The sequence below is a fragment of the Pelophylax lessonae genome (assembly GCF_965119305.1).
Source record: "Pelophylax lessonae genome assembly, chromosome: 1".
Classification (NCBI taxonomy): Eukaryota; Metazoa; Chordata; class Amphibia; order Anura; family Ranidae; genus Pelophylax; species Pelophylax lessonae.
In genome coordinates, this window is record NC_138768.1 from 636,572,531 (window position 1) to 636,636,106 (window position 63,576).

Genomic DNA, 63,576 nt, shown 5'->3' on the forward strand with positions numbered 1-63,576 from the left:
GCTTTTTTATGTTATTTTGACACCTTTCCTTTCATTTTTTTTTTTTTTTTTTTAATCATTTTTATTGTTATCACAGTGAATTTAAATATCCCCTATGATTGCAATCTGTAGTGACAGGTACTCTTTTTTTAAAAAATTGGGGTCTTTTAGACTCTAGATCTCTCCTCTGATCCTAACGCATCTGACCACATCAAAATTGGTGTGATAAAATACTTTCCCAATTTCCCAATGGCGCTGTTTATGCTCGTAGCTTCCAGTATCTTAGGCAATAGAGATGATTGGAGCCATTGTCATCTCCAATTAGCTCTATGGTTAGATAATTAAACCACCGGCTGTACTCTCGGGTTAACAGGTGGGACAGGAGAGCCCGAGAAAAACCACGGAAGGTGGCGGTGGGGGGGAGGGAGTCCCCTGTCACTGCATGTAAAAGCAGTCTAGCGGCCAATTATCAGCTAAGATTGCTTTTACATGTAAGCCCACCACTGGCTGTAAAAAACGATACCAAGATGACGCCTAAATCTGCAGGCATCATCCTGGTATAACCACTCAAAGTCCAGCAATGTACCAGTACATTGCTGGTCCTTGTTTGGCATATAGTGTAGGTTTTTTATTTTTTCATGCAGCCTGTGGGCTGAACGAAAAAAAAAGAGAACCTAACAGAAATCAGCACAGGAATATTGTGTAGTATTACTCATCATTAACCGCCCAAACAACCACCCACTGAATTTAATGATGGGTATACATGACAACATTCCACATATACCTAAAAGGTATTTTAACTGCAGTGCTGAAATCAGCTTATCACCACAGCTGCTGCCAGCAAAGGTATCCATATATGCTGTGCGCAAACACTGTTTGTGTCAGAATATATAAAATCAATGTGGCAGCCGACGAGTACCTGCAAGAGAAACAGGTTAACAAAAGAATGAAAAACAAAAAGTACAGTAGGAAGAGTAGAAGAACATATAAAATGACTGACACGACAACTGTTTTTGGATTTTTAAAATTTTTTTTGTAACAGTTTTTTCTGCGTACTACGATTTTCCAGCTTGGGACTCTCAAAATGTCGATAGCCATCAAACATCTTTTGAGACCCTGTGTTTGTGTGCCCTACACTGTGTCGTGCTGTACCTTACACTAAAACTCCACTAGTGTATGGTAGCGCTCGAAACATTCCCCCGATGCAGAGACCAGGTTGGTCAGGACATCTGGGACAATAATAGCGGGTGTCATGCCTACATCCGCGCCTGCTACAGACACGACCTCTTCTTTGGGGTCATCTTTGGGTAGGGGTACTCGGGAGGACATGTGGAAAATGTCTCTCATGCAGCCGGCTAACTGCATCTGGAATGGGAAATTGGGCAGGCATGCCTCCTGGGTACAGGTAGGCAAGGATGATCGTTTCCTGGAATTCCCGGAAGGATCCAGTTCGTTCTGACGCCCTGTATAGGACAAAGGCGTTCAGCATAGCCAATTGGAATAAATAAACAGACACTTTTTTATACCAGCGTCTGGCATTACGGGCAACTAAATACGGCGCAAAAAGCTGGTCGTTAAGGTCCACCCCTCCCATATTAAGGTTATATTCGTGGACACAGAGGGGTTTCTCCATAACGCCAGTTGCCGTAGGAATTTGGATCGTCGTGTCTGCGTGAAGGGAGGACAGAACATAAACATCCCGTGTATCCCTCCACTTCACTGCAAGCAATTTGTCCGTTTTTAAGCAGGCTCTCTCCCCCCGACAAAGACGGGAATTTACAAGCCGTTGGGGGAAGCTGTCCACGTACAAATGGTACCCCTTTCCGGATAAGGGTGACACCAAGTCCCAAACTACCTTGCCCCTGCTCCCTATGTAGTCTGGGCAGTTGGGGGGGCTCCACACAGCTATCTTTTCCCTCATAGACCCGGAAACTAACTGTATAGCCTGTGGCCCTGTCACACAGTTTATACAGCTTGACCCCGTACTTGGCACGCTTGCTGGGGAGGTACTGTTTCATAGCAAGACGGCCAGTAAATTTAATCAGGGACTCGTCAACACAGACAACTTGTTCGGGCATAAACAAGGCTGCAAACCGCTGATGGAAGTGGTCTATGAGGGGCCGAATTTTGTGGAGCCGATCATATGCAGGGTCTCCCCGAGGACGACAGATTTCATTGTCGCTGAAATGAAAAAAATCGCAGAATTTGCTCGTATCTCGCCCTGGACATGGAGGCAGAGTACATGCGCATATGGTGAAGTGGGCTAGTGGACCAATATAGCCGCAATTCACTCTGTTTGGTTATGCCCATGTTCAGGGAAAGGCCCAGAAAGATTTTAAAATCGGGAACCGTTATAGGTTTCCAGCCGAATGGTCTGGCAAGGGGCGAATTTGGGTTGGCAGCGATAAATTGTTGTGCGTATAAATTTGATTGATCCACAATAGATCCGTAAAGATCTTCCGTGAAGAACAGCTCAAAAAAGTTCAGGGGCGTAAAACCAGCTGTCTCCACGTGGATTCCAGGTTGGGCAGTGAATGGGGGAAGTACTGGCGCTGTAGAATCAGTGGGTTGTCAATTGGGATATGCCAGCGCATCAGGGAGGGCACTATGGGCCTGTCTTCGAATACGAGGTGGCTGCGGGCCACTACTCGTGCTAGCCACTGCACCAGCTTCAACTGCACTTATGGGACTCGCCACGTCACCAAGTGATACTGCAGTGCTGGTTGTACTAGGTCCAGGGTGTACTAGGCCGCTGGTGCTTGCCAGGCCACCAGAAGGATGAGCGGCCATAGAACCGACACTTGTGTTTTTTTTGTAAGTGACAGTAATCTATTGATTACTACACTTGCCTGGGTGGGATGGGCTGAGCAGAGGGGTTAAACGCAGGTGCTGGCAGTAATCAGTGCTGATCGTGCAAACACCGCATTTTGGGAACCCTAAACTATGGGGACACTAGTATAGTTCTGATCAGATCAGATATTGATCTGTCCAAACACTATACTAGTAATGGAAGTGTGCGTGCGTGCGTGCGTGCGTGCGTGTGTGTGTGTGTGTGGTAATCAAGGGGTTATTTCTAACTATGCGCCGGGGATCTACGCTTTTTTAGACTGACACTAACACTAGCTAATGTCACCTGTGTCACTAATAATAGTGATCAGAAAAAAAACTGTACACTATAAAAGTGACACTGTGACAGGACAATGAAGGGGTTAACTGGGGGTGATCAGGGGGTTAAATCTTTATGGGGGGGGGGTGGTGGGGACCCTAAACCTCCTTTGGGACAGAAACTAACTCGCTAGTAGGGTTGAGCGGACACCTAGATGTCCGTGTTCGACGGGTTCGGCCGAACTTTAAAAAAAAGTCCGGGTCCGTGTCCCGGACTTTTACCGAACTTTTCCCGGACACCGAACCCCATTGAAGTCAATGGGGACCCGAACTTTAAGGCACTAAAATGGCTCTAAAACACCAAAGGAAAGGGCTAGAGTGCTGCAAATGGCAGCAAAACGTAATTAAGAGCATGGCAAGTGCTCTGCAAACAAATGTGGATAGGGAAATAACTTAAAACAACAAAAAAAAACAGAAAAATAAAACAATGTTCTTCTTCATCTCTGAAGGACGAGGCCCATATGGAGTAGGAGGGAGGTTGAGGTGGTGGTGGATGTGGCGGTGACATAGGCGTGCGCACAGGGTGTGCTGGGTGTGCCTGGGCACACCCTAATCACCTAGGGCACATAGCATTGCCAGTGAGGAGATGGGAAAGATCTCCCTGGGACCTGCTCTGCTCTATTTCTCCTTGCCTACAGGTACATGGCCCCGATACATTACTCTCCCTGCTGGCAAACACATGCATGTGTATTTCAACTTTGGGGTGCACACCTTAATGCAATAGGCTGCGCACACCTATGGGCGGTGTAGGTGGAAGCGGCGGTGGAGGAGGACCAGGGCCGGATTAACAGCATCATGGGCTTGGTGCTGAGGATTTTGAAGGGCCTTAAGGGCCGTGCCTTGCCATGCACCCAGAGGAGGAAGGGTGCAGCCATGCATGCCTAATTCAACATGGGATGCTGTCTCTGAAGCCCATAAACACATCCATGCATCGCCAACTGTCCCTCCTTGTCCGGCCTTCACGCTGTGTGGGGAGGTTCTGAGGGTGCTGCCTGGGGAAGCGAGCATAGAAGCCAGACTTCTGTGTTTACAAGTGACAGAAGAGCGGTAACAGTGAATATGGCCAACCCGGGGCCTATATAAAAGGTAGGGGCCTGGAGCTGCAGCTCCAATAGCCCCTACATTAATCTGGCCCTGAGGAGGAGGACGAGGTAGCCAACACTGCTTCTTTTCAAAAATTTTAAATGAGGGTACACCCCAAAAGAGTGAGAAAGAGTTAAAATGGAACAATGGGTGGGTAAGGTCGGTATCCATTGCTATTCTGCATAAGGTACGGAAAAGTCCCGTGGGATCCATGCCTGGTTCATTTTAATGAACGTGAGCTTGTCCACATTGTCTCTGGACAGGCGGCTGCGCTTGTCTGTTATAACGCCCCCAGCCGTGCTAAATACCCGTTCAGATAATACACTGGCTGCAGGGCACGCCAGCACCTCCAAGGCGTAAAGGGCAAGCTCAGGCCATGTGCCCAATTTGGAGACCCAGAAGTTGAAGGGGGCAGACCCGTCATTCACTACATGTAGGCGTGTGCACACATACTGCTCCACCATGTTGGTAAAATGCTGCCTCCTGCTAAGACGTTCCATCTGAGCTGCTGGTGCTGCTGTTTGTTGTGGCGTGCTGACAAAGCTTTTCCACATTTCGGCCATGCTAACCCTGCCTTCTGAGGTGCTGGCGGTGCCCTGGTTGCGTTGGCGACCTCCTCCTCCTCCTCCTCTGCCTTGTGCTTCCACTGTGGCCCCGCTGTCAGATGGGAATGCCAGCAGCATGGCGTCTACCAGCGTGCGCTTGTACTCGCGCATCTTGCGATCGCGCTCCAGTGAGTGAATTAAGGACGGTACGTTGTCCTTGTAACGGGGATCCAGCAGCGTGGCCACCCAGTAATCAGCACAAGTTAGAATGTGGGCAACTCGGCGGTCGTTGTGGAGACACTGCAGCATGTAATCGCTCATGTGTGCCAGGCTGCCCAGAGGCGACGAAAGGCTGTCCTCTGTGGGAGGTGTATCGTCCGTGTCCTCTGTATCCCCCCAGCCACGCACCAGTGATGGCCATGAGCTGGCCTGGGTGCCACCCTGCTGTGAACATGGTTCCATCTCCTCCTCCAGCTCCTCCTCCTCCTCATCCTCCTCATCCTCCAGAACTGTGCCCCTGCTGGACAATTGTGTCCCTGGCGTTTGTGTGTGCAGGAACCCACCCTCGGAGCCCCTTGCGAATGACTGCCCTGAAAGCCTTTGAAATGTTACCTCTTCATCCTCCTCCTCCTCCTCCTCATCCTGTGCCACATCCTCTTCCATCATCGCCCAAATTGTTTTTTCAAGGAGGCATAGAAGTGGGATAGTTAAGCTGAGAATGGCGTCATTGCCACTGGCCATGTTGGTGGAGTACCCAAAACAGCGCAACAAGGCACAATATATGCAAATGTCAAATATGCAAACTATGCCGCAATTTAATGTTTTTTACACCAAAAGGGTGTGTATTGAATAGCGGAATAGGATAAAAAACTGTGTATCTCACACGTACAAACACAGACTAGGCCCGATTAAATTTTTTCCTACCCTAAAGGGAGGATGAGGAAGAGGAGTATGGAACATGCAGCACCCTCAAATCTTCAGAAGTATGAGATGAACCCCAAAAACTTGGAAAGGTGGATCTCTCTCACACGTACCAACACAGACTATCCCCCAATTTAACTGATCCCCAAAGGTTTTTGATTAAATAGCGGAATAGAAAATATGATCCAAAAAAAGTGTATGTATATCACACGTACACAACCACACTAGGCCCCAATTACTATTGTTTGTACCCCTAAAAGGCTAGATGAGGAGTAGGGGGGGTATGGAACAGGCAGCACCCTCAAACCTTCAGAAGTATGAGATGAACCCCAACAACTTGGAAAGGTGGATCTCTCTCACACGTACCAACACAGACTATCCCCCAATTTAACTGATCCCCAAAGGTTTTTGATTAAATAGCGGAATAGAAAATATGATCCAAAAAAAGTGTATGTATATCACACGTACACAACCACACTAGGCCCCAATTACTATTGTTTGTACCCCTAAAAGGCTAGATGAGGAGTAGGGGGGGTATGGAACAGGCAGCACCCTCAAACCTTCAGAAGTATGAGATGAACCCCAACAACTTGGAAAGGTGGATCTCTCTCACACGTACCAACACAGACTATCCCCCAATTTAACTGATCCCCAAAGGTTTTTGATTAAATAGCGGAATAGAAAATATGATCCAAAAAAAGTGTATGTATATCACACGTACACAACCACACTGGGCCCCAATTACTATTGTTTGTACCCCTAAAAGGCTAGATGAGGAGTAGGGGGAGTATGGAACAGGCAGCACCCTCAAACCTTCAGAAGTATGAGATGAACCCCAACAACTTGGAAAGGTGGATCTCTCTCACACGTACCAACACAGACTATCCCCCAATTTAACTGATCCCCAAAGGTTTTTGATTAAATAGCGGAATAGAAAATATGATCCAAAAAAAGTGTATGTATATCACACGTACACAACCACACTAGGCCCCAATTACTATTGTTTGTACCCCTAAAAGGCTAGATGAGGAGTAGGGGGGGTATGGAACAGGCAGCACCCTCAAACCTTCAGAAGTATGAGATGAACCCCAACAACTTGGAAAGGTGGATCTCTCTCACACGTACCAACACAGACTATCCCCCAATTTAACTGATCCCCAAAGGTTTTTGATTAAATAGCGGAATAGAAAATATGATCCAAAAAAAGTGTATGTATATCACACGTACACAACCACACTAGGCCCCAATTACTATTGTTTGTACCCCTAAAAGGCTAGGAGTAGGGGGAGTATGGAACAGGCAGCACCCTCAAACCTTCAGAAGTATGAGATGAACCCCAACAACTTGGAAAGGTGGATCTCTCTCACACGTACCAACACAGACTATCCCCCAATTTAACTGATCCCCAAAGGTTTTTGATTAAATAGCGGAATAGAAAATATGATCCAAAAAAAGTGTATGTATATCACACGTACACAACCACACTAGGCCCCAATTACTATTGTTTGTACCCCTAAAAGGCTAGATGAGGAGTAGGGGGGGTATGGAACAGGCAGCACCCTCAAACCTTCAGAAGTATGAGATGAACCCCAACAACTTGGAAAGGTGGATCTCTCTCACACGTACCAACACAGACTATCCCCCAATTTAACTGATCCCCAAAGGTTTTTGATTAAATAGCGGAATAGAAAATATGATCCAAAAAAAGTGTATGTATATCACACGTACACAACCACACTAGGCCCCAATTACTATTGTTTGTACCCCTAAAAGGCTAGGAGTAGGGGGAGTATGGAACAGGCAGCACCCTCAAACCTTCAGAAGTATGAGATGAACCCCAACAACTTGGAAAGGTGGATCTCTCTCACACGTACCAACACAGACTATCCCCCAATTTAACTGATCCCCAAAGGTTTTTGATTAAATAGCGGAATAGAAAATATGATCCAAAAAAAGTGTATGTATATCACACGTACACAACCACACTAGGCCCCAATTACTATTGTTTGTACCCCTAAAAGGCTAGATGAGGAGTAGGGGGAGTATGGAACAGGCAGCACCCTCAAACCTTCAGAAGTATGAGATGAACCCCAACAACTTGGAAAGGTGGATCTCTCTCACACGTACCAACACAGACTATCCCCCAATTTAACTGATCCCCAAAGGTTTTTGATTAAATAGCGGAATAGAAAATATGATCCAAAAAAAGTGTATGTATATCACACGTACACAACCACACTAGGCCCCAATTACTATTGTTTGTACCCCTAAAAGGCTAGATGAGGAGTAGGGGGGGTATGGAACAGGCAGCACCCTCAAACCTTCAGAAGTATGAGATGAACCCCAACAACTTGGAAAGGTGGATCTCTCTCACACGTACCAACACAGACTATCCCCCAATTTAACTGATCCCCAAAGGTTTTTGATTAAATAGCGGAATAGAAAATATGATCCAAAAAAAGTGTATGTATATCACACGTACACAACCACACTAGGCCCCAATTACTATTGTTTGTACCCCTAAAAGGCTAGATGAGGAGTAGGGGGGGTATGGAACAGGCAGCACCCTCAAATCTTCAGAAGTATGAGATGAACCCCAAAAACTTGGAAAGGTGGATCTCTCTCACACGTACCAACACAGACTATCCCCCAATTTAACTGATCCCCAAAGGTTTTTGATTAAATAGCGGAATAGAAAATATGATCCAAAAAAAGTGTATGTATATCACACGTACACAACCACACTAGGCCCCAATTACTATTGTTTGTACCCCTAAAAGGCTAGATGAGGAGTAGGGGGGGTATGGAACAGGCAGCACCCTCAAACCTTCAGAAGTATGAGATGAACCCCAACAACTTGGAAAGGTGGATCTCTCTCACACGTACCAACACAGACTATCCCCCAATTTAACTGATCCCCAAAGGTTTTTGATTAAATAGCGGAATAGAAAATATGATCCAAAAAAAGTGTATGTATATCACACGTACACAACCACACTAGGCCCCAATTACTATTGTTTGTACCCCTAAAAGGCTAGATGAGGAGTAGGGGGGGTATGGAACAGGCAGCACCCTCAAACCTTCAGAAGTATGAGATGAACCCCAACAACTTGGAAAGGTGGATCTCTCTCACACGTACCAACACAGACTATCCCCCAATTTAACTGATCCCCAAAGGTTTTTGATTAAATAGCGGAATAGAAAATATGATCCAAAAAAAGTGTATGTATATCACACGTACACAACCACACTAGGCCCCAATTACTATTGTTTGTACCCCTAAAAGGCTAGATGAGGAGTAGGGGGGGTATGGAACAGGCAGCACCCTCAAATCTTCAGAAGTATGAGATGAACCCCAAAAACTTGGAAAGGTGGATCTCTCTCACACGTACCAACACAGACTATCCCCCAATTTAACTGATCCCCAAAGGTTTTTGATTAAATAGCGGAATAGAAAATATGATCCAAAAAAAGTGTATGTATATCACACGTACACAACCACACTAGGCCCCAATTACTATTGTTTGTACCCCTAAAAGGCTAGATGAGGAGTAGGGGGGGTATGGAACAGGCAGCACCCTCAAACCTTCAGAAGTATGAGATGAACCCCAACAACTTGGAAAGGTGGATCTCTCTCACACGTACCAACACAGACTATCCCCCAATTTAACTGATCCCCAAAGGTTTTTGATTAAATAGCGGAATAGAAAATATGATCCAAAAAAAGTGTATGTATATCACACGTACACAACCACACTAGGCCCCAATTACTATTGTTTGTACCCCTAAAAGGCTAGATGAGGAGTAGGGGGGGTATGGAACAGGCAGCACCCTCAAACCTTCAGAAGTATGAGATGAACCCCAACAACTTGGAAAGGTGGATCTCTCTCACACGTACCAACACAGACTATCCCCCAATTTAACTGATCCCCAAAGGTTTTTGATTAAATAGCGGAATAGAAAATATGATCCAAAAAAAGTGTATGTATATCACACGTACACAACCACACTGGGCCCCAATTACTATTGTTTGTACCCCTAAAAGGCTAGATGAGGAGTAGGGGGAGTATGGAACAGGCAGCACCCTCAAACCTTCAGAAGTATGAGATGAACCCCAACAACTTGGAAAGGTGGATCTCTCTCACACGTACCAACACAGACTATCCCCCAATTTAACTGATCCCCAAAGGTTTTTGATTAAATAGCGGAATAGAAAATATGATCCAAAAAAAGTGTATGTATATCACACGTACACAACCACACTAGGCCCCAATTACTATTGTTTGTACCCCTAAAAGGCTAGATGAGGAGTAGGGGGGGTATGGAACAGGCAGCACCCTCAAACCTTCAGAAGTATGAGATGAACCCCAACAACTTGGAAAGGTGGATCTCTCTCACACGTACCAACACAGACTATCCCCCAATTTAACTGATCCCCAAAGGTTTTTGATTAAATAGCGGAATAGAAAATATGATCCAAAAAAAGTGTATGTATATCACACGTACACAACCACACTAGGCCCCAATTACTATTGTTTGTACCCCTAAAAGGCTAGGAGTAGGGGGAGTATGGAACAGGCAGCACCCTCAAACCTTCAGAAGTATGAGATGAACCCCAACAACTTGGAAAGGTGGATCTCTCTCACACGTACCAACACAGACTATCCCCCAATTTAACTGATCCCCAAAGGTTTTTGATTAAATAGCGGAATAGAAAATATGATCCAAAAAAAGTGTATGTATATCACACGTACACAACCACACTAGGCCCCAATTACTATTGTTTGTACCCCTAAAAGGCTAGGAGTAGGGGGAGTATGGAACAGGCAGCACCCTCAAACCTTCAGAAGTATGAGATGAACCCCAACAACTTGGAAAGGTGGATCTCTCTCACACGTACCAACACAGACTATCCCCCAATTTAACTGATCCCCAAAGGTTTTTGATTAAATAGCGGAATAGAAAATATGATCCAAAAAAAGTGTATGTATATCACACGTACACAACCACACTAGGCCCCAATTACTATTGTTTGTACCCCTAAAAGGCTAGATGAGGAGTAGGGGGGGTATGGAACAGGCAGCACCCTCAAACCTTCAGAAGTATGAGATGAACCCCAACAACTTGGAAAGGTGGATCTCTCTCACACGTACCAACACAGACTATCCCCCAATTTAACTGATCCCCAAAGGTTTTTGATTAAATAGCGGAATAGAAAATATGATCCAATAAAAGTGTATGTATATCACACGTACACAACCACACTAGGCCCCAATTACTATTGTTTGTACCCCTAAAAGGCTAGGAGTAGGGGGAGTATGGAACAGGCAGCACCCTCAAACCTTCAGAAGTATGAGATGAACCCCAACAACTTGGAAAGGTGGATCTCTCTCACACGTACCAACACAGACTATCCCCCAATTTAACTGATCCCCAAAGGTTTTTGATTAAATAGCGGAATAGAAAATATGATCCAAAAAAAGTGTATGTATATCACACGTACACAACCACACTAGGCCCCAATTACTATTGTTTGTACCCCTAAAAGGCTAGATGAGGAGTAGGGGGAGTATGGAACAGGCAGCACCCTCAAACCTTCAGAAGTATGAGATGAACCCCAACAACTTGGAAAGGTGGATCTCTCTCACACGTACCAACACAGACTATCCCCCAATTTAACTGATCCCCAAAGGTTTTTGATTAAATAGCGGAATAGAAAATATGATCCAAAAAAAGTGTATGTATATCACACGTACACAACCACACTAGGCCCCAATTACTATTGTTTGTACCCCTAAAAGGCTAGATGAGGAGTAGGGGGGGTATGGAACAGGCAGCACCCTCAAACCTTCAGAAGTATGAGATGAACCCCAACAACTTGGAAAGGTGGATCTCTCTCACACGTACCAACACAGACTATCCCCCAATTTAACTGATCCCCAAAGGTTTTTGATTAAATAGCGGAATAGAAAATATGATCCAAAAAAAGTGTATGTATATCACACGTACACAACCACACTAGGCCCCAATTACTATTGTTTGTACCCCTAAAAGGCTAGATGAGGAGTAGGGGGGGTATGGAACAGGCAGCACCCTCAAATCTTCAGAAGTATGAGATGAACCCCAAAAACTTGGAAAGGTGGATCTCTCTCACACGTACCAACACAGACTATCCCCCAATTTAACTGATCCCCAAAGGTTTTTGATTAAATAGCGGAATAGAAAATATGATCCAAAAAAAGTGTATGTATATCACACGTACACAACCACACTAGGCCCCAATTACTATTGTTTGTACCCCTAAAAGGCTAGATGAGGAGTAGGGGGGGTATGGAACAGGCAGCACCCTCAAACCTTCAGAAGTATGAGATGAACCCCAACAACTTGGAAAGGTGGATCTCTCTCACACGTACCAACACAGACTATCCCCCAATTTAACTGATCCCCAAAGGTTTTTGATTAAATAGCGGAATAGAAAATATGATCCAAAAAAAGTGTATGTATATCACACGTACACAACCACACTAGGCCCCAATTACTATTGTTTGTACCCCTAAAAGGCTAGATGAGGAGTAGGGGGGGTATGGAACAGGCAGCACCCTCAAATCTTCAGAAGTATGAGATGAACCCCAAAAACTTGGAAAGGTGGATCTCTCTCACACGTACCAACACAGACTATCCCCCAATTTAACTGATCCCCAAAGGTTTTTGATTAAATAGCGGAATAGAAAATATGATCCAAAAAAAGTGTATGTATATCACACGTACACAACCACACTAGGCCCCAATTACTATTGTTTGTACCCCTAAAAGGCTAGATGAGGAGTAGGGGGGGTATGGAACAGGCAGCACCCTCAAACCTTCAGAAGTATGAGATGAACCCCAACAACTTGGAAAGGTGGATCTCTCTCACACGTACCAACACAGACTATCCCCCAATTTAACTGATCCCCAAAGGTTTTTGATTAAATAGCGGAATAGAAAATATGATCCAAAAAAAGTGTATGTATATCACACGTACACAACCACACTAGGCCCCAATTACTATTGTTTGTACCCCTAAAAGGCTAGATGAGGAGTAGGGGGGGTATGGAACAGGCAGCACCCTCAAACCTTCAGAAGTATGAGATGAACCCCAACAACTTGGAAAGGTGGATCTCTCTCACACGTACCAACACAGACTATCCCCCAATTTAACTGATCCCCAAAGGTTTTTGATTAAATAGCGGAATAGAAAATATGATCCAAAAAAAGTGTATGTATATCACACGTACACAACCACACTGGGCCCCAATTACTATTGTTTGTACCCCTAAAAGGCTAGATGAGGAGTAGGGGGAGTATGGAACAGGCAGCACCCTCAAACCTTCAGAAGTATGAGATGAACCCCAACAACTTGGAAAGGTGGATCTCTCTCACACGTACCAACACAGACTATCCCCCAATTTAACTGATCCCCAAAGGTTTTTGATTAAATAGCGGAATAGAAAATATGATCCAAAAAAAGTGTATGTATATCACACGTACACAACCACACTAGGCCCCAATTACTATTGTTTGTACCCCTAAAAGGCTAGATGAGGAGTAGGGGGGGTATGGAACAGGCAGCACCCTCAAACCTTCAGAAGTATGAGATGAACCCCAACAACTTGGAAAGGTGGATCTCTCTCACACGTACCAACACAGACTATCCCCCAATTTAACTGATCCCCAAAGGTTTTTGATTAAATAGCGGAATAGAAAATATGATCCAAAAAAAGTGTATGTATATCACACGTACACAACCACACTAGGCCCCAATTACTATTGTTTGTACCCCTAAAAGGCTAGATGAGGAGTAGGGGGAGTATGGAACAGGCAGCACCCTCAAATCTTCAGAAGTATGAGATTGTGTTCACTGTACCCCACAAAGATTGAGTTCACTGCACCCCACAATGATTGTGTTCACTGCACCCCACAAAGATTGTGTTCACTGCACCTCACAAAGATTGTGTTCACTGTACCCCCCAAAGATTGTGTTCACTGCACCCCACAAAGATTCTGTTCACTGTACCCCACAAAGATTGTGTTCACTGCACCCTAAAAGGATGTTGTTCACTGCACCCCACAAAGATTGTGTTCACTGCACCCTAAAAGGATGTTGTTCACTGCACCCCAAAAAGATTGTGTTCACTGTACCCCCCCAAAGATTGTGTTCACTGCACCCCACAAAGATTGTGTTCACTGCACCCCAAAAAGATTGTGTTCACTGTACCCCCCAAAGATTGTGTTCACTGCACCCCAAAAAGATTGTGTTCACTGTACCCCCCAAAGATTGTGTTCACTGCACCCCACAAAGATTCTGTTCACTGTACCCCACAAAGATTGTGTTCACTGCACCCCAAAAAGATTGTGTTCACTGTACCCCCCCAAAGATTGTGTTCACTGCACCCCACAAAGATTCTGTTCACTGCACCCCACAAAGGATTTTGTTCACTGCACCCCAAAAAGATTGTGTTCACTGCACCCCAAAAAGGATTTTGATCACTGCACCCCAAAAAGGATGTTGTTCACTGCACCCCAAAAATGATTTTGTTCACTCCACCCCAAAAAGATTGTGTTCACTGCACCCCACAAAGATTGTGTTCACTGCACCCCAAAAAGATTGTGTTCACTGTACCCCCCAAAGATTGTGTTCACTGCACCCCACAAAGATTCTGTTCACTGTACCCCACAAAGATTGTGTTCACTGCACCCCAAAAAGATTGTGTTCACTGCACCCCAAAAAGGATGTTGTTCACTGCACCCCAAAAAGGATGTTGTTCACTCCACCCCAAAAAGATTGTGTTCACTGCACCCCACAAAGATTGTGTTCACTGCACCCCAAAAAGATTGTGTTCACTGCACCCCAAAAATGATTTTGTTCACTGCACCCCAAAAAGGATTTTGTTCACTGCACCCCAAAAAGGATGTTGTTCACTCCACCCCAAAAAGATTGTGTTCACTGCACCCCAAAAAGATTGTGTTCACTGCACCCCACAAAGGATTTTGTTCACTGCACCCCAAAAAGATTGTGTTCACTGCACCCCAAAAAGGATGTTGTTCACTGCACCCCAAAAAGGATTTTGTTCACTGCACCCCAAAAAGATTGTGTTCACTGCACCCCACAAAGGATTTTGTTCACTGCACCCCACAAAGATTGTGTTCACTGCACACCAAAAAGGATTGTGTTCACTGCACCCCAAAAAGATTTTGTTCACTGCACCCCAAAAAGATTGTGTTCACTGCAGCCCAAAAAGATTGTGTTCACTGCAGCCCAAAAAGATTGTGTTCACTGCAGCCCAAAAAGATTGTGTTCACTGCAGCTCACACACAGAAAAATGGATGTGGATCACTGACACCTGCCTATCTCCAATCCCACACCACACAGCAATATCGATTGTAGTTTGTAGAACACAGTTTCCCTAAAATTCAGCAGACTCTGTCCCTAACAGGATTGAGAAGAGATCGTAGATCAGGATTGAGTGCAGATTCACCCCACCCCCCACACAGCAATATCGATTGTAGTTTGTAGAAGACACTGACCCTATAATTCAGCAGACTCTATCCCTAAAATGCCTACAACTCGCCCTGCCTAAACACTCCGACCTGTCCCTCAATTCTATCCGGACACAAATGTTTTTTTCCTGCCTATCTTTCCCTAATCAGCAGCCAGCACATTGATGTGTGCTCTGTCCCTTAGCTAAGCAGCAGAATGACGCTGCTGCGGCGGCTGCCTCGAACTTATAAAGACTTGGTCACATGCTTCAGACGGCCAATCACAGCTACTAAGACATTTGCAGGCATGGCTGGGATGGCTTAAGGCACACCAGTTAAACGATTGTTGATTGGCTGTTGAAAGCCCGCCATGAAAAGAGCGCCAAAGCATGCAAAACCCGGAAATAAAACGACCGAACACGGATTTTTACCCGAACATACAGTAAAGTGTCCGTGTCCGTGTTCGGGTAAAAAAAATCCAATTATTCGGTACGAACACGAATAATACAGTCCGTGTTCGCTCAACACTACTCGCTAGCGCTAACTCAAGTCACAATCACACTAATACAAAATACAGTAAAACAGTATATTACATGTGTATTAGTGTGCAATGTGACAGGGGGGAAGGGGTTAACTGGATGTGATCAGGGGGGATCATGGGGTTAAATCTTTATTGGGAGGGGGGTGACGGGTATCCTAAGTATAAAAGGAACGGCGGCAAGCACTAAACCTAGTCACAAGTCACACTTATACAGGTATATAGAAAATGCTATATACTGTATACAGTGTGTGTTGTGACAGGGGGTGTAGGGGTGATCAGGGGGTTAAATCTTTATTGGGGGGGTGGCGGGGACCCTAAACCTACTTGGGACAGAAACGAACTCGCTAGCGCTAATTTAGGTCACAAACACACTAATAGAAAATACAGTAAAACACTATATTACTTGTTTATTAGTGTGCAATGTGACAGGGGGGTAGGGGTTAACTGGGGGTATCAGGAGGGATTAGGGGGTTAAATCTTTATTGGGGGGGTGGCGGGTATTTTAAATGTAAATGGGGGGGCCGCAAGCGCTACACCTGGTCACAAATCACACTTATACGGGTATATAGGAAAAATGCTGTATACAGTGTGTGTTGTGACAGGGGGTGTAGGGGTGATCAGGGAGTTAAATCTTTATTGGGGGGAGGGGTGGCGGGGACCCTAAACCTCCTTGGGACAGAAACTAACTCGCTAGAGCTAACTCAAGTCACAATCGCACGAATACAAAATACAGAAAAACAGTATATTACGTTTGTATTAGTGTGCAATGTGACGGGGAAGGGGTTAACTGGGGGGTTCAGGGGGTTAAATCTTTATGGGGGGGTGGCGGTTATTTTAAGTGAAAAAGGGGGGCCGCAAGCGCTACACCTGGTCACAAATCACACTTCTACAGGTATATAGGAAAATGCTATATGCTGTATACAGTGTGTGTTGTGACAGGGGGTGTAGGGGTTAACTGGGGGGGGCGATCGGGGGTTAAATGTGCCAATCTAAGTGTGCTTGGTGCAGTACTTACAGTTAGATGTGCTCTCCTCTCAAGATGAATCCAAAAAGGATCATGGGAGGGGAGAGCACATCTTTTCTGAGAGTATGTTTACATTACACAGGCTCAGCATGGATTCTGATTGGGCAGGACCGATCTACAAATCATTGACCTGGACCTGATGACTGATCGCCTCTGAACCCAATCAAGCCATCGGCGGGACTGCGGGAGCACGCCAGAGTGGCGGGAAGTAGTGACGTACCGATATGTCACTTTGCCTGGCCAGGGCTTACCGCAGCAGTACAGTATATGTAATTGCGGCGGTCGGCAAGTGGTTAATAATATGGTACCAAATTCCTGCACCAAAGAATAAAAGTGGGAGTGTTTTAAGGCCATGTTAAACAGCTGATTCAGCAGTGCCTGCCAATGGGCAACAAATTTAAAAGGCTAAATACTAGGGTAAAAAGGCATAGAAACAATATTTGTCCTTTAACCACTTGCCTACTGGGCCCTTTTACCCCCTTTCTGCCCAGACCATGCTACAGTGTCCCCATATAAAATTTTTATAAATTTTTTTCGCACAAATAGAGCTTTCTTTTGGTGGTATTTAATCACCACTGGGTTTTTTTAATTTATGCTAAATAAATGAAAAAAGTCCAAAAATTGTGAAAAAAACATAACAAAAAAAAAATGTTTTCCATAGCTTATTAATAAATTTTGCAAACAGTTAATTTTTCTCTGTCACTGATGTGTGCTGATGAGGCTGCACTGATAGGCAGCACTGATAAGTGACACTGATTGGCAGCACTGGTAGGCACTGTTGGGACTTAACTGATAATCAGTGTCCTGATTTTCAGTGTCAATGTCCCTTTACACAAGCCGATTAGCGGCTCTCCTCTCCTCACGCTGTCAGCGTGAGGAAAAGAATGCAGATTACCGGCTTGTGTTTACATTGTGATCAGCTGTGATTGGACACAGCTGATCACATGGTAAAGAGCCATTGATTGGCTTTTTACCCCGATCTGCGGTCAGCTGTGTCTGGAGGACACCCAGGCCTGGGAAAAAAAAAAAAGCACGAATTGCGCTCTAAGTTCAGGCCTATTAAACCCTAAATCCGGGAATAGGGATCCATGGCCAAAATGGGACTTTAAGATGTACCAGAGGGACTCCAAGTCCAGTACTTCTTTGGCGTCTTGGTTCCAGTTGGATGGATCAGGGTGGAATACATCAATCAGCAGCCTTAAGGGCCATACACACTATAAGATTTTCTGAAGACTTTTTCCGTCAGATTTACCTTTTCTATGTAGTGCAAGGGCCTGCCAGATTGCATACAAATTGAAAGTGTTTAGGTTTGACCTCATATTATATGGTTTTGGTAAGTCTTAAAGCGGTTGTAAACCCTAAAACATAAAAAAAAAAATAAAAAACCTGCAAGACAAAGGCATAATGAGCTAGTATGCATCGCATACTAGCCCATTATGTGTAACTTACCTTAGAACGAAGCCCCGACACGGACCCCCGGACATCGCTGCGGGCGCTGCCATGATCCCTCGCCGTCTCTTCCGGGTTCGGCGGCTCCGGCGCGGTGATTGGCCAGAAGAGACGGCTCCGGCGCGATGATTGGCCGGATCATCGCGCGGGAGTGATTTTTCCGGCAAGCTCCCGGCAAGTTAATTGAAGGTCCCCCCGGACCTTCAGAGCGCATGCGCCGCTCGCGCGAGCGGCTGCATGCACTGTAAATATCTCCTAAACCGTGCCGGTTTAGGAGATATTATTTGTACCTGCAGGTAAGCCTTATTATAGGCTTACCTGTAGGTTAAAGTGCCAAAAAGCGGGATACTACCGCTTTAAGGAAAAAGTCTTCAGAAAATCTAATAGTGTGTATGGCCCATTAGTGAATGTCAATGTGGGATATATCACAGGAGAAGATGTGCGTGAGGATGGATTGGTGAAATTGTGGTTCAGCAGGGCTCATCCGGTCTGGGAATCCTCAATAACATGTAGAAAACAAATGGCCACAGCACAAACATCAATATGAGCATATATAATTTATTAACCACTTCCGGACTGCTCACGTTGCTGCTACTGCAGCAAAGTGGCAGCCCTGTGTCCTCCCTGCCTCAGCGGGAGTCAGGCCGGAGGAGGAGAGGTGGCGATCACCGTCTCTCTTCCCCAATCATCGGGGAAAGAGTGATCTTCTCTGTGACAGACAGGGACAGATCACAGGATTCAGCATAAACCTGTGATCTCTATCTCTGTCACAGAACCCCTCCTCCCACACACGTCAGTAAGCACGAGGCACACATTTAACCCCTTGATCACCAGCAGTGTTAACTACTTCCCTGCCAGTGTCATTACTACAGTAATCAGTGCTAAAAATATGTCACTAGACTAGTCCCCCCAAAAGTGTCAAAAATGTTAGTTAGGGGTCCGATCTGTCCGCCCCAATGTCACAGTCCCACAAAAAATCGCAGATCGCCGCCATTATTAGTAAAAAAAATAAAAAACAATAAAAATGACAAATCTTTCCCGTAGTTAGTAACTTTTGCGCTTATTGTGATTTTTTTTTTTTTTACCAAAAATATGTAGCAGAAAACAAATTGGCCTAAAATGTTAAAACATTTTGACTTGTAAATTTTTTGGGGGGAATGTTATATATCAGAATGTGAAAAATATATTGTTTTTTGTTTTTTTTTTTCAAAATTGTCACTCTTTATTTCAAAAATTAAAAATCGCACAGGTGATCAAATACCAAAAAAGAAAGCTCTATTTGTGGGGGGAAAAAAGGACTTTCAGCACGTCTGCAAAATTGTCCGTTAATGTAACGCAGTGCCGAATCGCAAAATATGGCCTGGTCAGGAAGGGGGTAAAATCTTTCGGTCTTAAAGTGGTTAAAAATACGCTCATTGAGAATTTTTTTGTCAAAGACATGTAGCTAAATATAAGATTAAAGGTCACCATTGGCATTCCAAAACTGCAAAGCATGCAATAAGAAATGCCCAGTCAGCTCAAAAAATACATTTAGAGAAAACACCCAAATATATTTATAGTAAAAAGGTTAGGATAGAAGAAGTACGTCAAATAAAAGATGAAAAGGGGAAGTTGGTCAGAAGTAACAGGAAGAAATAATAAATACATTCTTATCCTGAGTTTACGTAACAGATCGATGCAAGCTGGAGGGAAAGAAATGGTCTGGTGGAAGGACTGAAACTATTTTGTAACCTTGAGGTGCCCACCTCTAGAACCAGGGCCGGTGGTTCCACTAGGCAAACTAGGCAGCCGCCTAGGGCGCATTGCCACCTAGGGGCGCAGCCAGGAGTCGGCACTCTCTCTCCTTTATTAATGATCCTTGTGAGCTGAGGGGAGGGGCAGCAGTGGGGGAGGAAGAAGGGACAGAGAAAGATGCCAGGTGTCTGGGGCAGTGGCGGAACTACCAAGCCTTGGCTTTGGGGGGGGGGCCCAGAAGGCAGGAAAGGAGCCCACCAGAGTGCTGCCTGCATGATGATCCTCTTCGGCTGGAGCTGAGCGGCCTAAACCCCAGGCAGGAAGTGATTCTCTGCACTGAGCTGGTGGGCAGCTGTCATTTCCCTGGTCGGTACTAAGCAGGGAGCTCTCTGACTGCTGCTTCTTCCTCCACCAGGAGCCTGTTGGAGCTGTGGTGAGCACTGTGGTCCAGAAGAGGAGTGTCCTAGGAAAAGGAATCACAGTGAAGAAGGGGAGAGTGCAGGCCACTCTCTTCATTCTGCCCAGTGAGTGTCCCCAGAACAGGGGATCCGTGTCCCTGGGTGTGACATGGAGGATCCCTGGTGTGAAAGGGAATTGGGGGTCACCAGGTGTGCCATGGGGAATCAGAGTCCCCAGATGTGACATGGGGGATAGGGGTCACCGGGTGTGCCATGAGGAATTGGGGTCCCTGGGTGTGCCATGGGGGATTGAGGTCCCCAGGCGTGACATGGAGGAACATCAGGGTCCCCAGGCGTGACATGGAAAAACATCAGGGTCTCTCCGGGTATGACATGGAGGAACATCAGGGGCCCCTGGGGTGACATATAGGAACATTGGGGTCACTGGGTATGACAGCATGACATGGAGGAACACAGCGGTCCCTGAGTGCCACATGGAGGAACATCGGGTCAGTGGATATGACAGCAAGACATGGAGGAATATTGGGGTCCCAGAATGTGACATGGAAAAACATCAGGGTCCCTGGGTGTGATATAGAGGGACATCAGGGTCCCCAGGTGTGACATGGAGGAATATGGGGGTTACTGGGTAGGACAGCATAACATGGAGGAACCATCAGATCAGGGTCACTGGGTATGACATAGAGAAGTTTTTAACCCCTTCCCTTTTTATTTTTATTGGGGGGGGGGGGCGCAAGTAGCTGGTCTTGCCTAGGGCGTAAAATATTCTAGCACCGGCCCTGTCTAGAACCCATTTTTCTGAGATGAGAGACAGCCAGCGATCCGCAAATGCCAGAAGACGTCCCTCCACCTTGAAATGGCAAGGTGGGGGTGTACCCTCATACAGAAGTGGGCTTCTCTGTGGATTTGGAAGCTTTGGATTGTCAGTCACGCTTGTGGTCAGAGGAGATGGTGTGCTTGGAGGACTTCTCTTTGAAAGAAGCTATTTGGCCACAAAAAAATCTGTGAGCAGCGAAAGAAGGGCCAGGCTTCTGATGTGTGTCCTTATTCTTCCACACTTGACATTGAAGGGTACTCTTGCCAGTTGCCACCCATGATGTTTTTGATAATGTCATCTAGAGAAGTACCAAAAAGATGACTGCCCGCAAAGAGCATTTTATTCAGGACCTATCTGAACATTTGATCTGCAGACCAGCACTTAAATGGTAACTAAACCCAGGAGCCTGCATTCACTATATCCGGTCTCCCACAGTACACAGAACATGGAAATGCAATTATTTTAATAAATATAAACTGCTAAATACCTTTTCCTGTTGCCAACATGGCAGTCTGACTGAGAGCAACCTCCCCCATTCTCCTTTATGTCCTCAAAGATACAACACCTACAGACCGTTACTTTAAGGATAACGGTCTTTTGCTATGGGAAAGAGTTTCCCTCTATCTTCTCAGCCCACCTGGATTGGAGGAGGGTTGGGGGGGGGGGGGGGGCAGAGTCTTTTCCAAAGGTGCCCTATTTAAAGGGCACAGATTCCAAATAATGGATGCCTTTTTATTTTGGCATCCGGGCAGACATCTCTTCCCGAGTCAGGTAAGTCTCATTATTCTAGGGATGGGAGTAATAGTAGCAGTATATCATTAGGGGGTGGGTGTTTTTTTCCCCAGACTCCTCTTTTAGGAGCGGCGAACACGAGTTTTATTGTACATGCCTTATCCTATTTTACGCTTGTAAGTATTCACTTGACTTTTTGGAGAAATAAACCAGTCTATACTTACTTCACCATGTACGGCCTTCTTTTCATTTAATGGTGGAAGCGGAAGCGGACCCATACAATATTGGAGGTCATATTCGAGAAGTTCCCTAAAGATCCTGGGCTATTGTGCAATATCATACAAAGGTCTTTATACATTGGCAATTTGGTGAGTGGGGAACCGAGAGGGGCACCTTATCACTTTGAAAGCACCTTTATTTATCTTGGCACTTCAGCACCTTATCTGGATCACAATACAAGGACTTTTATATGCACTTGATATTTATTGTTTATTGTTCACTTGGATATATTTGATGATTTACAGCACTTGAGCACTTTATGTATAGAATATTTGAGTCTATTTAATTGTATGGTTTACATCTTTTCACCTAATTATTAATAGTGATGCTAGCGCTGCATAATTTTGTTTTATAATAGTTTTCAGGAACTGCTTCATGCAGCTTGCCAGAGACCAGAAGTATGAGAGTCAGCAGGTGTCCACTCTGCTCAAAAAGTAGTCTGCGACTTCCTGACAGAATTTCTGGTCATCTCAGACAACCAGTGACAGAGGTGGGGGAACAGAATGTAGGCTATGCACCAGCGCTAAGCCAGACCATTAAACCCTCTCTAACCAGAAAGGTACCAGGCATTTCAGGGGTGACTCCAGCTCAGCAGCTTAGATGGGCTGATTCCCCAGGCCCAGCAATACAGCCAACCTTCCAAGAAGGGGGAAAAGATTCTGCTTTCTCCTTGGCAAAGAATCTGGTAGGTTCAGGCTTTGAATTCGCTATGGTGCCACCATTCATTAAGGCAGTAAAAGCTGCACTGGAAAGGAAGGATCCTGAACCTCCTCCAAAGAAACAGGTAGCTACCTTTCCTCTTATGGCAGAAAAGGGAGGCCTGTTTCAGGAAGAATGCGAGAAAGGAGAGAGAAAATCATCTTCAACCAATAGGTTGCAGAAGCTATATCCACTCATGGAGGAGGATGTGGCGCCTTTATCTAACCCACCAAGAGTAAATGCGGCAGTCACTGGACTGGCCAAGAATGTGACACTTCCAAAGGAAGACTCTTCTTCCTTTAGTGATATCCTAGATAGGCGCATTGATATGGACTTAAAATCCTACCTCGCGGCAGGTAGTGCCATGGGCTCACTGGAATCTGAGTTTTCCAACAAGGCTTCCTGATGCAGTGGAAGAAGGTGTGTCTAGCCCAGCCATCAGGATCCACAGCTGGACGCACCAGAGTCTCTGGTGGTGGATGCGACAAGAAACGACATTACAGCATCGTCCATCAGGGCGGCTTCCATGGATCATTGTTACCAAAGACGCCAGCGCAGCAGGGTGGGGTGCCACCTGCGAACAACACTTTATCGAGGGGAGAAGGGGATTCCCACTTAGGGCCTAGTTTCCAACAGTCTGGAACTTCGAGCAGCATTCATGACACCGGCACAGCAATATCTTTCAGATTCGAGAGCCATAATTCTCCCAGGCCGTCAGAACTTGGAAGCGAATCGCCTGTCCAGACAATTCCAAGATTCCAACGAATGGTCTCTTCTGCCCAAAGTATTCAAACAGATTATGCACGAGTGGGGGTGTCTGCAACTGGACCTTTTTGCCTCATCAACCAACCGCAAGGTGAGACGGTTACTCTCACGCTATACACATCCATTGGCGGAGGGAACGGACTCCCTGATGCATCCTTGGGTCGCTCAACTGGCCTCTACATTTCACCCAACCTCTCTAATCTTGACATTTCTGAAGAGATTGTTGGCCACAACCATCATGACTGGCCTTAGCGGCCTGGAGATTGAAAGACAGGCTACAAGAGTTAGGATGTTCTCCAGAAGTGATAAGAACTTTGCAAAGTTCTAGAAAAGGGTCACCAATTCCATCTACTCCAGAATATGAAATAAGGTTAACGAGCTTTGCATCCAGACATCAGTTTGACCCCAGTGACCCAAATGTGTCAAGTCCTATCATTCCTGCAGTCCAGGTTGGATTTAGGGCTCAGCTTAAAGTGCAAGTTTCAGCCATCTTGGCTTTTACCCAAAATAAATGGGCAGCAAGCCTGCTGGTAGAGTGCTTCATGAGAGTGCTGCTTTGACTAAGCCCTCCCAAGAGAAATAGGTTCCCTCAGTGGGACCTGGCAATAGTCCTCAATTTTCTGGCAAACCCTCCTTGTGCCCCTACGAAAAACTGTTCATTATGGGATATCACCTTTAAAAAACGCTTTCCTAAAAGCCACAACTTCAGGGGGAAGGGTGTTGGAACTCCAAGCATTGGGAGTGGCTGAACCTTTTACCATGTTATTTCCAGACAGGTTTGTGCTGAGACCATTGGATCACTTTGTCCCAAAAGTGGCTTCAATATTTTATCTCTCCAATGAATGGGTGCTTCCAGCCTTCTCAGCAGAATCAGGTTCTAAACTGCATGAGTTGGACATTCCAAAAGCCCTCAAATCCTATCTTTACGCTACTTCTGCATTCAGACATTTTGACAGACTTATCATCCTACTTACCAGAGAATATAAAGGGAAAGAGGCTTCGACCAGAACCATCCTGGCCTGGATAGTAAGGACTATTATTCAAGCATATAGAGCGGTCGGGAAGGATCCTCCGAAGGTGGTTAGAGCTCACTCGACCAGGGCTCTGTCGTGTTCTTGGGCAGCACGTGCAGGGGTGTCTTTGGAAACAATCTGCAGGGCAGCCATCTGGTCATCACATCATATGTCCTTAAAGCCCCGTACACACGTACCGATCGTCGGCCGAACGATCGGCCGTCTTTTGTCTGAGGGCTGTCTTGTCTGTTGAAAAGGCTAAAGACTGCACACGAATTTTGTCGGCCAACAACAGCCGACTGCAGAAGTGATGTCATGTGATGGTTAACTTTCCTGTTTTTTTTTTCTTTTCTGAGCATGCCCAGTCTTGCAAATCTGCTGTCTGTCGGCCGAATTCTGTACTGACTGGCGAACAATCGGCCATTCTGGTGTTGGACAACAAAAATTTTAATGCTTGCACGACAGATTCTTTTCGGCCGAAAGTGCGCTGTCGGCTGTCGGAAGCATCATACTAACAAGCCGAAAATCGGCCGATCGGTCGTTGGCCGAATCTTTTCGGCCGACAATCTGCACGTGTGTACGAGGCATTAGACACTACAGGGTGGATCCAGCAGCTCTAACGACAGTGGAGTTTGAGAGAAAAACTATTCAAGCTTCTATGTCTATTGTTAAATAACGACTAAGTTTGCAGCATTAAACTCTCCCTCTCAAAAGCTTGTTATTTATCATATGTATGCTGCCATGTTGACGTCAAATATTTACTGTAATTTTCCTTTCCTGATGCCAATACATAGCAGCCTCCCTCTGATCTTGCTTTAAAAGGAGAATAGGGGAGGTTACTCTTAGTCAGACTTTTATAGATTTAAACAGGTCCTGTGGGTTGATATAGGGGCGGGGCTATTTGCCTATTTGGTCAGTGTCTGAGAAATCAGGTAAGAGGCAAGGACTGGATGGATTAGGAGAAACATGCTATTCTTTCTGCTTTCCTTTCTGATAGGTCCTGGAAGAGGGGTATTTCTAAGACTGAATGATGGTGGCCTTATTCGATCTTGATGGGGGAGGTCTACTACTGGATGAGTAGACAACTTTTTGACAAATGCCTCCTCGAAAGGATAGCACACAGTGAAGCTGGATGTGCCCACCATGTCTTGTCTTGTAGAGGAAATTTTCAAAAACACAAAGGAAAAACTTTTTTGCCTGAGAGTCCCATAGGAAACCTGGGAATCTGTCAAAGTGGATGGGAAATACTCTACCTAAAAGTGTTCCTGGCCCAATGTGATAAAATGCGAGACCAGCTCCTTCTCACATGCCAAAGTGGCTGCCGGTAGCTCCTCTTCGCTATCCTTAAGAGGAGGGGACACATGAACCTCAGAGGTCCACACATCCAATAAAGTCTCACCATTCCACTCGGACTCTGGAGGAAGAGTATGCTTGGTAGCGGCTCTGCACAGCCTGCTACCAAGAATCTAAAATAAACTAGAGGCAAAAGGTACCCACTACTGCCTGGCTTGCGTCCAAGTTGGGGCGGAAGGCTTGTGAACAGGTTGAGTTTGGTAGACTAAACAAAGTGGCTCTGCCAGGGAAAAAGCCCCCCCCCCCCATAGGAAGCAAATGCCATATTGAAAACCCTAATAGGGGGGAGCCCTGCTGCCTTGCGACCCACCCACCACAACTTGATCATGGCCGAAAAATAGTTGCTGATAGGAAGCGCCCCACCCCCACAGGAAAAGGGACTCACCCCCCCCCCCCCCCCCAGACCAGCACCTATATTAGAAGCTGTTACTAGCATAGTAGTTGTGACAAAACTGTGGTATCAGCAGAGAGATGGCAGAAAGCACTTCACAATTATAGAAAAGTGATGGCAGGAAAAGACAGAGTAGTCTATCAAGTCTGCTCATTTTTAACTTTATTGTCTGAGAGTAAAGATCTGTGTTTGTCCCAAGCATGTTTAAAGCCATTTACTGTTGATTGTCCCTACCTCTGCTGGTAGTTTATTCCATGCATTAACTACCCTTTCAGTAAAATAATACTTTCTAAGATTCATTTTGAACTTTCCTCCAGTTAGTTTGAGCTCAATTCCCCGTGTTCTTTATTTTGGTTTCATATTAAAAAAAAAAAATTGCCCTCCTGAACCTTATTTACCCCCTTGACGTATTTCTAGGTTTTAATCCAATCTCACTTTTCCCTTCTTTCCTCCAGACTGCACATTTTAGGTTTCTGAATTTGCTCTTGATAGGTTTGGGGGATAAAACATTTCACTATTTTTGTTACCCTTCTCAGAACACATTCTGTTTTATCAATATCTTTCTGTAAGTGAGGTCTCCAGAATTGGACACAGTATTCTATTTGAGGTCTCAATGAAGATCTATATAGGGGAATCAGGACCTCCTTGCTCCTGCTGGTGATCCCTCTAGAATTATATTTGCTTTTCCCACTGCCTGCTGGCACTGTTTTCTTATTTTGAAATCATCTGAAATAAGTACCCCCAAATCTTTTTCCACTGCTGGCTCGCTAACACTGTATCCACAATGTTGTATTCAGGGGATTATTTTTCCCTAGGTGCATTATTTTACATTTAGAAACATTGACCTGCAGTCTCCAATGCTTTGACCAACCTTCGAGCAATGCCAAATCATGTTCCATTTTACAGACCCCTCCAGGGATATCAACCTTATTACACACCTTTATGTCATCACCAAAAAGACATACCTTGCCCAACAAACCTTTAGTTATATCACTTGCATACAGAATAAATAGAACAGGACCCAGTACAGAGCCTTGTGGCACACCACTAGTCTCTCTTCTGTGCCACTTTGTGTTGGTCTATCACATAAAATCCTAATCCCATTTACATTTTTGGTTGTAACGTGAGAAATGTGGAAAATTTCATGGGGTATGAATACTTTTTTAAAGGCACTGTTATTTGCTGCCAGGTTTGAGCCTTCTACCTGCTGTCCTGTGGATCATACAGCTTGGGGGTAATCCCAAGTGTTTTTAGAGCATCCAGAACCAGCCACTCTGTTAATGGCATGCCAGCTGGCAATCTGTTTGCAGCTGTGCAGCACAGACAACCTGCAAATAGTTGTCATGTCCTCAAAGAAGCTCTTTCCTCGCATCCTGAAAGTTGGCTGGGGACATGCACCGAACTGCCAAATGTCTGCTGTGCGGCTGATAGTGTCACATTTAAAATACCAGCATTGCAGCGCATGTAAATGCGGTTTGGACACGTTGCATTATGTGACGCTGAAAAATTAGCATACTTTTTTTTTTTCAGTACAGTGCAACACACTGGTGTGAACTACACCATTTGCATCTCTTGCTCTTTTAACATGCATATATACTGGCATGAAATGATCAAAGCATGCCAACACATCTGGTGTGAATTTACCCTATTCATTTATTGACATGTTTTGAATGTAATTATTTTGGGAAATCGTTACATTGGCAGGTTTAGGTACACCTCAATTGCCACCTTTGCTGGAGAGCTTGGTCTGTAAAAGAGAGTTGAAATGCATAGATGTATTGACTGGCTCTCCAGCTAATAAACTAGTGAAAGATGGTGTTAAAAAAAAAAAATAATTATTTTTTGATTTTGGCCATAGTTGCAGTGGGGAAACTTTTTTTTTTGCCCGGAATTGGGCTTTAACCACTTGCCGACCAGCCGCTGCACATATACTGTCATATTCCCTGTAAATCATTTCATGTAATAGCCAGTGGAGGCGTGCACGCTGATTGGCCAGAGAAACCAATCAGCAGGGTAGGCAGACGCAATGTCCGCCAGCCATCCGTGATCACTCCCCATAGAGGCAGAACTGCCATCTGCCTATATAAAAGAAGGCAGACCACTGGTCTGTCACAGATGACCACAGGGATCCTCTGTTCCTGCTATTGAACACAAATCTCTACGTTCATCTAGTGAGTCCACCCCCCCCACAGTTAAAAAGCATCCCCTAGGGACACACCTAACCCTTTGATCAGCCCTGGTGTCAACCCCTTCCCTGCCAGTGTCATTAGTACAGTAACAGTGCATATTTTTAGCCCTGATTACTGTAGTAATGTCGCTGGTCCCCCTCAAAAGGTGTCAGGTGTCTGATCTGTCTGTCGCACTCCCACTAAAAATCACTGATCACCGCCAATACTAGTATATAAAAAAAAAAAAAAAAAAAAAATAAAAAAATAAATGCCATAATTATATCCCCTAGTTTGTAGATGCAATAACTTTTGTACAATCCAGTCAATTTACACTTATATTTTTGGTAAAACAAAAAGCCCTAGATGGCAGAATACATATTGGCCTAAAATTTGATTTTTTTAATTTTTTCTTATTGGCTGTGTTTTATAGCAGAAAGTAAAAGAAAAAAAAAAAAAAATGGGATTTTTGACTTACCATAGAATCTATTTCTCTGATGTTCAGTGACAGACACAGCTCCTGATAGTGTCATACAGTGACAGACACAGCTCCTGATAGTGTCATACAGCCCCCTACAGGAGTAGGACATTAGGCAGAAAAAAATAGTCTGACTGCACTTATGGGCAGTCCCAGGGGGGGTATACTCCCTCTCTCGGCTATAGGTACTCCATTTTGTTACAAGCAGTGTCAGAAGAATTACGACTCCACAAAGGGGTGGGTGCCGTGTCCATCTATGAACATCAGAGAAATGGATTTTACAGCAAGTCAAAAATCCCATTTTCTCTTTCGTTCATTGACAGACACAGCTCCTTATCTTCTTAACTATTGGGATGTTCCAAAGCAGAGTCAAACATGAGTGGTGGGAACAGCGAAAAAAAAATTCCCAAGGCTAACTATAGCCAACCAGGTAAACAGGAGCTCAACCAAAACAACTGAAGCTCACCCGAAAAAAACAATACAACCTCAAAGAGGACCAGGTCCTCTAAACAGCAGCCTGCAAAACCTTGTGGCCAAAGGAAGCATCTGCAGATGCAAACACATCCACTTTCTAAAACATTGTGAAAGTGTGCACCGATGACCCAGTGGCCACCTTGCAAACCTGCGTCAATGACGCCTGATGACAAAAGGCCCAGGAGGCACTGAGTGCCCAAATAGAGTGCGCCTTAACAGGGAAAGGAGGAACCTGACCCTTGATGGAATAGGCCTGAATCACCTTCTGTCTGATCCATCTGGAAATGGTCGCAGAGGAAGCGGACAACCCTTTCCGAGGCCCATCCGTAAACACAAATAGTGAGTCTGATTTTTTTTTTTTATTAAAGACTTCGTAGCTGCCAGGTACACCCTAATCACCCTGACCACATCAAAGGCAAACAAAGCACTTTCCCTCAGATGTTTTGGCCTGGGACACAGGGAAGACAACACAATTCTCCATTCAAATAAAAATCAGAGACAACCTTTGGAATGAATGACGGACAGGGAGGAAGAACCACATTATCTCTGTGAACCAAGTAGGGGGGGGGGGCGCGCGGCGACAGGTTAACGCCATCAATTCAAACACCCTGTGCACAGAAGTGATGGCCACCTTCTGGTACAGCGTCAGCAGCAGAGGAATCTCCTGAACATTCTCAAAAGAAGGCTTTTGGAGGACCGAGAGCACTAAATTGAGGTCCCAAGGCAGCAACAGAGACCGCACTGGAGGGGCCAGGTGCCTTACTCCCTGAGGAAAGGTACACACCAGGGAGTATGTGGCCAAGGGCTGTTGAAAGAAGACTGCTAAGGCCGACACCTGACCCTTGAGAGTTCTCAAGGCCAGTTTCTGCACATCCCCCCCATTGAAGGAAGGTCAAGATCCGAGCCACCGAGAAAGAGCGAAGATGAAACCCAAGAGACTTAAGGCCCGTACACACGTAGCGATTGTCGGCCGTAAATATTCGGCCGCCGAACGATCGGCTGATTGTCGGCTTGTTAGTATGATGCTTTCGACAACCGTCAGTGAATTTTCGGCCGAACAGAATCTGGCATGCAGACTTTAAAATTTTTGTTGGCCGTCACCAGAACGGCCGATTGTTCGCCAGTCAGTACAGAATTTGGCCGACCAACAGCAGATTAGCAAGACTGGGCATGCTCAGAAAAGAAAAAACACACGGAAAGTTACCCATCACATGACATTACTTCTGCAGTCGGCTGTTGTTGGCCGACAAAATTCGTGTGCAGTCTTTAGCACTTTTTTAGCCGACAGGACAGCACCGGACAAAAGACGGCCGATCGTTCGGCCAACATTCGGTATGTGTGCACGGGGCTTTACACTACACAATGTAGGACTTCAATGTACGATGGTAGATCTTTCTAAAAGTAGATTTCCTAGCTTTTAACAGCGTTGGAATCACCGACTTAGACAAACCTTTAGCCACCAGCACCTGGCGTTCAACAGCCAAGCTGTCAAAGCCAGCGACTGTAAACCAGGATGGAAGATTGGCCCTTGGGACAGCAGATCCTCCCTGAGAGGAAGCTTCCAAGGAAAGTTCGTGACCAGCCGCACCAGATTTGCATACCAAGTCCACGGGGCCACCAACGCGTCTGTGGCGTCCACCAGAGGTTCCCCTGACCAAGCCATAAATCTCTGCACCTTTCTGTTGAGCCGAAACGCCAGCCAATCCACCTTGGGATGCCCCACCAGAGACAAATGATGAAACATCTCCGGATGAAGGGACCACTGCCCTTGGCCGACTGAGGTAATCCACCTGCCAGCTTTCCACCCCGGGAATGTGTATGACAGAGAGGGCTGGCACGAACCATTCTACCCACCTTAGAACGCCAGCTACCTCCAGAGCTGCCAGGACACTTCTAGTGCCCCCCTGGTGATTGACACAAGCCTTGGCATTGTCCAATTGAATGCGCACTGGACATCCCTGAAGACAATCTGTCCAATGGTCCAGGCACAGTTTGATCGCTCAGAGTTCCAAGACATTGATCAGTATTCTGGACTCCTCCAGTTTCCAGAGCCCCTGAGAAGAATTTTTGCAGAGGACGCCTCGCCAGCTGGACAGGCTGTCATTTATGGTGAGCACTGTCCAATACAAGGTGAGGAAAGATTTCCCCCAATCGAAGCGCTGGAGAACGAAGCCACCATATCAGGGAATCCCTCGTTCCCCAGCTCAGCCAGATCCGATTGTCCAGAGACTGCAAGTCTAAACAAGGCTTAGGGCATACAAGGCTGTGTTTAGTTGCATAGCCACAATGCACAAGTGTTCCGTGCATCCCCATCCATGTCAATTGGGATACAGTAGCTGCAGGGGAATGCACAGGTGTTACATGCATTCCTGTGTAGGCAGTCCCATTCATGTCAACTGGACAAAGTGAATATATGGACACAGCCACTGCTCCCACCTTGACATCCGTGTGGGCGTTTCTCTCTGAACTCACCCCTGCATTTGGGGCCATGTACCTACACCTGACAGATGCCAGATCTGTCCTTACAGCTGCCCCATCCCAAAAGACATGAATGAACTACCTGCACAGGTGCTCTGTGCATCCTTGTGTAAGTAAACACGGCTCTCCATGTGGCCTCCCTCCCATCCCACACTTTTTTTTACACCCTATGTGAACAAGGACTTTGTAGGAATGTTGCGTTTTGTATGCGAATAGGGATTTTAGTGTTAGAGTTAAAAAGCAATTCAATAAACATTTGCATTGCGCAACTATTATGCCCCTGCAGTATTACCTTCTTTTTATTCTACTGGTCAAGTGCTTTTAGAAAATATATGGTTTTGGGGGGGGTGGGGTCTTTAACAAACTCTGAAAGCTGTAAGTGAAAAATGAAAGCCTTCCAGATTTTTATAGAAATATGCTTTTTTTCGTTTTGCGTACATTTGTTTTTCACCATTTCTCAAAAAAGGCACAATTTTAAATTTACAATTTTTTTTAATAACTCAATACAGGTTCAACTTTTATATTTAGTAGGAATTTAGCAGAAATTTTATTTTGTATTTGTATCTGCAAATAATGATTTTAGTTTTTTTTTGTGATTTATTAAACATTTGCGCAAATATAATAGAGCAATAAAAATCAGTAGTGCTCTCTTTATTCTACTGGTCATGTGCCTTCAGAAAATAGATGACTTTGGGGGGTCTTTTACAAATTTTGAAAGCTGTAAGTGAAAATTAAAGCAATGAAAAAAAAAATGGTTTCCAGAGTTTAAAACTGGATCACAAGGCCTGGCAGCGAAAGGGTTAAATGTTGGAGTTTTTTTTTCTTTTATTATTTATAGATACAATATGCAAACCTAAGCATGCGTCAGTTTTTTTTTTTTTTTTTTTTTAAACCAATGCATTTTATGTAAAACAGTCCATCTAAAAATGTAAATCTAAAATGCATGCATAAATCATTGCAGCAAAAATAGCAAAGTCATATCAAAGCAGTTTATTCAAATTCTGGATAGTCCATCTAGTGTGCACAAGTGTCATTCCCCCGGAATGCATAAGGGTATGATGCCGCTACCAGTTTCCATCCTCAGCTCATAGAAAGGGACACAGTTTTGGTTTAATGTACATGCTTTATTAAAATGGTACCCTTATTTACAGTTTCCTGAACATATTCCTCACATCCATACACACTCCCAGGCATACACTCTACTCCACATAAACATGAAAACTGAACTTTTCTGAGCAAAATAAAGCAGTGCCATGGACAAGAAGGGGTACTTTTGGCCATTATAATGCTACCTTAATGTATATGAACATATATATGGCGGTAATACTGAAGATTCTTTTTTTTTCCCCATTCTATTTACAGAGAACATTATCAAGGTTTTCCAGTCAACACAGAACACCAACTTCAGTATCAAAGCTGTGACCTTGAACTAATACATATTGGGTTTGATTTCCCTTAAAGCGATTCAAGTCTTTACAAGAAGTAAGGCACATAGGGAACAACTGTGCTGCTGTAGAAGACTGTGGTATGCTTCATCAATGTGTTAAAAGGCCTCAACGGCAGCAAAGTGGTTCATATTGATTTCATGAGTCCAGACCAAACACTATCCTACCATTTGCTGGAAATGTTGCCTTCAATACAATTGGATTTAAAAAAAGAAACCTCTTTAAATCACTAGACAAAGTTGGCACAAAGCCAGTCTGACAGTGGTGGGAAAAACTTTTCCTTAAATACACCCAACAAATCAGGTTGATAATATTTCTTTAAAGATCCGGCCACCTAAAATGATCTTTTAGTGCAGGGTAGTTCGCAATCAGTTGCTTCCCACCTTGGGTTTTCTGCCTCTTGGAGCAAGAGGTTTGCAGCTTGATGTTCCCAGTTCCTCCAATCTGTTACAGCCATTATAAAAAAGGAGTTGTTTTTTTATTTCAATTACAAAAATGTCAGATGTGGGACCACTCTTCATGCATTAGAGGAAGCAAAACACTACAGCAGTGTTTAAAGAGAGACAGACACTGGAGAGCTCACCACTAAAGTACACAGTGAATATAAATTAAGGTGACAGAAACCAGCAGATTGCTTCCTTTAATAAAAAGTTCAGTATGGATGGACTAACCACTTTAAAGAGAAGCTGCCCCAATAGAAAAATGGTAAGTTAACATTGCCAGCCTGCTTTAACGCGTCTATGCTATCATTTACATCTCTACCCAATTACTCAGTTACCAAGTCAAAAGCCTGGAACATGCATGCAGCCAGAAGACAAAACTCCTGACCTTCATATTTGTTCCCGGGTCTATAACTCATTAAATAGTTAAAAAAAAAAAAGAAAGGACACCCCCAGATGTATTCAGTGTCTCAGGTAAGTAATCATTACAGCTGTATCTAGTGTGGAGAACATGACATGTTGTGGATACCTGAGGATTGGTGGTGAACATTTACTTAGTTTTGTTGAAGGAGAAAAAAGAAAAAAAAAAGTGCCAAATCCTGGAATTGCTAGCAAAAGTGTACATACAAATTTGAGGACTTCACTTGAAAACATTGGTTTAAGTAGTGCAGACTGACAAGAGTCAAGAAGTGAGAAAGACCCAAGATACCACAATGCGTACGCTTTCCTCAAGCTCTCTAATCACCACCTGCCATTACCAGTACCATGGTAGAAAACCACTTGGCAAGATGTGCAGGCTACCAGGAGATCATGGAGCTACTGCTGACAGTTTTCATATACAAGACAGGTATAGCTATACACAAGTTTCCCACAAAATTTTACTCCTGGACCAGGATTCCTTATACAGATACTGTGTATCGGGGAGAAAAATGGCTGGCAGTTTAGATTAGACTGCTAGTATTAAAATTTTTCACAGACCACCAAGTCATCATTCTTATTTCTTTGTACAAAATCTGACAATAGTGTTGAGAACACATTCCACCCAAGATGTCCATGGGTGTTGATGGGAAGTAACAGGCTGCAGTTTCTGAAAGGCCCCTGGCTTTGGTTGTTGACATAGTTCAATCCAGTTTTGAATGATCCCGAACATCTTCCTCATCCGTGTATTCAGATGGCTCTTCTCCAGGTTTCAATAATCGGCCAACATAATCATACTTCTCTGTTAAGGGGAAAAAAAAAAAAATACAGCCGTGGAATCACAAAATTACAAATGCAAATGAAGAAACAAAAAAAGAAAAAATAGTATTATGTGGAATATCTAGCCATTATTAGAAACCAGTTTACATAAAACTTCTAGTGTAGGGTACGTTCTTACAACTGTTTAGGAGGCTGCCTAGGGCAGACCTCCACTGGGCTGCAGCTAGCACATCCAAGTGGCCTACAAGCTCCTGCTTATAGACCGCATGAGTAGAAAATAATGGGTACATCTTTTATACTGGACCTCAACTCTACTATTTGCAGCTGAATATGACACCTTAAAAAGGAGGAGAAATATAGCCAAACCAAAGTTATTTTGGCTGCACTTCTATGGATCACAAGAACGCAGTTAGTTCTGCACTCTGATGGCCAGTTTTCGACCGACAGTGGGCCAACGTCCGCTTTCAGCTGATGCCACAGAGCCGGTCAGGGCTCTGAAAAGATCCTAACCATCTGGCCTGCCTGGATAAAGCGTTGAGAGTCTGAGCCAGCCACTCCCTCTCCCTCAAAAGGCCAATGCTCCAGGGAGCATTGGAGGCGCAGAGCAGAGAGCTAGTGACAGTCACCAGCTCTCTGCAGGCTGAAGACTGAGAGCTTAACATTTAGAGGGGGTTTGATCCCTTAGTTCTCAGTGTCAGGTTTCTGTGATGTAAAAAAAAAAAAAAAAACGACAAGTCATTTCAGAATTTTCCACCTGTGACCTATAAACTGTACAACTCAATTGAAAAACAAACTGAAATCTTTTAGGAGGGGTAAGTAAACAAATAGCTAAAATAATGTGGTTGCATAAGTGTGCACACCCTCTCATAGCTACGGATGTAGCTGTGTTCAGAATTAAGCAATCACATTCAAACTCATGTTAAATAGTAGTCAGCACACACCAGCCATCATTTAAAGTAGTGATCAACTGATTATCAGCAGCCAATATGCACTTTCCCCGACATATCGGAATCGGCCTTATGATTTACCGATATTTCTGGAAAGTGCTGTACCAGAGTGATGCCTGCAGCTAGAGGCATCACCCCAGTACTAGTCTCCATAGCCAATGGTCGGCTGTCTGGTAGTGACAACCAATGCGACTGAGATCGGCTGTCATTCCAAGGAGCGGGAGGGGACGCACCCCCCCCTCCCGTAGCTCGCCCGGGTCTCCTGTCCCACCGGGAATCTTACCTTCACCGCCACCGTCTGACCAGCCCTCCTTTTCTTTGAATTCGGCACCGCCGAGTACCTGGAATGATATGACATCACTTTCGGGTACTGGCGGCGCCAAATTGAAAAACTTACAGCATTTCAAACAGCCAAACTTGGCGTTTTGAATGCTTTTAAGTGCAGAGGAGGGGTTTGGGGTCTTTTAGACCCCCAGATCCCTCCACAAGAGTACCTGTAGACATTAAAAAAAGAAAACTTTTTTCTTTAATGTCCGAAAATATCGGCCAATACCGATATCCGAAGACCAAAATATCGGTATCGGCGGTAAAAAACGATTTTGGTCGATCAATAATTTAAAGTGCGTGATTAACCCCAAAGTTCAGCTGTTCTAGTCGATCTTTCCTGACATGTTCTTAGTCGCATCCTAGAGCAAAAGCCATGGTCCACAGAGAGCTTCCAAAGCACCAGAGGGATCTCACTGGTAAAAGGTATCAGTCAGGAGAAGGGTACAAAAAAAATTTCCAAGGCATTAGATATACCATGGAACACAATAAAGAAGACATCATCAAGTGGAGAAAATATGACACAACTGTGACATTACCAAGAACTGGACGTCCCTCCAAAATTTATGAAAAGACAAGAAAAACATGGGTCAGGGAGGCTGCCAAGAGGCCTACAGCAACATTAAAGGGGCTGCAGGAATATCAGGCTAGTATTGGTGATGTGGTACATGCGACAACACTCTTCCGTATTCTTCATGTGTCTGGGCTTTGGGGTAGAAGCCTTTTCTTACGGAGAAAAACATCCAAGCTTGGCTACATTTTGCAAATACACATCTAAAGTCTCCCAAAAGCTTGTGGGAAAATGTGTTATGGGTCTGATGAAACCAAGATTAAACTTTTTGGTTCAATTCCAAAATATATGTTTGGCGTAAAAACAACACTGCACATCATCACCAAAAGAACACCATACCCACAGTGAAGCATGGTGGAACAGGACAGGGGTAGAGGAAATCACGAACAGTTCCAATTACCAGTGAATATTGGTACAAAACTTTCAAGCTCCTGCTAGAGAGCTGAACATGAAGAGGAACTTCATCTTTCAGCATGACAATGACCCAAAGCATAAATCCAAAACAAAGCAATGGGTTCACTAGAAGATTAAAGTTTTGGAATGACCCAGCCAGAACCCAGACCTGAATCCAATGGAAAATCTGCAGGGTGATCTGAAGAGGGTTGTGCACAGGAGATGCCCTCACAATCTGACAGATTTGGAAAGAGTGGGCAAATATTGCCAAGTCAAAATGTGCCATGCTGATAGACTCATACCCAAAAAGACAGTGCTGTAATAAAACAAAAAGGTGCTTCAACAAAGTATTTGTTTAACCACTTAAGCCCTGGAAGATTTTACGATTCGGCACTGCGTGACTTTAACGGACAATTGCGCGGTCGTGGGACGCTGTACCTAAACTAATTTTACGTCCTTTTTTCCCCACAAACAGAGCTTTCTTTTGGTAGTATTTGATCACCTGTGCGATTTTTTGATCATGCACTATACACAAAAAAAAGAGCGTCAATTTTGCAAAAATAACAATATTTTTCACATTTTTTTTATATGAAATCCCCCCCCCCCCCCCCCAAAAAAAAATTTAAAAAATCAAAATTTTTTAACATTTTCGGCCAATTTGTTTTATGCTACATATGTTTGTTAAAAAAAAAAAAAAAAAGACAAAAATCTTTCCCTTTGTTAGTAAACGCGATCAAAAACCAATCAAAATACACTTTTTGCGATTTTTTTTTTTTTTTTTTTTTTAACAATCGCATAAAGTGTATTTTGATTGGTTTTTGATCGCGTTTACTAACAAAGGGAAAGATTTGTCATTTTTTTTTTTTTTAACGCGTAATGGTGGCGATCTGCTTTTTTTTTTTGCGGTACTGCGACATTGCGGCGGACAGATCGGACCCTTGACTGACATTTTTGACACTTGGGGTTATCAGGGACATTACTACAGTAATCAGTGCTATAAATATGCACTGTTACTGTAAAATTACACTGGTAGTGAAGGGGTTAACTTTATTTGAGAGGGAGGGGCTGTGTGTGTCCCTAGGGGCGTGATTCTAACTGTGATTGGCTGTAGCTTGAGGTGTAGGAGCAATGATCAGTCCTACATAGAACCGTATGATCACTGTTCCTACACAGGGGAGAATGACAGGCGGCTTGTTTACATTAGCCGCCTGCCTTTCTCCCCCTGCCTCCGGTGGCGCGCGCTCACTCCCCAGAGCCGAACAGGCTAGTGACGTACCGGTACGTCACTTTGCCTGTGAGGGGCTGACCGCCGCAGTATATGTACTTGCGGCGGTCGGCAAGTGGTTAAGGGTGGGACCACTTATGCAACCATACTATTTTAGTTTTTTTTTTTACTGCTCTCCATCTAAAAGATTTCAGTTTGTTGTTCAACTGAGTTGTATAGGCCACATTAAAAGTGGAAAAAATTTCTGAAATGTATTATTTGTCTCTTTTTCTTTACATCCCAGAAACCTGACATTTCAACAGGGGTGTTTAGACTTTTTATATCGTGGGTGTGTGTGTATTATTACACACTCTTGATTGGGATGCCTGCCTTTACACACACAAACTTTAATGGCATCCCAGTCTTAGTCTGTAGGGTTCAATATTGAATTGGCCCACCCTTTGCCGCTACAGTGCCTTGAAAAAGTATTTTATTCCCCTTACAATTTTCCACATTTTGTCATGTTACAACCAAAAATGTGAATGTATTCTATTGGGATTTTATATGATAGACCAACACAAAGTGGCACACAATTGTGAAGTGGAAGGAAAATGATAAATAGTTATCAAATTTTTTATTTTTTTTTACAAAGAAATATCTGAAAAAAGTGTGGCGTGCATTTGTATTCAGTCCCCAGAGTCAGTACTTTGTAGAACCACCTTTCGCTGCAATTACAGCTGCAAGTCCTTTTAGGTATGTCTCTACCAGCTTTGAACATTTAGAGTGACATTTTTGCCCATTCTTCTTTGCAAAATATCTCAAGCTCTGTCAGAGTGGATGGAGAGCATCTGTGACTAGCAATTTTCAAGTCTTACCACAGATTCTCAATTAGATTTAGGTCTGGACATTGACTGGGTCATTTTAACACATTAGTATGCTTTGATCTAAACCATTCCATTGTAGCCCTGGTTGTATGTTTAGGGTTGTCCTGCTGGAAGATGAACCTCTTCCCCAGTCTAAAGTCTTTTGCAGACTAACAGGTTTTCTTCTAAGATTGCTCTGTATTTCGCTCCATCCTTTGCCCCCATCAACTCTGACCAGCTTCCCAGTCCCAGCTGAAAAAAGCATCCCCACAACAGGATGCTGCCACCACCATGTTTCACAGTTATGTGCAGTGTTCGTTTTCTGCCATACATAGCGTTTTGCTTTTAGGCCAAACATTTCAATTTTGGTCTCATCTGACCAGAGCATCTTCCACATGTTTGCTGTGTCCCCTTATGGCTTCTCACAAATAGCACTTGTTATGGCCTTTTTGCCACTTGTCCACAAAGACCAGATTTGTGGAGTGCACAAATGTGCACTCACACACGGGCTTTCCATCAGGTCTGCCTGTCAGTTTTTCAGACGGTCCTGATCGGATGCTCCATGCAACCCCATGGAGCGGCGGATGTCAGCGGTGACATCTCCGCTGACATCAGCAGCTATCCGTTCCGGTCTGTGAAATCCAGACGGATGGAAACCCTATTTTCCATCTGTCTAGAGATCCCTGCTCTCCTCTATGGGAGATCGGACGATGACAGGTCTGTCTCTGCAAAGTAAGCAAAGACAGACCTGTTATTCGCCTGCTCAGCAGGGATCGGCGGATCGATCCCCGCTGAGCAAAACGGAGTCCACCGGGCGGAAAGCCCGTGTGAAAGGACCCTAATAGTTGTCCTGTGGACAAACTCTCCGACCTGAGCTGTGGATCTCTGCAGCTCCTCCGGAGTTACTATGAGCCTTTTGGTTGCTTCTCTGATTAATGTTCTCCTTGTCTGGCCTGTCAGTTTAGGTGGATAGTCATGTCTTGGTAGGTTTGCAGTTGTGCTATACTCTTTCCATTTTCGGATGATGGATTGAACATAGCAGGACCGTATGATCTCTGTTCTTACACAGGGAAAAATGACAGGCGGCTTTGTTTACATCAGCCGCCTGCCTTTCTCCCTCTGCACCGGACGATCACGAGTGACCGGTGGACATCGGGTCCGCCGGTCACACGCGTGGGGATGTGCAGGAGCAAGCGGGGCGCTATAAAAATTCTATCAAAATAGTAATAAAGATGTTATAAAAGTTTAAAACCAGGTAATTACTTAATAGAACCTGGACCAAGACCAAATAACCAGATCTGTGTTCATGGTAGCTAAAAGCTACCAGTCTCTGGTACCATGGGAAAATACTTCAGAGCTCTTTGAGTATTTTTTGCAATCTTATACAAGCATTTTAGAAGTGTATTACACTTGGGCCCTAAGATTGAGGCAAAATGAAGGTAGATAAAGTACTGCATCACTTGTCAATCACGTGTCAATTTTGGTTTGAAGTATCGACCTTCATAACAGTCTGGTTTTTCTCCAAACATGAATTTGTGGAAAATGTGAAAAGCCAAAAACTACCTGCTGCCCAAATGTAAATAAGAAAATATCTATATAAAAGTTTTCAAACCCTTTTTAAAAATCACTTTACATCTCCTTTAACATTTACTGCCGAAGTGCCTTAAAATCCAAATCATACAAATGAATACCTTTAAACTGCATCTCCCATTCTCGAACACTTTCCATTTGCACAGCATTGAGGTCTGACAGATCATCATATTCGTCTCTAAGTGCCTCTTTATCAAGGCAGAATGTTGCAAGTCCTCTAGAAGCATCTCTGCCTGCAAATATCCCATATGGTCCATCTAAAAAAGAGAAAAGAAGCAGTCCCATGAAGCAAATCAAAAAAAAAAAAAAAAATGGAGCAGGGAAGTGAATATCTACCCAATCCAGACAAACCCAGTTGAATTAGGCTACTTATGCAATTAGTTACTATTCTTATGAAATAAGGCTGGCATTGAGGTATTTGCCAAGTGCATGAACAGACATGTATGTCTCATCTAAACATCTGCACAGAGGGAAAAAAATAATTAAAAAAAAAAAAAAGGGCACTAGATGCTGTATACTTCATGAAAAGTATCCATTCTAAAGTGGAATTCCAACCTAAAACGTTTGACAGAAAAACTTTAGGACTTCATTGGCCAAAAAGGTATTTACCATGTTACAGTATGGAGAAACTGCAGAACTGCTGTCTGCATTGTTTTAAGAAACTCTTTGTGCCTAGGTAGCCTTCAACACCTACTAGCCTCCTGGAATATTTAGTTCCTAGAGGGCTGGTGGTTAGTAAAGTACCACAAAATTGTGTACTTGGATAGCTGCACATCACCAGAGGGGCCGGGTATTAATGTCAGTAAATGATACCCAGCCCCTGATGATCCTGGACCCAAGATGACAGCACAGGTACAGCTATGCAGAAAATGTTGCTGGATTATATGGACTTTTTTTTTTTTTTTTTTTTTTTTTTAATTGTAACATTTATTGTTGAGGCCAATTTAGATTGAAATTTAGGGCAACAATTCTCTTTAAACGCTAAACACTGCCGCTGTGCTATTCCCTAGCTGCTGCATAAATTCCACATTCCCTGGTATGTGAAATACCAGCTACCCACTGCGGTTCCTCCAGCAGCTCACACAACTACAGGATGTACGAGACAGGAGGAGAAACTACAGGATGTACGAGACAGGAGGAGAAACTACAGGATGTACGAGACAGGAGGAGAAACTACAGGATGTGCGAGACAGGAGGAGAAACTACAGGATGTGCGAGACAGGAGGAGAAACTACAGGATGTGCGAGACAGGAGGAGAAACTACAGGATGTGCGAGACAGGAGGAGAAACTACAGGATGTACGAGACAGGAGGAGAAACTACAGGATGTACGAGACAGGAGGAGAAACTACAGGATGTACGAGACAGGAGGAGAAACTACAGGATGTACGAGACAGGAGGAGAAACTACAGGATGTACGAGACAGGAGGAGAAACTACAGGATGTACGAGACAGGAGGAGAAACTACAGCAAACAATGGTGGAGAGTACTTAACCTACCCAAAGAATTGAGTACTTGCAGAAGTCAAAGACACTGCATTGCAGTAACCAGAAAAGTAAACATATTGCCTCTTTTACAGATAACTCTGTTTTGACCCTGTAGTGGCAGTATAGCCAAATATATTTTGACTGTACTTCTCCTGTAGGTCACAGGAGTGCAGTTTGTTCTGCATTCCAGTGACCCATTATCAGCCAACAGCGGGCTAAAGGCCACTGCCGGCTGGCGTCCCTTAGCTGGTCCAGGCTCAGGAAAGATCATAACCATAAGGTTGGGGTCCACCAAGATGCCTAGACCAGCACCTGACTTAGCCTCTCCGCATTCTGCGGAGAGCCTGAGCCAGCCCCTCCTTCCCCCTCCACAGCGCTCCAATGAGCGCTGGAGAGGCAGAGCAGGGAGCAGTGGACCGACATTCACAGCTCTCTGCTCAGAATGGAAGGGAGAACTGAGCGATCAGCGGTGTTTGATCGCTCAGTTCTCACTGCCGAGATGGCAGGGACCAGATGCATCGGGCCGATGCTGCATCCATTTAGGAGAATTTTTTTTTTTTTTTATATCTTAATTCCAGATTGTAAGAAAACAAGATGCAGACAAGTTCAGGTTGGTGAACATCCATGCATAGTATACACACACTTTAATTTGATATAATTGCTTGACAGAAATTTGTACAATTTGGGTCTGCTCTGTAGGCTACTTTAGTCACGAGTAGTTAAATGCATCACTAAATTAATTGCAGTGCAAAGTTCTAGGACTAGTAGTGCTTTTTTTCTCGGCCAGTCTGAGCCGAGGCAAAGGTTTTAATTCCCGTGGGAAATCAATTGTGTTCTGACCATCTTCGCACTGGTGAAGAGATGTTTGAGAAATGATTTTGCTAGCAAACTTTAAATAAGCCGAGATAACAGCATGGTTTGAATTTGTTGCATCACATTACTTAGTACACATGATTTGCTATGTTTTGCCAACAAGGAAAAAAGATAGACGCCTCAGAAAATGCTCCAATATGAATTCATAATGCATGTTTCCAGAGGAAAAATCCATTTTTCATTTCTTAAAAGGGAAAATAGTGTTTTTTTAGCAGGTCACCAGTAGATGGAAGTACAGGTTTCACACTAACTTGTGCAAAAGTGGATTGTCTCCACACAACTATTCTTATAAAATTAGAAGAAAATGTATGAGCTCAGGACTTCAGGCTTTGTGAAACTGCCATATAATGGCTGTAAACGAAACGATTATACTGCTAAATGGTAATGTATGCAGCATCTGATAAGGGGGTAATCAGTGGACAAAAGGTAGAAAAAGTACACCAATTCATAAGAGGGGGATCCCACTTCTTTGCTTGAATTCAGCTATACATTAACTTTAAGCAACTATGTAGTGCTTGGCCTTCTGAAATAATCTGCTCAATCTATACTGAAGGTCCCCTTTTGCTGCCAAATCAGCCCCGATCCATCAAGATATTGAGTCCACTAGACCTCTGAAGGTATACTGTGGTATCTGGCACTAAAAGCCCGTACACACGATAAGAAAATTGGAAGTAAAATTTCGCCCGACGAATGATCTGCCAATTTTCAGATCGTTCGTATGGTGCTTTGGAGAGCCAATTACCAATTTTCGTATGACAAAAACTGAATGTGCAGGCTATAAGATTTTTAGCATACGTGAACACAACGTCCGATTTTCGTTTAATGTCTACAGTTTTCGTCCGAAAAAAAAAAAAACGTTAGAGCAAGACTACGCATGCTCTGAAATGAAAGAATACATACAAAGCAATTCAACACATTACATCAGTTCTGAAGTTGAATTTTGTCATACGAGAATTTTCCTATGAAAGTAACCTCTTCCCTTTCAATAGGAGATTAGCATGCAACAAAAAACAGACGAAAATAATCTAATCGTGTGTACAAGACTTAAAGCTGGATACACACTATACAACTTTTGTGGTTAGATTTCCTTTATATTAACCTTCAACTATGTAGTGCAAGGGCCTGCCTGATTGCATACAAATTGAAAGTGTTTAGGTCCGACTTCATATTATTTATGGTTTTGGTAAATCTAAAAAAGGAAAAAAAAATCTAAAGACAATTGTATAGTGTGTATCCAGCCATCAGTAGTGCCTCCACTGGCTTGCCTTCTTTCCGTACTGCATCCTGGTGCCATCTCTACCCCATGAAAGTGACGCGCACGCACCCAGCCACATGATGGAAAAAAAACAAAAACTATTTATTAGTTCAGGCAACCTTTTTACATTGGGCCCTGGTCCACTTCTGATGCTCATGTGTCCCCTTGTAGGCCAGGGCTCGACAAACCCCGGGCGCCAGGTCGCATCGGCAACGAGAATTAGCGACCTGGCGCCTGGGGTGCAGTGCAAGAGGTGTTCTGCCCCATTGCGCCCCCCACGAGTGCGGACTACCGCGCCGTCCGATAATTGAGGCCTCGGCTTTTCGGCCTTTTTGAGTGAGACCCTTCCAATGGGGAACTGGCGCCCTCTTGTGGTGGCCGGGAGTATGACAAGCAGTCACTAACAAGACTGTTTCCCCTGCCTGTTCTCAATGCCTGCCCATCTCCGTTCCAAGAGGAGAAGAGATGGAAGTTTCTGCAGGCTTCATCTGGCGCCCTTTGCTTAAAAGGCAAGTGAAAAGGGAGTGTTTTTTTTTTTTTACATTAAAAAAAAAAAAAAATCGAATTCATTATTTTTCATCATCTCCCTGCCATGTCACAGTCACACAGCCGAAGGCCCCTTTCACACAGGCTGTCTGATCAGGGCCGCCTGTAAGTTTTTCAGACGGACCTGATCAGACCCTTCAGTCTCCTCTATGGAGTTGCAACCCGCCGCCATCCGATCCTGTTCGCTAAAAACAGACGTATTTTCCATCCGTCCGGTGAATCGGATTGGATGGCATCGGATGGAAACGGTCAGGCGGTCTGTTTCCATCAGATTGCCCCATAGAGGAGAATGTGCTGTGTCTGCATAGAGTGGACAGGATCCGCCTGCTCAGCAGAGAGATCTGCTGAGCGGAGGTGGCGGAGGTGTTAAGGGGCCTACAGTGGAATATGTTACTCTTCGTCATTGGATTTCTCCTATCACCCCCACCTTGCTGCACTGTCCTTCCCTAGTGAGCCGCTGCCCATCACATGCAAAAGTACAAGGCATATTCATGGCTACAAAAAGCCAAGTAAAAAAAAAAAGAAAAAAAATGACATTGCATTAAACACCTGGTGTGTCACATCAGAATATATTAATTATCTACACAAGGTAAATGCCTATGATGTTTGGTTCTAGTCGTCTTTATGTGTAAATTTAGAATTGGTTATTTTTGTCATTGAAAATAAAGCTTTGTTTAAAAAAAAAAAAAAAAAAACTGGCTCCTAGATTCCAAGCAAATTTGTCAAGCCCTGTTGTAGGCACTTTTGGCTGTGGACACCCTGACCGGTCTGTGGCTACGTGTCCCTTAAACAAAAAAAAAACAACTGATTTACTGTGTTCTGACATCCTTGTATCGAAAGGAGAATTACGTTTTTCAGCAAGTTGTGCTACGGTAGATCTTTTATTTGATCAGACTACACAGGGGAGAATTCATTCCCCATCTGCATCAATGAGCCTTGGCCACCTATGACCCCATCACCTGTTCAAAAGGTTTCCTTCGTTATTACTTTTGGTAGGTCCTGACCACTGCAGAACAGAAACATCCCACAACTGCAGTATTGGAGTTGCTCTGACCCAAGCCATTACAATCTGACTCTTGTCAAGGATGCTCAAATATTCCCTTCCAGCCCCTGTAAAAGCGATGGATGCGAACATTAAAAAGGAGAATTTCTGGCAGAAAATGTTGGTAACTGAATCATGGCTACAGCTGCAGCCATGAGCATGGTGTCAAGGCTTCCCATCCAGGACATATGTACATATGGCGGATGGGAAGCGGTTAAACACAGACAACTGGGCAGGGCTGACACCAAGTCCTGCATTTTCAGTCAACAAAACGGCACTTAGTTGTCAATCGACAAGAAAAAATAAAGAGCCAACTACATTTAACAGGGCTTGTTTTTAGTACTTGTAGGATCTCAGGAGGAGATTCTATTTTTGGTGTTGGGTCATGGCAAGAAGTATACAGCTCAATTTATATTTTTTACCAGTTTTGCTTTTATATACACAAAAAATAAATATGGGAGATATCCATTACCATAGATTATCCATTATCAACAAATAAAGACCCAAATTTGTCCGGAAAAAAAAAAAAAAAAAAAAGTAGAATTTAGGATATATACAGTTTTACCAAAACATGCCAAAGTTACAAAATGTGTTCAAGCATTAGATTTTGTTCTACCCTCCATCATGAAGAAGTTAAAGGGATAAAATACAAAAGAAAATGTACATGTATTGGAGATATTTGGCATACGATCCCTCCCAGACATAAGCTATAAATTTTAAGGATTGTACAATGAGATTACAAAATTTGTTGCCATATTTAGAAAGCCAGCTGCTGCATCTGATATTTATTCACACCACGTATATGCAATTTGTGTCACAGGTCAGTGTTACACTTCCAAGTACAGCTGCAAGGTCAGCACCAAATAACCCTCTATACAGAGTGGTCTTGCTGAACCAAATGCAAATCTCTCACTGTAGATACATATAATGGGTTCAAAATATGATAAAGTCATTCCAGACTTTATTTTATCGTTTTCAAAGTTGTTTGGCACAGAGTAATGGTGATCTGTAAAGTGGAGCAAACCCATTTTACTGCAGTAACCTAATTGAAACAAATTCGGATTAGTTGCACTGTACCAGAAAGCAACCAGGCACCATATTGGGGGTGGTCTCTGTTCTTTGACAGAAATTTTGTCAAGAACACTAAACAGTCTAATGTCTACAGTTCATGTTGCTGACATCATAGGTTGAGCGCCAATGAAACAAATGTGATATTTGAAAACCCTGTATGATAGCAACTGCTTTTGCCTTTCGCCCTAAAGTATTTGTCCGAGGAGTCTGCAGCACACCTTCCCCGCATCTATCCATAAACCTAAACATGAACAGTAGTATCAGGCAACTGTTGATGTTTAGGTTTAGAGTCCATTCAGACTAGCGCGACTTGTCAGGCGACTTGGTCGTCTGACAAGTCGTGGTCGGTCGCTCGCCATTGAGTAGTACAGGACCCGTTCTAATAGGAGTGACACAAGTCGCTCCGACATAGAAAAAAGGTCCTGTACTACTTTGGGGCAACCTGGAGGCGACTTGCATTGACTTCAATTATATGAAGTCCGTGCAAGTCGCGCCACAAAGTCGTGTCGCGCCAGTCTGAATGGGCTTTTAGGCCTGAGGGCAAGAGGGAAGGGGTAAATAAGATTACATGCTGTTGATTTAGTCAACAAATGGTATCCACCCTTGATTCAAACTTCTTTTGTCAATGGCTAACACGGTACAACACTCTGCTACGGTAACGAGATTAAAGCCCAATTTACACTAAATTCTTTTTTTCTAGTCCTGGATAGAGTGGGGAAGGGTCAGAACTAAAGGGAAAAGGAAGGGTAAAGACTAAACTTGCAGCCACCTTCATACAGAAGGAAAGAGCTTGTTCGTTAAACTACCCAGGTGATCCTGTGCACAAAGCACTTGTTCCTATCTAAATCTGTGTAGGGGTTGTGTAGCTGTGGCGTTGGATAGCTAGCCCCACTCAGTAGCCTAGCTATCCAACAACATTAATCAACAGACATGGTTCAAAGTGACAGCTCAGAAGAGGGGCTGACAGACAGTGCACACACAGCCTGCACAATAGCCAGCCCGTCCCCTAAGCTGCCAGACAGAACATCTGTGTGCTGTACAGTGGTGTCTCCTCAGGTCTCATTTTTCGTTTACATAGAGTTTGGATCTGCAGCCTACTATTCAGGGGAAAAAGAGTGTAGAAACAGTCAGCTTAAGTGGCGAATGATGCAGCTCAAGAGGAGCGTTTTTTCACAAAAACACAAGCTGAAAAGAGCACTAGCCAGGTACTACGCGAGGCTGTCTCGGAGAAGTGTAGTAGCCAGTGTGTACTGTTGCCAGAGTGTATTTTAGGTTTAGGGAGTGGGGTTTAATAGCATGCACTGATAATCAGAATAAATTTCTTGTGTAACAGATTGTAGCTGTGGTTGTAACCTACTTATGTACAATCAAAGCACATAAATTTTCCTTTCTACAGAGACAGCAGATGAATTTACACCATACAGTATTGTTTGGCATGCAAAAGCTGCATTCAAATACAATGCAAAATAACTGCCCAGACCACTTCCAAGGCATGCAAGGCAATTTCCTTAGAATGTTTAGGCCTGGGACACAGGGAAGGAAACACAAGGTATTCATTCAAATGAAAATCAGACAACCTTTAGAAGGAACGACAGACAGGGCAAGAACCACCTTATCTCTGTGAATCACCAGGTAAGGTGAACGACAGGATAACGCTGCCAGTTCCGACACCCTGCGCGCAGAGGCGATAGCCACTAAAAAGGCCACCTTCTGGGACAGCGTAAGCAGGGGAATCTCCTGAATATTTTCAAAGGGAAGCTTCTGTAGAGCTGAAAGCACCAAATTTAGATCCCAAGGCTTCAATGGAGCCCGCAATGCAGGAACCAAATGTCGGACACCCTGAAGAAAGGTACGCACCAGGGAGTGTGTGGCCAGAAGGTCGCTGGAAGGAGACCACAAAAGCCGACACCTGGCCCTTTATGGTACTCAAGGCCAAATCTCTGTTCAAACCCCCCCCCCCCCCCCGTAGAAGTCTTGGCAGAAGCTTGAGAGGAGGGAAGGCGTAAATCACACGATACTGACCTCACAGGGCCGCTAGTGCGTCTGAGGCTTTCGCCAGAGGATCCCTTGATCGAGCCACAAATCTCTGCACCTTTCTGTTGAGCCGAGATGCCAACAGATCCACCTCGGGGGTGCCCCACCGGAGACACAGCTGATGAAACACCTCCAGATGAAGGGACCACTCCCCATGGTCCAACAACTGCCGAATGAGGTAATCTGCCTGCCAATTTTCCACCCCAAGAATGTGTACAGCGGAGAGGGCTGAAATGAACCGTTCTGCCCACCTTAGAATGCCGGCTACCTCCAGAACCACCAGGACACTTCTTGTGCCCCCTTGGTGATTGACATAAGCCATGGAATTGTCCGATTAAATGCGCACTGGACATCCCTAAAGACGATTCGCCCAATGATCCAGACACAGTTTGATCGCTCGAGTTCCAAGAAATTGATCCGTAGTCTGGACTCTTCCAGCATCCAGATCCCCTGAGCAGAATGCTTGCCGAGGACGCCTCCCTAGCCGGACAGGCTGGCATCTGTGATGACAAAGCCACCATATCAGGGACTTCTTTGTGCCCCGACTCAGTCGGATCTGATTTTCCAGAGACTGCGGAGTCTTGTCCCATTTGGTCAGAATTTCCCTTGTAGGGACCTCGTATGGAACTGTGCAAACGGAACCACCTTGAAGGTAGACACCATCAGGCCCAGCACCTGCATGCAAGTCCGGAGGGATGACCATTTGTTGGACAGCAGGAGGCGAATTGCAGCCTGCAATTTCTGGAATTTGTCCAGAGGAAGCAGCCCTCTGGCTAAGCCCGAGTCCAGAGTCAGGCCCAGATAGTCCAGCTTCGTGGACGGAACCAGAGCAGACCTGAAAATTCAGAATCCATCCGAACGCCTGCAGAGTTCGTATTGTGATCTCCGGGTTCTCCACCAGAGCAGAGGGAGACTCCGCTCACAGAAGGAGATCATCAAAGTAGCCCAGTACTGTGATCCCCCATTGGTGTAGCAAAGTAGCACCGGGGCTAACACTTTTGCTAACACCTGAGGAGCAGATGCAAGACCAAAAGGCAACACCACAAACTGATCATGCTCCTCTCCCACAGCAAAGCGGAGAAAACGCTGGGGACTGGCACATATTGGAATCTGAAGGTAGGCATCTTTGATATCAATAGAGGCGAGGAAATCCCCCTGACGCAGGGATGCCACCACAGTTCAAATGGACAATTCTGAACTTCTGTACCCGCACAAAGCAGTTTAGCGCCTTGAGGTCCAGGATTGGACACACTTTGCCTTCCTTTCTGGGAACAGGTTTGAGTAAAACCCCTGAAAACATACCGAGGTCGGAACAGAGGCAATGACTCCCCCCCGAAGGAACATGTCTTGTTCCACCCCAAAGAGACCCTGTAAGCGGTCTGGGGACAGGCTCAAGTTGGAAGAAAAAAACCTTGCTGGGGGACCAGAGCGAAACTCGATCTTGTAGCCAGACCGAATGACTTTGTGGACTTGTCTTACACCTAGAAAATCCACGGGTCCGGAAACCAGCGAAGATGTCCCCTCATGGGTGAGGGCGCACCTTCTTGCAGAAGGAGCCTTGTCCCCGGGTCTGGAGAAGCCCAATCTTGGCTTGCCACACCAGGTTCGTTTGGATTCTCCAGAAGAGGCCCTGAAAGCTCCTTATGAGCTGAGAAGGAAGGCCCACGTCCACAACCTGGTTCCTTGCCCTTAGTAGCCTGCAAAAGAAAAGTACTCTTCCCCCCTGCAAGACCTTTAATGATGTCATCCAGGGTGGCTTCAAACAGGCGATCTCCTTAAAAAGGTAGATCACTCAAGGCCTCTTTTGAAGTCTGATCCGCAGTCCAGCTCCAGCCAAAAAAACACGCCGAAGGACCACTGCCAAAACAGAGCTGAGCCACTACGGGAGCCGCATCCAAAGAGGCATCACAGAAAAACTGCAGCCCCTGCACCAGCTGGTCCACCAGCTCGGCAAAGGCAGGCGGGAGCTGTTCCCCCTCCAGGTCACGGTGTAGAAGCTTAGCCCACTCGGTCAGAGTTTGTGACACTAGGACAATGGTGAATACTGGCTTCATTGCCAAACCAGCCAGAGTGTACATATTGCAGGCCACAGCCTCTGCCTTCTGGTCAGCCGGATCCTTAACCACTTCAGCCCCGGAAGGTTTTACCCCCTTAATACCAGGCCATTTTTGCGATTCGGCACTGCGTTACTTTAACTGAAAATTGCACGGTCATGGGACGCTGTACCCAAATACAATTGATGTCCTTTTTTCCCCCAGAAATAGAGCTTTCCTTTGGCGGTATTTGATCACCTCCGCGGTTTGATTTTCCGCTATAAACAAAAAAAAAAAAAAAAAAAAAAAAGAGCAAAAATTTTGAAAAAAAAAAAGCCATATTTTTTATTTTCTACTATAAAACATTCCCAATAATTTTTTTTTAAAAATTACATTTTTTTATCGGTTTGGGCCAATTTGTATTCTGCTACATATTTTTTGGTAAAAAAAAAAGTCAAAAAAGCGTATATTAATTTGTTTGCGCACAAGTTATAGCGTTTATAAACTACAGGATAGATTTTTGGACTTCTTATTTATTTTTGTTATTAGTAATTTAATGGCGGCGATCTGATTTTTAGCGGGACTGCGACATTGCAGTGGACAGATCGGACCCCTGACATTTTTGGGTACCAGTGACACTACTAATACAGTAATCAGTGCTAAATAATATGCACCGTTCCTGTATAAATGACAGTGGCAGGGAAGGGGTTAATACTGGGGGTGATCAAAGGGGTTAAATGTATGCCTAATATGCTTACTGACTGTGTGGGGAGATGATTCTGTAACAGGCACAGACAGATCGCAGTTTCAGCTTAGCTGAAACTGCTGATCTGTCCCTGGCTGTCTGACAGAAGATCCGCCTGCTTTGTTTACATAAGCAAGCGGGTCTTCTCTCGGTTTCCCAGATGATTGCGGGAGGGCAGCGGCAATCGCAGCCGCTCCTCCCGCGGCCCGCTGTGTCTAAAAACAGCGGGAGCGCTGCTCCGGTGGGGGGCGCGTGCCGTCAAAACCACATGCACTCCAGTCATGTAGTACTACATGACTGGACGCAGCCGAGCCGCCCTGCCGCAGTAAAATTATGGTGGGCGGTCGGTTCCTCAACCGAATCATGGTTGCCTTGCCAAGGCTCATCCCCGGTTATGACCAGGCTATTTTTTGCGATACTGCACTGCGTTAGTTTAACAGACAATTGCGCGGTCATGCGACACTGTACCCAAAAATTTGTAGGTCCTTTTTTGGTGGTATTTGATCACCTCTGTGGTTTTATTTTTTGCACTATGAACAAAAAAACTGACAATTTTGCGGAAAAAAAATGTTCATTACTTTCTGCTATAAAACATATCCAAGAAAAAAAAAAAATTGTAAAAAAGCTAAAATTTCTTTATCAATTTAGCCCACTGTGTATTCTGCTACATATTTTTGGTAAAAAAAAAAAAAAATCCCAATAAGCGCATATAGATTGGTTTGCACAAACATACCAGGGGGTACTGATAAGTATTGAGCCTTAGTGGCCAATTTGTCTATATTCAATGGTGCACCATCACATACCTATGATCTTAACTTATCTTTCTTTTTCAGGTCCAAAGTGATCATGGCAGCACTTCCAGAAAAATTAAACGTGGAAGAGCATGGGACCATAATCAAGTTCCTGTTTCTCCAAGGGAAAGGTGCGAAGCAGATTTATGATAAAATGCCAAACTTTGGGTGACAGTGGCCCTTCATATGCAACAGGTAAATGTTGGGTTGTCAATTTTAAAACTGCCCATTTTGGTGTTGAAAGTGAGAAACCCCGCGAAAGGCCTGTTTCTGTCTCTGTACCTGCAAATGTGAAAGCCATCCATGACATGAAAGTTGGTGTCATTATCCACAAGGACTTGTAAACTAGAAAGCTTACAGCAAAGTGGATCCCAAAACTTTTGGCAACTGAACAAAAAAGGAAACATGGAGACATCGGTGGCTGTTTTGTAACATTTTGCAAGAAAGGAGTCAGATTTCCTGGACAAACTGGTAACGTGATGTGACCTAGATATACTGTTATGATCCTGAGGCAAAGGAACAGTCTAAGGAATGGAGGCACAGTGGTTCCCCAGGCCAAAGACATTCTGTGTGCAAAGGGCAGTGCAGAAGCAAATGGCAACAGTTTTTTGGAATAAGAAGAGAGTTCTGCTGGTGGACTACCTCCAAAAGGGTTCAACCATCAATGCAACATATTACTGTACTTTATTGATGAAGTTGAGGCAAAATATCAAGGAAATGTTGAGGAAAGCTCTCCAAAAGGGGTCATTCTGCTGCATTACAATGCCACGTCACACTGCAGGTGAAACAAACTTACCTCCTTAGGCTTTCAAGTGATGCCCCATCCACCCTATTCACCCGACCTGGCTAATTCTATCATCGGTTCCCCAATGTCAAAAAACACCTAAAGGGACAACGATTTGGGAGTGTTCCAGAGGCAACTGAGTGGATTGACTTCCTGGGGGAATATGTAGAATAGTGTGGCAGTTACAGTTTCCTAGCTACATTTTTTTCTGGGTAAGGCTCAATACTTTTTAGCACCCCGTTGTAGCATCTACAAACTATGTGATATATTTATGGAATTTACCTTTTTTTTTTTTTTAACTAGTAATGGCGGTGATCAGCACATATTGCAGGACTGCGACATTGCAGACAAATCGGACACTAATGGCGCTTTTCCACTGCATGGAACCGTAACGGTTCGGCATGCTTTTGTGCTTTTCCACTGCTGGTACCGCATGGTATAGTGTCGGAACGGTTCGGTATAGGTTTGCTTTTCCACTGCATGGAACCGAACGGTACGGCTCTGAAAAAACAGTACCTACTCGATTGTGGTTCCAACAGGTACCAAACTGGTACCATATCCCACAATCCTTTGCATGCAGTCACTACTAGCCACTGATTGGTCAGAGAATCCCACCCACCCCGTTGTTATCCCACCCACTTAACTTTAGTACTACTTTAGTGGAAAAGCAAACCTATACCGTACCGTACCGAACTGTTCCGACACTATACCATGCGGTACCAGCAGTGGAAAAGCAAACCGGGCCAAGCAGAGCCGAGCTGGTACTTGCAGTGGAAAAGTGCCATATGTGACAGTTTTTTGGGAACCAGTGCCACTAATACAGTGATCAGTGCTAAAATTAAGTACTGTCACTGTACACTGGCAGGGAAGGGATTAAAGAGGAAGTAAACCCTCCTCTGACACTTGTACCTATAGGTAAGCCTTATTAAGGCTTACCTATAGGTAGTGTAAATATCTCCTAAACATGTACCGTTTAGGAGATATTAACTTTAGATGCATCCAGTGACGTCACTGGCGCATGCGCTCTGAAGGAACGGCCGCTGGTGCCGTTCCTTCAGAACTCCCGTGCCCGTCGGCTCCCGCGCGCGTGCCCGGGAGTGACGTCACCACGGCTCCGGCCAATAAGATGGCCGGATGCCGCGATCCCGGAAGACGGGCGACTGGACATGTCGCCCGTCATACAGCTAAGCGGACGGCACAGCAGGGGCTCGTTCTAAGGTAAGTATTTCATAATGAGCTAGTATGCGATGCATACTAGCTCATTATGTGTGTGTCTTTCAGGGTAAAAAAGAAGAAGAAGAAGAAGAAAAAAAAAAAAAGGGTTTACAACCTCTTTAACATCAGGGGCCTAAAATGTGCTGACTCAGTGTGTGGGAGGGATACTACGGGAAAGGAGCGATCAGTGTTCCTTTGCAAAAACACAGGATCACTACCTTCCTTACTGACAGAATGGCAGTCTGCCTTGTTTACATCGAGTCCGCCGAACCCGCTGTGCCCAAGTATGTGATCTTGCACAGGAGAGCTGCCTTCCTGCCGTATATGTACAGCATACGGCCTGGCAAGCAGTTAAGCTACTGTGTTGAAGTACCTTTTGGTTTTATGACAGAATTCAGTCTTTTAGGGTATCAGTCTATCAGCATGGCACATCTTGCCTTGGAAATCTTTGCCCACTCTTCCTTGCAAAAGTTCTCCAAATCTGTCTGATTGTGAGGGCATCTCCTGTGCACAGCCCTCCTAAGGTCACCCCACAGATTTTTGTTTGGATCTAGGTCTGGGCTCAGGCTGGCCCATTCCAAAACTTTGATCTTTGTCTGGTCGAGCCATTTGTTTCTTGATTTGGAGGTATGCTTTAGAGCAGTGGTTCTCAATTCCGGTCCTCGGGACCCACTAACAGGCCAGATTTTAAGTATTACCTTGGGGGATGCAGACTAGAATACTGCAATCACTGAGCAGCAAATTAGATCACCTGTGATGTAATTTAGTTATCTTGCAAACCTGGCCTGTTGGTGGGTCCCGAGGACCAGAGTTGGGAACCACTGCTTTAGAGCAGGGGTGTCAAACTCAATTTTATCGCGGGCCGCATCAGCAATATGGTTGCCCTCAAAGAGTCGGTTATATCTGTAGGATTAGATGTTAGAGCACCCCACGCCCCCTTACATGAGATGTCAAGAACACATACTACCTCATTATGAAATACTTACCTTAAAAACGAAGCCCCGACACGGACCCCCGGACACCGATTTGTGGGAGCAGACATGCTCCCTCGGCGTCTCTTTTCCAGGTTCAGTGGCTCCGGCGCCGTGAGTGGCCAGAGCCACGATGACGTCACTCCTGCGCATGCGCGCGGGAGTCACTTTCCGGCAACTGCCCGGCAAGGAACTCTGAAGGTCCGCCAGACCTTCAGAGAGCATGCACCACTAGAGTCAGCGGCTGCATGCAGGGCAAATATCTCCTAAACCGTGCAGGTTTAGGATATATTAATTGTACCTACAGGTAAGCCTTATTATAGGCTTACCTGTAGGTAAAAGAAAAAAAAAAAAAGGGGAGTATACTACCGCTTTCAGTAGAACTTCAGGTAATATTAACGGAGATGTTTAACCAAAGCTTTTTTGGCTATACTTCTGTGGGTCACAGGAATGCAGCTAGTTATTAACTAAATCTTGCTGTCGGTTGACATCACAGAGCTACTTCAGGCTCTGAAAATATCCCAACCATATGATCAGTATCCATCCAGAAGCCTGGACCAGCACCTGGCTCAGCCTCCCAAAGAGCCACTGAGCCCGCCACTCCTGCCCCCTCCACAACCCAACACTCCAGTGAGCGCTGGAGGGCCAGAGAGCCAGTGACATAACAGTCACCAGATCTCTACAGGCTGAAGACCAAGAGCTGAGCAATCAGTGGTGTTTGATCGCTCAGTTCTCCGTCTTAGAAATGTGCAGCTGGGATTGGTGCTGCAGCCATCCAGGTGAGTAGGATCCCTCCATAGTGTGTACTGGTTTCAATTAGGAAAACTCATTTGTCTGCTGCTCCATTCCTCTCCTAGCTGCATGAATCACTTCTGACAAGTTTTCCTGATACAAAGAGAAAGAAGGTGACAGGGAAGGGACCTCCTATTCCTGTGTAGAAAAGGGGGGGGGGTCCCTTCTCTCCCTCTCAGAGCTCTGCAGAGTAACTTCAGCTGTCTGCCCCCTTTTTTCTGAACTCTCAGCAAGCTTTATAAATTCTGGACTTTGAACGGATGTTGACAAGACTGCAGATAAACAGGTACGACTTATATAGAAAGATTTGTTATATCTCTGAGCATCACCTGAGGCCAGTCACTTCACTGGGTATATGTAAGCTTTTACTGCCACTTTAAAAACTTTTAAGTGTCCCTCTTGCCTATACTAAGCAGTATATATCTTTACTACTTGTTGCCAGTGAAAGGCAAGCAGGCTGCATTACTGCGAGAATCAAGCTGTATAAAAATGATACAAATACACTCCCAGCATCCTTCATACTACAGCTCCCCTAGTTTATACTCCAAGCACCCCCTCCACGCTACGGCTCCCCCGGCAACCCATCCGCAACGCTACGGCTTCCCCGGCAACCCACCCACGCTACGGCTTCCCCGGCAACCCACCCACGCTACGGCTCCCCCGGCAACCCACCCACGCTACGGCTCCCCCGGCAACCCACCCACGCTACGGCTCCCCCGGCAACCCACCCACGCTATGGCTCCCTCAATAGTGATATTGACTATCATGCTTCGGGTGATAGTCACATCGCCGATAGTAAGGCATAGGCATGGAGAAGTCGGGACTCGGGAGGACTCACAGTGGTTGTGGCAGAACACAGCCTGACATCCGCCCCAGACGTTCAGTCTGTCTGCCTGCAGCTACCCTAGTTCTCCTGACTGAGCGGTGAGCAGCTGCACAGCTAACCAATCACGCGTGCCTGCACACCCGATTGGTTTGCTGTGCCGCTACTCACGGCGTGATTGGTTCGCTGTGCCGGTCAAGAGAACTAGCTGCAGGGCGGCAGACTGAACGTGTGAGACTGGACGGATGTCATGTCAGGCTGTGTTGTTCTACCTCCTGCCACCATTGTGAGTCCGGACTGTGCCTAATCCACACTGACTGTCACTGTCAATCCCTACAATAACATTAACCCTGTCCTGCCCTAGCTATATGGTGCAATCTGCAATTACAATCAGAAGAAGCCTGCGCTGCTGCAATACCTCCATGATTTCCTCTCAATATTGCAATATATATCGTTGAAAGAAAAATATTGCAATGTACTTTTTTCCAATATCGTGCAGCGCTACCGGCAACCCATCCACGCCACGGCTCCCCCGGCAACCCATCCACGCCACGGCTCCCCCGGCAACCCATCCACGCCACGGCTCCCCCGGCAACCCATCCACGCCACGGCTCCCCCGGCAACCCATCCACGCCACGGCTCCCCCGGCAACCCATCCACGCCACGGCTCCCCCGGCAACCCATCCACGCCACGGCTCCCCGGCAACCCATCCACGCCACGGCTCCCCCGGCAACCCATCCACGCTACGGCTCCCCCGGCAACCAATCCACGCTACGGCTCCCCCGGCAACCCATCCACGCTACGGCTCCCCCGGCAACCCATCCACGCTACGGCTCCCCCGGCAACCCATCCACGCTACGGCTCCCCCGGCAACCCACCCACGCTACGGCTCCCCCGGCAACCCATCCACGCTACGGCTTCCCCGGCAACCCATCCACGCTACGGCTTCACCGGCAACCCATCCACGCTACGGCTTCCCGGGCAACCCATCCACGCTACGGCTTCCCGGGCAACCCATCCACGCTACGGCTTCCCGGGCAACCCATCCACGCTACGGCTCCCCCGGCAACCCACCCACGCTACGGCTCCCCCGGCAACCCATCCACGCTACGGCTCCCCCGGCAACCCATCCACGCCATGGCTCCCCCAGAACACTCTCAATGCTACAGCTCCCCCAGCCCACTCAGCACCCCACAAGCCGCGTTCTCTCACCACGGCCATAGAATTTGCTGCCCTCCGTCACGTCGAACACCTTGCCGTTGACAGCCAGCAGTATGCGGGGGTTGTTGGCTCCATCAAATTCTCGCAGCTGCTGGAGGGTGAAGTCTCTCCGCTTCATGCGGGGTAGGGAAGTGCGAGACCGGGTCCCGGCCCCTCTCCAGCGCCAATACACCCGCCAGGCCCCGAACGCCAACACCGCTAGGAGAGCCGCGTTCAGCAGCACCGTGCACACACAGCCCAACCCAGAGCCTTCTCCTTCCTCTTGGCCCGAAGGGGCACCGGCCGACTGCTGCTCCTCCCAACTCTCCGACATCACCCGCCTAACGTTCCTCCCGGGTCACCACTGGACGACACCCGCCGGGAGGAGGGAACACACAGGCGGGAAGGCTCAGCCCACAGATACACTGCCCGCAGAAGAGACAGCTGACGCTACTGGCCACGGTGACGGTTACAGCCAGGCGACCAGGGAGACGCTCTCTGATGACGTCATCCAGGCGCGAGAGCGGTATTTGGAAGTCACAGGAAGGAGAAAGGGGCGGGAGGAAAGCTTTATTGAACGAGCTTTATTTTTATTATTACAGGAAACATAGAGAGAGTGACGCGTGATCAAACTGCGTGCTGGCTTTTCCAGAAGAATCAATGTGCGAGCTCTTCCTTCTCATAACAAAATGGAGTTCTGGCCACACCGACCAATCCGCTTTTTTTTTGCTTCCTTGTGGGAGGTGAAGCCTGATCGCTTGATCAATGTACACTCTTGGCCAAGTTTACAGGGAGTGGATGTTACAATGCACCTGTATCCACGCTGTATACACTGACTACTTACATGACATATTCTGTTATGAACATTACAAACTAATTACAGAAGACATCATAAACGTCATTTTATGTTTTCCTAAAGTTTCACCTTGCCCTAGCTCTGTCAGCTGTTTCTGCACACGATTTTAAATCATTTTATGCCTGAAGAATATTCAAAATCTCCCAAACAAATATTTTCTGAAAGCAGGCAAAAAGTTTGACATCTCAGGGAACCTCTGAAATAATTTTCTGATCTAATCAGCAAGCTGTTGATATAACAACAATTTTCTTTTTGAAATCTCATTAAATAATAAAATCAATCGAATAGAATCTTTACGTCTAGAGGAAAACCAATCTAGTCTCCAAATACGGAAAGGTCAACCTGACCAACTATGTAATTAAAGCTGCACGATTCTTGATAAAATTAGAATCACGATTTCTCTTTCGTTCATTGATGAGAACAACTTCATATCTTTATTGACAGTTGGGTTATGCTGCTCTTCATAGGAGTAGGACACTAGGTGGAAAAGAGTTAAAGCGGAGTTCCAGCCATTTCACTCACCTGTCCAACGGTCCAGCGATGCGGCCGCCCGAAGCCTCGTTCCTCGGCGCCGGCATCACTGCTGTGGGCACCCGGCTGTGACAGTTTGCGGCTTCACAGCCGGGTACCCACTGTGCATGCGCGAGTCGCGCTGCGCGTCTTGATTGGCCGACAATCTTCTGGGACCTCTGACATGTCCCAGAAGATTGCAGGGAGGGAGGGGGAGAGGAGAACTTCCACTCAGGGCGCCGCGGCGCTCCGAGCGGAAGTGGGAGCGGGTACCTGTCAAAACTAGGTACCCGCTCCCCCCCCCCAAAAAAATGACATGCCAAATGTGGCATGTCAGGGGGTTAGAATACCTAAAGCGGAAGTTCCACTTTTGGGTGGAACTCCGCTTTAACAAAGCTTGGCTACGCCCCCTAGAGAGTCCCAGGTGGTATACTCCCACTTCCTGCTATAGGATCTCAGCTTTTTGTTTTTGCCTAGTCAGAAGTAAGCTCCTTGCTGGGCTATTTGGTTCTAGTATTTTTTTTCCTTATACAATCAACTCTGTTCCTGTGTGAACTAGACTCAACTGCCATTCTGGGTGACGCCCTGTATATCATAAATTCTTACGGTCCCCCAAGTCTGGCCAGCGAGCGTGTGCAGACCGTACCTCTCAACCACGACATAAACCCACAGGACGGGGACTGGCCGGCGAGTTAAATACCTCCGGATCTCGGCCTGAGTCGCAGCGTACCTCTGGCCCACAGCACCCCCCATTCCAAGATGGGGAGGTGATCTGTCCGGAGTGGTGCCTGCCCGGTTCCGAAGGTTTGGTGAGTAGTGTCCCCCCCCCTTCTCCTCTGGGAAATTCCTGGTGGGCGCGGCCCATTTCCCAGGTTGGTTGGTCCCTCCTGTGCCTTTCTGACCCTACTGGCACCCCATCCTCATTAGAGGGTCACCTGTGCTAAATACCCCCTCCCCCGTTCCACTGGTACCTATGGCTGAGTTGGCTGTGCTGGAAGTGTGGGGAGCTGTGGCTGGAAGGGGGGGTGGGAGCGTGCTGCGGCGGCTCCTTTTGTGGTACAGTGTGTATATGCCCTGGTGGGGGGTCCCTAGCTAGGCCCCCCCTTGCTGCCTGACATACCTGAAATGGTCCTGGGATCCAGTGAGCCACACTCCCACCGATTGGCACTGCCATTTTCCGATAGCCGACTGTATGGGAGCTCGGCAGCCATATTTGTGTAGTCCGGCGGCCATTTTTCGTAGTTTCCCATTGAAGTCCAAGGGGGGCCATTTTCTTGTAGCCACAGGAGCGGTGCTGGGCAGGTGGCGATGCGGCCATTTCCTCTTCCTTTCTGAATGGCGTGGAGCAAACAGCTTGGCGCTTCTCTTTCTCCCTGCAAGCGGTGGTGGTGAGTCCCTGGGGTTGTATGAGATTTCCTCCTCTTGCTATAGCAGTGTGCTGGGACCTGTAGTACCATCAGTACAGCGGTGGTGCAATTTTACAGCATTTTTCAAAAATGTTTTTGCTAACACTAGTAGTCCCCAGGGTTTTTTCTATGGAGCCCCCAAAGCAAGTGTCACCACCTGACCCACTCTCAGAGGCTGCAGGACCCTATGGAGGACACAGCTAATGCTACGTAGGCCACGCCGGTGCAATTTGGTACCCGCAGACCTTCCAAGGCGACTAAGTTGTTCCCCTTTCCCGCCTATTTTGACGAGATTGTCGCTAGTCAGTGGGGTTCTCCGAAACATATGGTTGGGATACCTAAGCGTTTCGCTAATAGGTATCCCTTTGTGGAGTCCCTCTTAAAGAAACTTGACAGTCCCAGCAGTGGTGAATTCTCAGGTTTCCAGGCTAAATAAGGCCACTCTGCTACCAGTGGAGGATGCTCCATCTTTTTAAGACCCTATAGACAGGAAGGCTGAGTCTTTGGTCTGCCATTTTTTTACTGTGACAGGTTAAATTTTGAGACCGATGTTCACATTACCTTGGTCTCTCAGACTTTAATGGAATGGGCAAACATTCTGCACCAGGATTTGGAAGGGGTCAACACCCCCCTGAGCTGGCGGAAGTGGTGGACCAGCTGATACAGAGGTTGCAGTATATCTGTGATACTTCCCTGGACTCGGCCCCGTTAGCCTGTAGGGCGTCTGTAACTGCAGTGACCCTTCGCCGCATGATTTGGCTGAAATGCTGGTCTGCAGGCCAGGCTTCCAAAAAGGTGCTGGCGGATCTTCCTTGCTTGGGGGATCGTCTGTTCTGAGTTTCGATGAAAGAGATCATAAAAGGTCTTACTGGAGGTAAAAGCACCCTACTTCCGCAGGTCACAAAAAGCAGAGAGCCTTGCTGCAAACATGGTCCTGTCTTCTCAGCCCACAAGCGGCCCTTTCGTCCTGCGGGGGCACAGGATAAGGGTTCATAATCCTCCCGACGCTCTGTAGGCCACTTTGGGCCAGTATCGTCTAGTATATGCCTTTCCTTTGTTACAGCTTCTGCCAAGAATTCTGCGCAGAATCGAGACAGAAGGGATTCCAGTCATTCTGGTGGCCCCGGACTGGCCTCATCGGTACTGGTACGCGGGGTTGGTAGACTGGTCGCCGATGCTCCTTGGCGACTCCCTCTCAGAGAAGATCTTTTGTCTCAAGGACTTATCTTCCATTCTGCTTTACAGTCGCTGGCTTTAACGGCCTGGCTATTGAAAGCCAGGTACTGAAGGATAGAGGGTCGTTGGATTTGGTGATTTCTATTGTGTTAAGAGCTAGAAAATCTACTTCTCATTTATCATCTGGTTTGGAAGGCGTACATTACTTGGTGTGAGTCTTGGAGGGTTTCCCCCTGTTCCTTTTTGGTATCACGCTTGCTGGAGTTCATACAAGGTGGTATAGATAAGTGTTTGGCTCTGGGCACCATCAAGGGCCAGATTTCAGCCTTGGCACCTTTTTTTCCAATGCCCATTAGCCACAAATTCTTTGGTTCACACTTTTGTGCAGAGGGTTTGCCATTTGGCCCCTCCAGTGAGGTCCCCGGTGCCTCCGTGGGATCTTAATCTGGTGCTGTCGGTTCTTCAAAAACCGCCATTTGAAAATATTTGTGAGATTCCTCCACTGACTCTTATCACAGAAGGTGGCCTTCTTGGTGGCTATTACTTCAGCACGCATGGTTTTAGAACTGGCTGCGTTGTCCTGTCGGTCACCTTACCTGGTGGTTCACAGGGACAAGGTGGTCCTCCATCCTTGTAAGTCATTTCTTTCTAAGGTCATCTCGGGCTTCCATTTGAATGAGGACATTGTGTTACTGTCGCTGTGTCCTAAGCCAAAATATCCAAAAGAGATTGCATTACATTCCCTGGATGTGGTTTGAGCCATCAGGGTGTACCTGGCGGTGACTGAGTCGATTTGCAAATCAGATTCCTTATTTGTCCTTACGGATTGTTCTCGTAAGGGGCAGGCCGCATCTGCTGCAACCATTTTCAGATGGATAAGACAGACGGTGGTGCAGGCCTATTCCATTAAGGGTCAGGTTCCTCCTTTCTCTTTTAAGGCGCATTCTACGAGGGCGCTTAGTTCTCCCTGGG

The 63,576-nt window shown here is 45.6% G+C and overlaps 1 protein-coding gene across 1 annotated transcript; it reads right to left on the reverse strand.

The window, feature by feature from the left end:
• Positions 1–34,476: 34,476 nt before the first annotated feature.
• PGRMC2 (progesterone receptor membrane component 2) lies at positions 34,477–59,153 on the reverse strand. The gene is made up of 3 exons (XM_082243872.1): positions 58,669–59,153; positions 41,096–41,251; positions 34,477–35,124 (listed from the first exon to the last, which is right to left on the reverse strand). The coding sequence occupies exons 1-3, from the start codon at positions 58,988–58,990 to the stop codon at positions 35,027–35,029; spliced, it is 576 nt and encodes a 191-aa protein (XP_082099998.1). The 5' UTR covers positions 58,991–59,153; the 3' UTR covers positions 34,477–35,026.
• Positions 59,154–63,576: the final 4,423 nt, after the last annotated feature.

Bases quoted from the DNA above. Each gene is read 5' to 3' on its own strand.
- PGRMC2 (XM_082243872.1), bottom strand. From the start codon at position 58,990: ATGTCGGAGAGTTGGGAGGAGCAGCAGTCGGCCGGTGCCCCTTCGGGC. The intron at 41,252-58,668 runs GTGAGAGAACGC...TCTCTTTTTTAG, and splicing joins CAGCAAATTCTATGGCCGTG to ATGGACCATATGGGATATTT. The intron at 35,125-41,095 runs GTATTCATTTGT...TCCCCTTAACAG, and splicing joins ATGGGAGATGCAGTTTAAAG to AGAAGTATGATTATGTTGGC.